The 72,089-nt window shown below is 48.2% G+C and overlaps 2 protein-coding genes and 1 pseudogene across 3 annotated transcripts; all 3 read right to left on the reverse strand.

Moving 5' to 3' along the window:
* Positions 1–21,324: 21,324 nt before the first annotated feature.
* On the reverse strand, positions 21,325–22,901 carry LOC100049041 (galactinol synthase 2). The gene is made up of 3 exons (XM_044474364.1): positions 22,503–22,901; positions 21,953–22,414; positions 21,325–21,859 (listed from the first exon to the last, which is right to left on the reverse strand). The coding sequence occupies exons 1-3, from the start codon at positions 22,806–22,808 to the stop codon at positions 21,656–21,658; spliced, it is 972 nt and encodes a 323-aa protein (XP_044330299.1). The 5' UTR covers positions 22,809–22,901; the 3' UTR covers positions 21,325–21,655.
* Positions 22,902–24,665: 1,764 nt separating this feature from the next.
* Positions 24,666–28,078, reverse strand: LOC123055632 (uncharacterized; annotated as a pseudogene).
* LOC123051483 (pentatricopeptide repeat-containing protein At1g13040, mitochondrial) lies at positions 27,322–32,178 on the reverse strand. Of its 2 annotated transcripts, XM_044474365.1 has the most exons (3): positions 29,556–32,178; positions 29,016–29,125; positions 27,322–28,488 (listed from the first exon to the last, which is right to left on the reverse strand). In XM_044474365.1, the coding sequence occupies exon 1, from the start codon at positions 31,737–31,739 to the stop codon at positions 29,757–29,759; it is 1,983 nt and encodes a 660-aa protein (XP_044330300.1). In that variant the 5' UTR covers positions 31,740–32,178; the 3' UTR covers positions 27,322–28,488; positions 29,016–29,125; positions 29,556–29,756. The 2 variants fall into 2 exon arrangements, with proteins under 2 accessions (XP_044330300.1, XP_044330301.1); XM_044474366.1 differs by lacking the exons at positions 27,322–28,488; positions 29,016–29,125 and having other exon boundaries at positions 29,755–29,970; positions 30,084–32,178.
* Positions 32,179–72,089: the final 39,911 nt, after the last annotated feature.

A 72,089-nucleotide genomic window follows, 5' to 3' on the forward strand; every position in this document is an offset into this window, starting at 1 on the left:
TAAGCCTAAGAAGGAAGACCCTGAGGTGTCTTATGTCAATGATATGCAGAAAGATGATCTTTGGACTGAGCTGAAGGCAAATTTCACCCTACCGCCAGAGGAGGATCTGGAGAAGCCAGTTAAAGAGCAATTAATCAAGTCTCATGCTCTTAAGAAGATGGCAGACCTATTCAGGAGGTGGAAGAATGAGCTGAAAACGTTTGTCGACAAAGAAGAGACACCAGAATTCATCGGCCGGTATGAGAAGATCAGAGATCACTGGCCCGCATTTGTGGCCCACAAGACATCGGAAAAGAGTAAGAAGATGTCAGCGACAAACAAGAAGAATGCTGCGAAGAAGAAGCTTCACCATCGCACGGGGTCAGGTGGCTACCTCAAAGCCCGGCCTAAGTGGGCCAAGGCTGAGAATGATCTGCTTGAAAAAGGGATCGAACCACAGACAATGAACTGGACAGACCGTTGCCGGACTTGGTTCTTCGGGGCTGGCGGAACCTTGGACCCTGTATCAGGGAGGTGCGTTTGGACGAACGAGCTTTTGAGAATACCAGTCAAGAAGATTCAGCAATATATCGATGCAGCGCAGGAAGGGACGTTCGTTCCAGACAGAGAGAACGACGAGCTCACAATGGCCCTCGGGAATCCTGAGCACCCTGGACGGACACGAGGCACGCCAGGCTCCGTTCCGTGGAAGGCTGGTTTTCCGGACGCAGGCGGTTACAAAAGCCAGGAGAGGAGGGAAAAAATGGAGCAGACCCAAATTCAGAAGCTGCACGAAAGGGTTCAAGCGCTAGAGGAACGAGACGGCAATCGACATGCCGAAACTACCCCCGAAGCTACCCCGCCATCTCAGCGGAGAAGCAGCGTGGCTTCCACCGAGCTGCTTCAGCCGGAGCATGTCTTGACGGCTCCTGCTAGCTACCCCGTGGATGCTATCACGGAGTCTCAACATTGCCACCTTATGGCGGAATGGCAGAACTTCAAAGTCAAGGCGCAACCTACCACTGCCGGCCGATTCCAGAAGGATATGCTAGGGTGATGGTGGATGAAATAACGGAGGGATTTGAGGACCTCCAGCTTGACCACCCTACCGGTGAAGGGGAGACTCGGCTGGGTTTAGCTCTGAAGACTCCGTGCCTATGGCGGAAGGAGCTCATTAACCTTCCGAACTGGACGCCTCCGGCGAGTAAGGGCACTCCGCCGCCGCCTCCTCCTCCGGCGAGTGATCAGGGCACTCAGCCTCCTTCTCCGGCGCGTGGCGGCACTCCGCCTCCTCCTCCGGCGAGTGATCAGGGCACTCAGCCTCCTTCTCCGGCGCGTGGCGGCACTCCGCCTCCTTCTCCGCCTGCGCCGGCGTGCCAGTGCAGCCAGCCTCCTCCTTCTCCGCCTCGTCAGCAAGGGCAGAAGAGACCCGCCGCCGCTCCGGCTGCTCCGGCGCGTCGTAGTCCTTCTCCTCCGCCTCGTAAGCAAGGAAAGAAGACAGCCGCAGCCGCTCCGTCTGCTCTGCCGGCGTCTAGCAGTACAGCTGCCAGAGGCGGGAGGCAATACAGATTCGGTCCTTCTCTGAAGACTCCAGAGAAGTTACCATACGAGAGGACCGAGGAGGAGAACGCGAAGATCGTGCGAGCCGAAGTGAAGAACTTCTTTGAAGGGGTGAAAGCAAAGAAACATCCACCTCCAGAGGAGAAGGTAGATCCGGTGAAAGCGAAGCGCACTCTGGATGCCCTGACAAAACCACCAAAGTCTCCGCCGAAAGGCAACTATGAGCGCATTATTGCAAAGACATTTGTCGAAGCGGAGCGGTCGGGAAGTACTGTCAGTGATCAAAGGTTAAAAGAACGACGAGCTGGGAAAGAAATTGCCCAACTCGGCGAACAAGCGAACCAATCGTGCCCCCCACTCAAGGTGTCTAAACACATCGTCGCTAATGATCCGAGGATGGTGGCCGGTTATAGCAATCTTGGAGATTACCTGCCCAACGATGTACATTATGAAATCATGGAGGTGGACGAACACAAATACCATTACGGGAAGCCTCTCGTCAAAGATGAAAGATCTCTAACAACGATGATGCGAAGATTACATGATTGGTACATGAAAACCTGCAGAGAGTCTGATGGGATGAATACTTTGACGCTGAGAGTTAAACCGGAGCATGACCTCGTTGGAATTGAACTGCTGAATGTTCCATTTGAGGAGTTCTTCCAGTTTTTCAATCAAAAGGCCCTCGATAAATCAACGATCACTTGCTACTGTCTGTAAGTAGTACTACTTCTGTCATTAAGTCTCTCTATATAGGTCAGCTCTTTCATTGCATGTATTTATAATTATCCTCACTATATTATGCAGATTGAAGATCGCCGAATTGAAGAAAAGACAAATCGGTGATATTGGGTTCATTAACACAAATCTCATAGATGCATATACGGTTGAAAAACATGCCAAAGAAGCCGAGGCCAACTTGCTACGATCGTTGGTATTAAATCAAAACAAAGATATAATACTCTTTCCTTACAACTTCAAGTGAGTGTTACTGTCTTGTGCATATTCGGTTTCCCTTATTAGTCCAGGTTATGGTAATGTAATTGATGACTTATGCATGCATGCGCAGCTTCCACTATATTCTCCTAGAGATTAAGCTTGAGCAGGGAGTAGTAACCGTCTTAGACTCGAGACGAAAAGATCCCCAGGACTATGCGGACATGACTCAAATGCTCGAGAAGTAAGTTAAATCGATCATTATCCACCATATCAGCAACTTTGTTCATTTCCTGATATCAAGTAATTGTTTTCTTTGTCTGGCAGGGTTTGGAGAAAATTCACCACAAAAGCTCCGAGGCTGCCGAAGAAGCTGCAATTTAGACACCCGAAAGTAAGTACTATAGTAGCATGTTCCGCACATCTCCTAGTGATTCAAGCGCTAGTTTCATCAATACCATTTAGCATGCTTGCTTATCAGTTTGATTGACCTCTATTTCTTGTAAAGTGGTTGTGGCAGGAACAAGGGAATGATTTCTGTGGATACTATGTTTGCGAGTCTATCTGCCACACGACCTGTGAGCGGGGCTACTCTGACGAACAATATGAAGTGCGTAAGCAATAATATTCACAATTTTATTTTATTACCATCATTTGTGTCGAGTTTCATTTATTCATATATATATGTATTGACCCCCTTCTTCAAATTAGATGTTTCGGATGCGGGATGAACTCCTAGCAGAAGATGGTATGCGAGCAATTCAAGAGGAATTGGCGGCATTCTTCCTTGACCACGTGATCGCTGAAAACGGAGAATACTATGTGGACCCTGTGTTCTTACAATTTAATTAGGAGATTATATTGTAAGAGATAATTATTGTATATATGTAGCCGGTAGTGTCAGATAGATATACGAGAACTTGTTGTTCGACCAATCTCTCGGAGAAGGAGAGGTGGTCGATATCACTTCTCTCTGTATGCATATGTTCATGACGATCTTCTGTTTCCTTCATTTGCTTACTAGCTAGCGTGTCTAGTCCTCTCCATACGTATATAGTACGTAGCGTCGACCAAGCATGGAGATAAGAGAGGACACTTCTCTCTATTAATTAGCTAGCTAACACAATATATGAAACACCTAAATTAATCCCCCAAAACCCCCCAACCTCCCCCCTTTCAAAAAAAAAACAAAAACCCCAGCCCCTGAATGCTGACGCGTGGATGCCTATTGGTCCCGGTTGGTGACACCAACTGGGACAAAAGGCCCTGCCTATTGGTCCCGGTTGGTGGCACTAACCGGGACCAAAGGCCCCCCTGCCTAGGCTGGCAGCAGCTAGAGGCTTTCCAGGCATGTTTGGCAGCATAGATTGTATGCACTGGGAGTGGAAGAACTGTCCATTTGCTTGGCAGGGCCAGTACAAGGGGCATGTCAACGGGTGCACTGTCATATTAGAAGCGGTGGCATCGCAGGATCTTTGGATATGGCATTCTTTCTTCGGCATGGCAGGTTCTCACAATGATATCAACGTGCTGCAGCGTTCTCCAGTCTCCGCGAGGCTTGCAGAAGGCCACTCCCCACCTGTCAACTTTGAGATCAACGGCCACCAGTACAACAAGGGGTACTATCTAGCTGATGGTATATATCCTCAGTGGTCAACTTTTGTGAAGACAATCTCGAAACCCCAAGGTGAGAAGAGAAAGAGATTTGCCCAAATGCAAGAGAGTGTTATAAAGGATGTGGAACGTGCTTTTGGTGTGCTTCAATCCCGGTGGGGTATCGTTCGAAACCATGCACTGTCATGGGATGAAAGGAAGCTTTGGGAGGTGATGACTGCTTGTGTGATCATGCACAACATGATCGTCGAGGACGAGCGTGATGACAGTATCTTCGACTAAGGATTTGATTATCAAGGTGAAAATATTGAGCCCCTGCACCAAGACCCGGCCACATTTGAACAGTTTGTCCAATTCCACCGTGAGATGTGTGATTGGCACACTCATTTGAATCTTCGAAATGACTTGGTTGAGCACGTGTGGGATCACATTGGCAACCAATAGATGTATTGGTTCATTTTATGTTCAGTCAAGACAATTTCGATTTGGTTGTAGAACTATTTTATTAAAGACAATTTCAATTGGGTTGTAAAACTATTTTAATTTTCAGACAAATATTTGGATTGTAAAACTAGTTTTCATGAAAATATGGGCATGACGGACAGGATGGGGCAAAAGGGATGCGGCTGCGCTTGGCGCACGGCCACCGCATCTCAGGACACGCCCGGACAAGACCCCATTGCCTTATCCAAATGGACAGAAACCGGACAAAACGGACGTCCGTTTGGGGTCGCGGGATGCAGTTGGCCTTACGGATAGATGATGCTACGGTCAGCAGCAAAGTCAGTAGATGAGCGTAGGTAGCTTAAGGTGGCCGCCTGCCACGAGCACGGGGACACGTGGCTCCGGAACCGGCACACCAGCGGCCACCTAGCAACATTAGTATACCTAGCGAGCAGGGCGCCTAGCTATGTGCATCGCACTACATGCGTGTCGGCCCGTGATCCCGTCCCGTCTTCCGAGCGATGGTACCCGTTTTTCAGTTAAAATAACCGAATGCTTTGTTTGAACGTAGCAGCAACTGTCATACCATGTCACTGCTATAGTACTCTTCTCAATAAGGCACTGGACTAGTAGCTAGTAGTACCTGTCAACGTAAGCTATGGAGTATATATTCTGGCCCATGCTGGATTGGATATAGCACGTCACGCCTAGGACACCGACGCGCTGTCGGCGAACGCTGGATGGCCGGCGACTCGCGGTCACTGGCTTAGTTAATTGTTCCATGCGGCATCAGCCCGAGCCGACGAGGACGACGCACACTGTACCACGTCAAGCTAGCTAGGGCCCGGGCGTGCACACGGAATTAGACGGTGCACGCGCCGACGATCTCGACACGACGAGGCCGATGCGCACGTACGCGCGCGATACCTAGCGGTAAGGGCAACCGCACGACCCTATCTTTTTCTGGTGCGTCTGTTTGGGATAAAACTGACGAATAGCGCGGCCCAACGCGCGGCCTCAAACGGATAAATGTCCGAATTCCATCCATTTTCGACCCATCCCGGCCCAAACTTGCGCTCGGTTTGGGGTGAAACGAACGCGCGCGGACGGCCTCGACGCACGCCCTTGTCCCTCCCGTGGCCCGTCTGTCGGGGACACTAGCAGTCCCTCCGCTCCCAACGCTTCCACCCTCTCTTCCCGCCCCGCCCCACCGCCGGCGCCGCCGCTATTCTCCGGCCGCCTCCTCACCGCGCAGCCCCCGGCCGTCCATACCAAACCACGTCTCGACATGGCCGCCACCACGCCCGCGCTTTCGCCGTAGTTTTGGCCGTCGATCGGAGGAGGTTTGGCTGTCGCCGTCTTTGCCGGTGGCAGAGGGGACACGACCGCCGGCGACGTACCACGGCGGCCGCGGCAGCTTCCGACGAGAGCTCCAGAGCGGCCAATAGCCGGCCGGCAACCACCCCTGCTACGTCGAGGTGATCATCGCAGCCTCTTCGCCACCACGACTGCAAGGTGTTCGACATTTTGCTCACAAAGGTATGGACAGTGGAGACGAGTTTTTCTTCCATCACTTCCTTTGTTCATCGGACGATTCATCGTCGGATGATGAAGATCTTGTGGTGGCTGCACTGGTCGTTCACGACCACATTCAACGGCAGCTTCCTCGGTACAGGGGTCAGTCCCTGGCCGTGCTCCCAACCTGAACCGCAACAGGGAGAGAGGCCACGCCCTGCTCTATGCCGATTACTTTGCGAACACCCCGCTTTTCAAGCCGGATAAATTTCGTCGCCGTTTTCGTATGGCAAGGCATGTGTTCAATCGTATCCGAGAGGGAGTGGTTGCTCATGACCCATACTTCGAGTGCAAGACGGATGCCCTTGGCAAGTTTGGATTCTCCTCTTACCAGAAATGCACCGCGGCCATCTGCATGCTTGCATATGGAATTCCAGGCGATCTGGTGGATGAGTATGTGTGTATGAGTGAGACAACATGTCTGATGTCAATGTACAAGTTTTGCCAGGCTGTGATCGAGGTGTTTGGCCCAGAGTACTTGAGACAGCCAACTGCCGCTGATACAGAGAGATTGTTGGCGACCAACGCAGCTAGAGGCTTTCCAGGCATGCTTGGCAGCATAGATTGTATGCACTGGGAGTGGAAGAACTGTCCATTTGCTTGGCAGGGCCAGTACAAGGGGCATGTCAACGCATGCACTGTCATATTAGAAGCGGTGGCTTCGCAGGATCTTTGGATATGGCATTCTTTCTTCGGCATGGCAGGTTCTCACAATGATATCAACGTGTTGCAGCCACTAGTAGAAAAGAGGGCTTTGGTTCAGGCCGGGTCAGCCCATTAGTCCCGGTTCAGTCCAGAACCGGGACCAATAGGGGCACTGGTCCCGGTTCGTGAGGCCAGGGGCCTGCCGGGCCTCGTGGGGGCATTGGTCCCGGTTCGTCTGGCCCCTTTGGTCCCGGTTGGTGGGACGAACCGGGACCAATGGGCCTCGCTCCTGGCCCACCACCATTGGTCCCGGTTGGTGGCTTGAACCGGGACCACAGGTTGCCCTTTAGTCCCGGTTCATGCCACGAACCGGGACCAATGAGGTGCCTATATATACCCCTCGCCCGCGAGCAGAGCACTCCAGTGCTCTGTTTTTCTCTGGCCGGCGAGGGGAGGGCTTTGTGGTGCTCTAGCTCACCTCCTATGCACATGAGGTGTTCGATGAAATGTCCGAGCCACACTAGTTAAGCTTTCTCCTCTCGAAGCTCGACCTCAAAGCTCCATTTTCCTCGAGATTTGTCTAGGTTTAGCGGCCCGTCACGACCCATTCCCGTCTTCACCGCCGTCGATCGCCCGCGCCGATCTCGTCGCCGACACCACCGTGGTGAGCCTCTTGTTCTTATCTTCTTTCTGAAAGAAAAAAAAATTCTTACTTTAGATAGATACTTGTCTAATTTTCTTACTATTTTATTGCTTATATAGTGCGATGGTTTTGGTATCCGCCCTCGTCGGCCCTCGTCCTGTCTATGATTCGGATGTGGTATATATTATCTTTATAACTATTGGTTCATTTATTGTTTATGAAAATTATGCCGACCAACGTGACATAGATTTTATTTATCTAGGAGGTATGTGAACCGGAAATTACAACCGACCCTATTGTCGAGAGGTTAAATTTAGTTGAAGAAGAAAACAATTTCTTGAAGGAAAGAATAAAAAAATTGAGGAGGAGAAGATGATATTGGAGTTGCATGTTGCGGATGTCGTCGATGATCACAATATCAAGATGGATGCAATGCGCTTGAAGATTAGAAAGATTAGAAAATATGTCATTCATACCGAGGCTTGGTATCATTATGTCGTTGGATCAATTGTTACCTTGGTTGCGATTATGATCGCATTTGTTTTCGCATTGAAATGTTTTACATAGTTTCAATGTATGGTTTAATTAATTAGATGTTCTGGAGAGCTATATGTTGTTAGATGAGAACTATGTATGTACTTTGGTTTTAATGTGATGATGAACTTCTATTAATTTGGTCACTTAATTATCTATTCATGATGTTTTGTAATGGTTTTGACACACTTAATTATATATAATGCACGCAGATGAACCGGCAATGAATGTACGGTGACAGACACACCTCCGAGTACATTAAGGGCGTGCATGATTTTCTCGAAGTGGCTGAGGCAAACAAGCAGAATGGTTTTATGTGTTGTCCATGCCCTAAATGTGGGAATACGAAGTCTTACTCTGACCGAAAAATCCTTCACACCCACCTGCTTTACAAGGGGTTCATGCCACACTATAATGTTTGGACGAGGCACGGAGAAATAGGGGTCATGATGGAAGACGGCGAAGAAAAAGAGGACGATGACAACTATGTGCCCCCTGAATACGGTGATGCTACAACGGGGGAAACTGCTGAAGATCAAGAGGAACCAGACGATGTGCCCAATGATGCTGCAACGAGGAAGCTGCTGAAGATCAAGAGGAACCAGTACCCGATGATGATGATCTCCGCCGGGTCATTGTCGATGCAAAGACGCAATGCGAAAGTCAAAAGGAGAAGCTGAAGTTCGATCGCATGTTAGAGGATCACAAAAAAGGGTTGTACCCCAATTGCAAAGATGGCAACACAAAGCTCGGTACCGTACTGGAATTGCTGCAGTGGAAGGCAGAGAATGATGTGCCTGACAAAGGATTTGAGAAGCTATTGAAAATATTGAAGAAGAAGCTTCCAAAGGATAACGAATTGCCCGATAGTACATACGCAGCAAAGAAGGTCGTATGCCCTCTAGGATTGGAGGTGCAGAAGATACATGCATGCCCTAATGACTGCATCCTCTACCGCGGTGCATACAAGGATCTGAACGCATGCCCGGTATGCGGTGCATTGCGGTATAAGATCAGACGAGATGACCCTGGTGATGTTGACGGCGAGCCCCCCAGGAAGAGGGTTCCTGCGAAGGTGATGTGGTATGCTCCTATAATACCATGGTTGAAACGTCTGTTCAGAAACGAAGAGCATGCCAAGTTGATGCGATGGCACAGTGAGGACCGTAAGAAAGACGGGAAGTTGAGAGCACCCGCTGACGGGTCGCAGTGTAGAAAAATTGAGAGAAAGTACTGGGCTGAGTTTGCAGCTGACCCAAGGAACGTATGGTTTGGTTTAAGCGCGGATGGCATTAATCCTTTCGGGGAGCAGAGCAGCTATCACAGCACCTGGCCCGTGACTCTGTGTATGTATAACCTTCCTCCTTGGATGTGCATGAAGCGAAAGTTCATTATGATGCCAGTTCTCATCCAAGGCCCTAAGCAACCCGGCAACGACATTGATGTGTACCTAAGGCCATTAGTTGAAGAACTTTTATAGCTGTGGAATGGAAACGGTGTACGTACGTGGGATGAGCACAAACAGGAGGAATTTAACTTGCACGTGTTGCTGTTTGTAACCATCAATGATTGGCCCGCTCTCAATAACCTTTCAGGACAGACAAACAAGGGATACCACGCATGCACGCACTGTTTAGATGACACTGAAAGTATATACCTGGATAAATGCAGGAAGAATGTGTACCTGGGCCATCGTCGATTTCTTCCGACCAACCATCAATGTCGAAAGAAAGGCAAGCATTTCAAAGGCGAGGCAGATCACCGGAAGAAGCCCGCCATGCGTACCGGTGATCACGTACTTGCTATGGTCAATGATTTACACGTAATCTTTGGAAAGGGTCCCGGCGGACTAGCTGTTCCGAATGACGCTGAGGGACACGCACCCATGTGGAAGAAGAAATCTATATTTTGGGACCTACCCTACTGGAAAGACCTAGAGGTGCGCTCTTCAATCAACGTGATGCACGTGACGAAGAACCTTTGCGTGAACCTGCTAGGCTTCTTGGGCGTGTATGGGAAGACAAAAGATACACCTGAGGCACGGGAGGACCTGCAACGTTTACACAAAAAAGACGGCATGCCTCCGAAGCAGTATGAAGGCCCTGCCAGCTACGCTCTTACGAAATAAGAGAAAGAAATATTCTTTGAATGCCTGCTCAGTATGAAGGTCCCGACTAGCTTCTTGTCTAATATAAAGGGAATAATAAATATGCCAGAGAAAAAGTTCCAAAACCTAAAGTCTCATGACTGCCACGTGATTATGACGCAACTGCTTGCGGTTGCATTGAGGGGGTTTCTACTGGAAAACGTCCGATTAGCCATTGTGAAGCTATGTGCATTCCTCAATGCAATCTCTCAGAAGGTGATCGATCCAGAAATCATACCAAGGCTAAGGAGTGATGTGGCGCAATGTCTTGTCAGTTTCGAGCTGGTGTTCCCACCATCCTTCTTCAATATCATGACGCACGTCCTAGTTCATCTAGTCGACGAGATTGTCATTCTGGGGCCCGTATTTCTACACAATATGTTCCCCTTTGAGAGGTTCATGGGAGTCCTAAAGAAATATGTCTGTAACCGCGCTAGGCCAGAAGGAAGCATCTCCATGGGCCATCAAACAGAGGATGTCATTGGGTTTTGTGTTGACTTCATTCCTGGCCTTAAGAAGATAGGTCTCCCTAAATCGCGGTATGAGGGGAGGCTGACTGGAAAAGGCACGCTAGGAGCGGACTCAATAATATGCAGGGACGGGCATTCTTGGTCTCAAGCACACTACACAGTTCTACATAACTCTACCTTGGTGACCCTGTATGTTGATGAACACAAAAACAGTCTGCGCTCCAAACACCCGGAGCAGTGCGATGACTGGATTACATGTGAACACATCAGGACTTTCAGCAGTTGGTTGGAAACACGTCTCAGAGGTGACAACACTGTTTGTGATGAGCTGTACTCGTTGTCCAGGGGACCATCTTTGACTGTATTGACTTACAAAGGATACGAGATGAATGGGAATACATTTTACACGATCGCCCAAGATCAAAAGAGCACCAACCAAAACAGCGGTGTCCGCTTTGATGCAGCAACCGAGAGGGGAAAGGACACATATTATGGTTACATAGTGGACATATGGGAACTGGACTACGGACATGATTTTAAGGTCCCTTTGTTTAAGTGCAAATGGGTCAATCTGTGAGGAGGCGGGGTACAGGTAGACCCACAGTACGGAATGACAACAGTGGATGTGAAAAATCTTGGGTACACTGACGAACCGTTCGTCCTAGCCAATGATGTGGCACAGGTTATCTATGTGAAGGACATGTCTAACAAACCGAGAAAAAGAAAAGATAAGGAAGCGAATACATCATACGATGAGCCAAAGTGCCACATAGTTCTTTCAGGAAAAAGGGACATCGTGGGAGTGGAGGGCAAGACAGACATGTCTGAAGATTATGAAAAGTTTCATGAAATTCCTCCCTTAAAAGTCAAGGCTGACCCAAGCATCCTGATAAACGATGAAGATTATCCATGATTATGGCGCAATAAGCAAATGACACAAGCGAAGAAAAAGTGAAGACTTTCTCCCGCAACTATTATGATGATACCATGCCAACTTTGTAACAGACGAGTATGATACCATTGTCTGTTTTGTACACGAAGTGCATCTAGGCCGTAACCCTCTCAACTTTCTTGCACATGCTATGTGGATGAAATGATGATACCATGCCAACTTTCAACCTTTTCAGAGTTCATTTGAAATGCTTTTCAATTTTAGGGTCTTATAGCTCAAAATAATCAGTAAATGCATTAAAAAAATGGTGCATGAAAAATAACAAATAAAATAAATAAGTAATTAGAAACAAAATAATATAAACTTTAATAAAATATATAAGTAGAAACAAAATAAAATAAAATTTAATAACATAAATAAAATTTATGAAACTAAAATTATCAAAGTATTTTTTGTTCAAAACATTATATGCAACCTCTAGTATTATTGAAACTAAAATTATATAAAATTGATGCAACTAAAATTATCGAAGTATTTTCTGTTCAAAATCATTGAAAGCAAAAAGAATTTTCATAAAGAACTTTTTTTGTTAGAAACTTTAATAGCAAAAAGAATTATCATAAAGTAAAATAAATAAGTAATTAGAAACAAAATAAAATAAGTTTTTTGTTGTAAGTAGAAACAAAACAAAATAAATAAAGAAAAAAGAAACCAAAAAACAGGCAAAAAATAAAAAATATGCCACCTACTGGTCCACCACGGCCTGAATACGACTAGAAACCCATCGATGGGCCAGGATTCTGGCCCGCAGAAGGCCCAGTAGGCCCATCAGGCATAGCAGTGACAATTAGGCCCGTAAGCCTGCAATGGAGAGGAGCTCGAGAGGGGAGCGACACTGGGGCTTATAAACCACTGCGCGCCCCTCTCAACTAGCGAGGTGGGACTAAACTTTCGACGCGGGCGCAGCAGCACAAGGCCTTTGGTCCCGGTTGGTGGCACCAACCGGGACTAAAGGGGTGCATTGGTACCGGTTGGTGGCACTAACCAGTACCAATTCCCCCCCCCTTTAGTCCCGGTTGGTGCCACCAACCGGGACCAAAGGCCGCCGCTTCCCGCCCTTTGGGCTGCTGAAAAGAGACCTTTGGTCCCGGTTGGTGGCATCAACCGGGACTAAAAGGGGCATTGGTCTCGGTTGCTGCCATGAATCGGTACCAATGCTCTTCGTATATAAGTAGGACTTGTAAATTTTTCAGTTTCATCGAACATTTGCCCCCCGACGACGCCGAACTCATCGACGCCGCCAGGCTGCCCGTGCTCGCCGTCGCCGCCATGCCGCCCGCTCCTCGTCACCGCCCACTCCTCGTCGCCGTCGCCCCGCGCCGTTGCCCTGCCCCGACGCGCCGCCCCGGCCCGTGTCCCTGCCCCACCGCGCCGCCCCGGCCCGTGCGCCCCTGCCCCGACGCGCCGCCCCGGCCCGAGCCCCTGCCCCGACGCCGCCCCACGCCCCCGGCCTGCCCCGACCACACGCCGCCGCCACGTTCGATCCGGCGGCCGGCCTTCCTCTCTGTTTTTTCATATATATGATATTTTTTTCAGATTTTTTGTTCATATATATGATGATTTGTTTTTTGCATTTTTATAAAAATGTATATATGTATGTATGTTCTCTGTGCATATAAAAGTTAGATTTTTAGTACATTTGGGTACATTTTAGGTTAGTTTCATTTTTAGAAAAGTTTTATATATTTAGGAAAAGAAGGAAGAGAAGGAAGAAGAAAGAAGAAGAAAAAGTTTTATATATGCAAAAGTTACATTTTTAGAAAAGTATTATATATCTAGATAGGAAGATAATGAAGAAGAAGAAAAAGAAGGAGAGGAAAAAGGAAAATAAAAAGAAGAAAAAAGAAGAAAAAGAAGAGGAGAAGAAGAAAGCAATAGAGGAGAAGAAGAGAAAATAGAATATTCTATTTTCTCTTCTTCTCCTCTATTCCTTTCTTTTTTCACTTTTTTTTTCTTCTTTTTTTTCTTCAATCTTCTCATCTATTAATATCTTCTTCTCCTCTTTTTATTTATTCTTCGTCCTCTTATTTTTTTTATCGGATATGTCGTTGTCGATATACCCCGTGTCCCGATAACTTCAACACGAGGGGGGCGGGTTCGACCTACCCCCTCCCCGATAACATTATTTTCCCATGTATGTATGTCGTCATTGTTGATATAACCCCCTCCCGGATAACTTCGACTGTGATAACTTATACCATGGGAGCACCCCCCGGCCCTCTCCCTCGACCAAAACTCTCGAGGACACCCAAACCCTAGAAAAAAACGATGTCGGTCTCCTACCCCCTCCCGCCGAGCCCCTACCCTTGAAGCGTTGCCGAGGCCACCCCAAACCCGGAATAAGCTAGGTCTACGTTTGCACTAATATATCCACCTGCTGTCATGTTTGTGTAATAATTGCCATGTTGTAATATTTGCAGAAACAATGGAGCACGGACGAGACGAGGAAGCAGAAGAGGTGTTGGGGGACATAATCTTAGCTGGAGGTGATGTCTTGTCGTATCTTAACGACAATGAGGGTTTGGAAGAACAGGGTGAAGAAGCAGGCTACGGTGATCGAAGAGTGGAGGAGGAAAGACATGATTATGATGACTCCGGTGACCCAATGCTGGTGCAAGAAGGAGCCCGTGGTGACGGCTCTGGTGACCGAACAGAGTCCGGCCAGGTAAATATATTACTTAAGCCTGTGCTGACTAGCTAATTGATGCATTCATTGTTTTGGTATGTACACATATTAATTAACTCTCGTCTTTCTTCTTTTTTCTAGCCCTCCGGATCGAGCACAACTTCGGTAAAGAGACGAGGCCTGAAGAGAAAGTTGCGCTCAGATGAAAGGTCTGAGATCATAGCAATCGCGCGCGACAGCCAACCGATTGAACCCATCCGGACAAAGGAAGCATTTGCTGCTCAGTGCGGGGTTCTTGTTAGGGACAAGATCCCGATCAGCATCCACCAATGGTATAAGCCTAAGAAGGAAAACCCTGACGTGTCTTATGTCAATGATATGCAGAAAGATGATCTTTGGACTGAGCTGAAGGCAAGTTTTACCCTACCACCAGAGGAGGATCCGGAGAAGCCAGTTAAAGAGCAATTAATCAAGTCTCATGCTCTTAAGAAGATGGCAGACCTATTCAGGAGGTGGAAGAATGAGTTGAAAACGTTTGTCGACAAAGAAGAGACACCAGAATTCATCGGCAAATATGAGAAGATCAGAGATCACTGGCCCGCATTTGTGGCCCACAAGACATCGGAAAAGAGTAAGAAGTTGTCAGCGACAAACAAGAAAAATGCTGCGAAGAAGAAGCTTCACCATCGCATGGGGTCAGGTGGCTACCTCAAAGCCCGGCCTAAGTGGGCCAAGGCTGAGAATGATCTGCTTGATAAAGGGATCGAACCAGAGACAATGAACTGGCCAGACCGTTGCCGGACTTGGTTCTTCGGGGCTAGCGGAACCTTGGACCCTGTATCAGGGAAGTGCGTTTGGACGGACGAGCTTTTGAGAATACCAGTCAAGCGGCTTCAGCACTATATCGATGCAGCGCAGCAAGGGACGTTTGTTCCAGACAGAGAGAACGACGAGCTCACAATGGCCCTCGGGAATCCTGAGCACCCTGGACGGACACGAGGCACGCCAGGCTCCGTTTCGTGGAAGGCTGGTTTTCCGGATGCAGGCTGTTACAAAAGCAAGGAGAGGAGGAAAAAAGTGGAGCAGACCCAAATTCAGAAGCTGCATGAAAGGGTTCAAGCGCTAGAGGAACGAGACGTAGCTCGCAGCAATCGACCTGCCGAAACTACCCCCGAAGCTACCCCGCCATCTCAGCGGAGAAGCAGCATGGCTTCCACCGAGCTGCTTCAGCCGAAGCATGTCCTGACGGCTCCTGCTGGCTACCCCATGGATGCTATCACGGAGTCTCAACATTGCCACCTTATGACGCAATGGCAGAACTTCAAAGTCAAGGCGGTTGTCGGCTCTGTTCGACCTCCTGAACCCGGCGCAACTTTTCACTGTCGTCCGATTCCAGAAGGATATGCTAGGGTGACGGTGGACGAAATAACGGAGGGATTTGAGGACCTCCGGCTTGACCACCCTACCAGTGAAGGGGAGACTCGGCTGGGTTCTGCTCTGAAGACTCCATGCCTATGGCAGAAGGAGCTCATCAACCTTCCGAACTGGATGCCTCCGGCGAGTAAGGGCACTCCGCCTCCTCCTCCGCCTCCTCCTCCGGCGAGTGATCAGGGCACTCAGCCTCCTTCTCCGGCGCGTGGCGGCACTCCGCCTCCTCCTCCGCCTCCTCCTCCGGCGAGTTATCAAGGCACTCAGCCTCCTTCTCCGGCGCATGGCGGCACTCCGCCTCCTTCTCCGCCTGCGCCGGCGCGCCCGAGCAGCCAGCCTCCTCCTTCTCCGCCTCGTCAGCAAGGGCGGAAGAGACCCGCCGCCGCTCCGGCTGCTCCGGCGCGTCGTAGTCCTTCTCCTCCGCCTCGTAAGCAAGGAAAGAAGACAGCCGCAGCCGCTCCGTCTGCTCTGCCAGCGTCTAGCAGTACAGCCAGAGGCGGGAGGCAATACAGATTCCGTCCTTCTCTGAAGACTCCAGAGAAGTTACCATACGAGAGGACCGAGGAGGAAACCACGAAGATCGTGCGAGCCGAAGTGACGAACTTCTTTGAAGGGGTGAAAGCAAAGAAACATCCACCTCCGGAGGAGAAGGTAGATCCGGTGAAAGCGAAGCGCACTCTGGTTGCCCTGACAAAACCACCAAAGTCTCCGCCGAAAGGCAACTATGAGCGCATTATTGCAAAGACATTTGTCGAAGCGGAGCGGTCGGGAAGTACTGTCAGTGATCAAAGGTTAAAACAACGACGAGCTGGGAAAGAAATTGCCCAACTCGGCGAACAAGCGAACCAATCGTGCCCCCCGCTCAAGGTGTCTAGCGACATCGTCGCTAATGATCCGAGGATGGTGCCCGGTTATAGCAATCTTGGAGATTACCTGCTCGACGATGTACATTATGATTTCTTGGAGGTGGATGAACACAAATACCATTACGGGAAGCCTCTCGTCAAAGATGAAAGATCTCTAACAACGATGATGCGAAGATTACATGATTGGTACATGAAAACCTGCAGAGAGTCTGGGGGAATACTTTGACGCTGAGAGTTAAAGAGGAGCATGACCTCGTTGAAATTGAACTGTTGAATGTTCCATTTGATGAGTTCTTCCAGTTTTTCAATCAAAAGGCCCTCGATAAATCAACGGTCACTTGCTACTGTCTGTAAGTAGTACTACTTCTGTCATTAAGTCTCTCTATATAGGTCAGCTCTTTCATTGCATGTATTTATAATTATCCTCACTATATTATGCAGATTGAAGATCGCCGAATTGAAGAAAAGACAAATCGGTGATATTGGATTCATTAACACAAATCTCATAGATGCAACTGAGGTTAAATATCATGCTGAAAATACCGAGGCCAACTTGCTACGATCGTTGGTAGTAAATGAAAACAAAGATATAATACTCTTTCCTTACAACTTCAAGTGAGTGTTACTGTCTTGTGCATATTCGGTTTCCCTTATTAGTCCAGGTTATAGTAATGTAATTGATGACTTATGCATGCGTGCGCAGCTTCCACTATGTTCTCCTAGAGATTAAGCTTGAGTAGGGACTAGTAACCGTCTTAGACTCGAGACGAAAAGATCCCCAGGACTATGCGGACATGACTCAAATGCTCGAGAAGTAAGTTAAATCGATCATTATCCACCATATCAGCAACTTTGTTCATTTCCTGATATCAAGTAATTGTTTTCTTTGTCTGGCAGGGTTTGAAGAAAATTCACCAAAAAAGCTCCGGGACTGCCGAAGAACCTGCAATTTAGACACCCGAAAGTAAGTACTATAGTAGCATGTTCTGCGCATCTCCTAGTGATTCAAGCGCTAATTTCATCAATACCATTTAGCATGCTTGCTTATCAGTTTGATTGACCTCTATTTCTTGTAAAGTGGTTGTGGCAGGAACAAGGGAATGATTTCTGTGGATACTAATTTGCGAGTCCATCCGCCACACGACCTGTGAGCGGGGCTACTCTGACGAACAATATGAAGTGCGTAAGCAATAATATTCACAATTTTATTTTATTACCATCATTTGTGTTGAGTTTCATTTATTCATATATATATATATATATATATATGTATGTATTGACCCCCTTCTTCAAATTAGATTTTTCGGATGCGGGATGAACTCCTAGCACCAGATCGTATGCGAGCAATTCAAGAGGAATTGGTGGCATTCTTCCTTGACCACGTGATCGCTGAAAACGGAGAATACTACGTGGACCCTGTGTTCATATATAGTTAGGAGATTATATTGTAAGAGATAATTATTGTATATATGTAGCCGGTAGTGTCGGATAGATATATGAGAACTTGTTGTTCGACCAATCTCTCGGAGAAGGAGAGGTGGTCGATATCACTTCTCTCTGTATGCATATGTTCATGACGATCTTCTGTTTCCTTCATTTGCTTACTAGCTAGCGTGTCTAGTCCTCTCTATACGTATATAGTACGTAGCGTCGACCAAGCACGAAGATAAGAGAGGACACTTCTCTCTATTAATTAGCTAGCTAACACAATATATGAAACACCTAAATTAACCCCCCAAAACCCCCACCCCCCCCCCCTTCAAAAAAAACAAAAACCCCAGCCCCTGAAATGCTGACGCGTGGATGCCTATTGGTCCCGGTTGGTGCCACCAACCGGGACAAAAGGCCCTCCTGCCTGGGCTCGCTGCACCGGCCACGTGGAGGCCCATCTGTCCCGGTTCGTGTAAGAACCGGGACTAAAGGGCTAGGGCATTAGTAACGACCCTTTAGCCCCGGTTCAAAAACCGGGACAAAAGGCCCTTACCAACCGGGACAGATGACCCTTTCTCTACTAGTGAGCGTTCTCCAGTCTTCGCAAGGCTTGCAGAAGGCCACTCCCCACCTGTTAACTTTGAGATCAACGGCCACCAGTACAACAAGGGATACTATCTAGCTGATGGTATATATCCTCAGTGGTCAACTTTTGTGAAGACAATCTCGAAACCCCAAGGTGAGAAGAGAAAGAGATTTGCCCAAATGCAAGAGAGTGCTAGAAAGAATGTGGAATGTGCTTTTGGTGTGCTTCAATCCCGGTGGGGTATCGTTCGAAACCCTGCACTGTCATGGGATGAAAGGAAGCTTTGGGAGGTGATGACTGCTTGTGTGATCATGCACAACATGATCGTCGAGGACGAGCGTGATGAGAGTATCTTCGACCAAGGAATTGATTATTAAGGTGAAAATATTGAGCCCCTGCACCAAGACCCGGCCACATTTGAACAGTTTGTCCAATTCCACCGTGAGATGCGTGATTGGCACACTCATTTGAATCTTCAAAATGACTTCGTTGAGCACGTGTGGGATCACATTGGCAACCAATAGATGTATTGATTCATTTTATGTTCAGTCAAGACAATTTCGATTTGGTTGTAAAACTATTTTATTAAGGACAATTTCAATTGGGTTGTAAAACTATTTTAATTTTTAGACAAATATTTAAACGTGCAAACTAGTTTTGATGAAAATATAGGCATTTTTGACCCTGACAAACAGGCAGGGGTGGAGACAGGGAGGGGCAAGCAGGGGTCAGACCCCTTCCAATCACTCACCCCCCTCAACGATTTATACCAGGTAGTGGGTACATACTTATGCCTAATGGCCGCAGTTTTTTTTTTTTGAGAAAGCCTAATGGCCGCAGCTAATTGCGTAATTGGCCCATGCTGTATTATACAAATAATTACTGAATCAACAACGAAGTAGAGAAGCCCAATAGCCCATAACCCAATAACTCATGTGGTTGTGGCTGGCCCTTATTTTGCCACGGCCAGTTTCTAATCTACCAGATGATCGATTGATATATGTATTATTTTTTTTGCCTATGGACGTGTTCTGCACTTCTGCTAGAGCATTAGCCAGCGCCAACCCCGCCGCCGTTTACCGTCAGCGTGTCCTGCTAGGGGCTAGGGCGTTTGCCACTGCCGCTGGCCACTACTCACCAGGGCTACAACACCATCCACCGCTATGGACGCACAGACACGGCTAGACGCAGCGGATCAAATACGGCAAGATGTCGGCTGAGCAGGACAGATGCAGGTACACTACACGCTACTACCTTATACTGTAGATAATAGTTATTATTACCATCGTTGTAAAATAATTATAGTTTACGTTTGTGTTAGTGAAACTTGTTTAAATTTGATCAAATTTGTAGAAAAATACCATAAGATCAACTCCCTCCGTCCCACAATATAAGACGTTTTTTCAAGCAATGTCTTATATTGTGGGACAGAGAGACTACAACGATAAATATACATAGCATGACCCTAAAAAAATATACATAGCATGAATATTTTCTAAAGATTATAATTTCCAGGTATTGATATATATTTTACACACTTGGTCAAACTTGAAGAAGTTTGACTTAAAACAAACCTAAAACTCAAGTTATTTAGGAAATGATGGGGATAGATTTTTTAATATAAATTATGACCTTAATTTGCTTAACCAATGTTTGATATAGAATAGTAAATTAGTCTGGTAATTGTGTACTCTCTTTCATCCAAATTAGTTGTCATTCAAAAGGACGTATCGAAATGCGTCTAGATCCATCCGTTTCAACCATAATCAATATGGATCCGAGGGTGTATCCTTTTTATAAATATGAAGTGAAAGCCAACAACAACTAATGGGGTAAATACTTTTTCCCACCAATTGATTCATCTTCAAGCTCCAACATTCCTGCCTAGAATTATCATATTTTTTGGTACTTCCAAAAAATATATATGCTTTATCATTGACTATCAAGAGACTGAATATACTGTGATATACCATCTTTTATGTCAAGAATTTTGCTTCGCCCCCCTTATGTTCAAATCCTGGCTCCGCCCCTGCGGACAGGATGGGGCAAACGGATACGGCCGCGCGCTGGACGCACGGCCAACGCATCCCAGGACATGCCCGGACACGACCCCATTGTCCTACCCAATCGGACAGAATCCGGACAAAACGGACGTCCCTTTGGATCGCGCGGTGGAGTTGCCCTAAGATCAATGCAACGTGTGCACCGGCCGGCCAGAGCCCTGCATGCATCCCGATCACGCCGGTCCCCCGCGCGCGCGCAGATCAAAAATCAAATCCAGGCTCGGTCCATAGTTGACCGCGGGGCTCGATCTCGCCCTCGTCCGGCGGCAAGCTAGCTACGTTTTCCAGGCCCTCTCCTCCCCGTGCCATGGCTCGCAGGGAAGGAGCAGCTAGCGGAGTGTTGACGAATTGGACGAGGAACCAGTCGTTGTAGGAGCGGCGACGACGACGTCGGTCCCGCGGAAGTTGGCAGGCTGTCGCGGCCGTGTTATGGACGCGCCACCGATGCGATTTGGACATGCCGAGGACGAAACAGGAGCATCGTCGTCCCGCCGGGCCACTGGGCGGACGGAGCCTTTCACGTCGACAAGGAAGCAGGACAGCCGTCGCCTCGCTACCGGCCAGCCCTCGCCGTCGACGGAGAGCGACGGACGCGCGCTAAGTCCAAGCGAAAGAAACGGACCATCTCCCGTTTTGGTTGGTCGCCTTGTCTCCATCGCTTGATCTTGATCGAGTGAGCCAACAGATGATACTACTCTACTACGTAGTACTCTAGTTGGAGTTGGTCGCAAAGTAGGACAAACTCAAGGCACGTAGACGGCAAGGGGAACACCAATCCAATGAATATAGAAAGGGATACGGCGATCACAGGTGACACCACAGAATCTACAAGCAAGTAGTGGGGGGAAATATCTTACTAGCTTACATAGTTCCATTCCAAAAAGGTATCAGCCATGCATACGTACGTATAGCAGGTCGATCTATATAGTTACACCAACCGTGTGCATATACGTATTTACAAAATCCTTCCTTATACAAAAAAGAAAAACACCATGACCGCACCTCAATCAAAAAAGGAACACTGTATATGATCGATTGATCTACAATACCAAAACGTGCAGATACTAAATCGACGACGAGTATTACGTACTGAGGAAATCTCTGATTGTGGATTCCTACGTATTTATTAGAACATACGCCTAACTGGGAGGCGACGACTACGCAGCTGATGGCGCCGGGAAGGACTTGACGGCGACGACCTCGGCGAGGGCAGCACGCAGCGGGTCGGCGGCCTCGTCGGCGGCAGGCTTGTAGTTGAGGCTCTCGTCGTCGTAGATGGCCCACCACTTCTTGACCAGCATCTTGATGTCGTCCCTGTCCATGTTGGCCTCCTCGCCGGTGTACCTCCACGGCTTGGAACCCTGCCATGGAAGCATCGATCATGATGATCAGGCGAGACATTTAAATTAAGCTTTGCATGTGTAAGGACGATGACAAAGACCAAAGCAACGTACCGCGGCGCAGTAGTGGACGACCTTGACCTTGTGGAGCTGGATGTTCTCGGGGTGCCTCCAGAGCATGGCGAGCACGAGGTTGTACACCGGCGGGATGGGCTTGTACACGTCCCTGAAGAACATGTTAAGAAAGTCCTGCTCGGCGAAGGGGGTGGGGTCGGTGACGACAAGCTTGTCGAGCAGGGCCTTGGCGGTGGCCATGCTGGGCTCGTGCACGAACATGCCGGCGTTGAAGTAGAGCGGCGGCGGGGGCACGCCGAGGTCGCGCTCCGGCCAGACCACCCGGTCCGGGCACTGCTGGCAGTAGCCGATCTCGTACTGCGGGGTGTGGCTCCACGTCTTCTCGCAGAAGCAGTCCATGACGGCATAGAAGCTGCCCATCTCCAGGTCAAAGAGGTGGTCTATGTTGTCGTACAACTGGATGTCCGCGTCCAGGTACACCATCCGCTCGTACTCCACGAACTGTACGTACACCAAATACATAATCGTCGTCAAGATCAACATCAATCGATCCAAGATGCGGAGGTTAGTTAGTAGGTGTTGCACGTACCTCCCAGATGCGGAGCTTGGAGTAGTTGATGACGTAGTAGGCCATGGCGAACTGGGTCTGGCTCTCCGGCGGGTACACGGGCACGATCTCGCGGACGACGCAGCCCTGGGCGAGCAGCTTCTGGCGGTGGTCCTCGGGGACGTCAGGGAGCACGGCCACCACGAGCGGGTAGGCCGACTTGACGGCGCGGAGGCCCTTGGCCAGGCCCACCACGCCCTTCCAGTAGTCGCCGGAGCCGGCGAGGAAGGTCACGTACGCCGCCTTCTTCGGCTCGTCCTCGGCGATCCGCTTGAGCATGGGAGCCATTGCTCGCTCGGTCTCTCTTGTCTTGCTTCGAAGGATGGGTGAGAATTGAGATGTGTTTGCTGTGTGCTGTGGACTTGCGCTTGTTTGATGGATGCTTGGTGGTGGTGCCTGCTGGTGTTTATATAGGCAACGGGGCGTGGGTGGGTCGGAATGGAAAGCGTAAAAAAAGGAGCCTCGATCGGAATGTCTGAGGACTTTATCACCCGTTCATTTCGTTTTTACCCCTGGGTGGATTTTTTCAGAAGATCTCCCTAATTGTAGATACTATATCATGCTTTATCTGGGACGTACATGTTGTATGGTAACTCACGATCTTAATTAGAGAGGGTAAGCAGTGATTTTGGGCGTGATATTAAATCACCGTCCATTTTTTACCGTGTTGTATGATTTGTCAACGGATGGCATATTCTGTTTTGACTCTGGTATATGCTACTACTACTACTAGTCTATTAAGTGGCAAGAGATAATGAAGCGGTTTATACTATTATCCAATCCGGATAGTGTTCACCGACCCATTCCAGATTTCCATTCCAATTGGAGCAGGAGCCCGCGAGGTATGTCGTCGATCGGTTTCAGGAAGGGTGAAATTTCCTGGTGGAGTGCAGTCTAGCTACTCCAACCGACCTCGCGATGGAGACGCGTCCGGTGAAATCTACACCGTATTTATTTCTTCCCACGCCTTCATGTGCTGTCAAATCAGCCTGCATCCATCGCAATAAAATGTCTCCGCGACAGCCGGGTGATGGACGTAACCTTGGCCGGTCGAGCTAGCCTTCAGGCCTGGTCCATGCACAGGAAACCATGTGGATGGAGGCATCGACGGACGGCGAGATAATTAATCAGCACATGCCGCGGTCAAATGAACCAAGGACATGGTGCGTTATCAGGTTATTAAGGATAATGTAACCATGATCAAATTGACCCATACTGTTATATATCCAGAGCAAGGTAGTACACGTATAGTGGTACTGGTGATGCGTACGTGTAAGTGTGTAACGATGCAAGGTGAGGAGGGTACGTAGGCATGCCCGGCCTTCGTGGAAGAAGAATCGAACCAGATCCCAGCTAACTCCTTTGGACGCACTCAACCGGCAGCTAGTGCTACGTAGTACTACTGGTCAGCTCATGGCCGGTGCGGCAGTTGGCGTCGGCACTGTTTCCCGGATAACGTACCTGATGTGCGTGACCGGTTAATTAAGAAATTAATTAACAAGTGCAACCACACCGTGAGGCCGACGCGGCAGCAAAGAGACGTGTTTGTTTTCTCCCGTCGACGCCACGTCGCCCTCCGTCGAGATGCGGTCCGTCGAGCGGTTTTTCGTCGTCATCAGTGAATGAAAGAGAGGGAAAATGGCGGGTGTCCGGCGAGCGAGATTTGGACGGCGAAAGCGCAGTCCACAACGTGCTTGGCACTTGGCAGCGAAGATGGTTTATAGCAGGTAGGTAGGCTGAGCTGAGCTCGTCTGGTTTGTTCGTTGGTTCCTTTGCACGGGCAGCTGACAGCTCTCTCGTCGCCGGTCGCCTATGGGTATAGATCGTGGGCGTGGCCGGGGCGCGGCGCTTGCGCGTGTGCCGCCCTATCCATGGAGGTGGAGGTTTTTTTTTCTTTTTTGGAGAATCATGGAGGTGGAGGTGGAGGTGGAGGTGGATATGTTATTCATACCGATCGACCATTTGGAGACGAGCGATACCGCGCGCGTTGTGGTTCAGTTCGCGCGTCCAGTACTGGCCCGGCCCAGCCCATCTTTCCTCCCCTCCGGACTGACAGGCCTGGCCCGCCTAGAGAGATATACAGGCCCACTGCTCACACTCTGACACTTATACATAAACTCGCTATACTGGATGATAACGCAGGAACGCCAGATTTCCCAGCTCAACCTATCCAACTTTCCGTTGGTGAAGCGTGAGCAAGAGAAACCTCAGGAAGCTCCTCCACACACAACAGCCATCAGCCATCTGCGATTGATCTGGGAACAAAGCTGCCGTGTGACCCATACACAAAGCAAATGGGGTCAAGACACTGAATGAAAACAGGAGGTACATGGAATTGCAAATACCCCTAAACATCGGTCCGACAGGCCCAGCATCAACAGCTTCTGAGATGCAGCAGCATGTTCTTCGTGGATCTGGTGCGCCGTGAAACGTCAATCGACTCCTAAATCCTGCAAAGATGTCGTTTTCTTGATTTTTAACGTTTTTACACACAATGGAAAAACAAAACACTCATCACACTATTTACTGTGTATACCTTTGGGAAGAATGGCTTGATGGCTGGCTGCACCAGTTTCCGCAAACTATTACTAGTACTGCCCGGTGCTTGATTTTGCTGGCTGGAGATTTCATCAGATTGGCTTGAAGAAGCTTCCGCCAGCGCTGACTAACCAGTGCAGGACAAGCCCGTGGGCCGTGGCCACCCTGTATTCAATGTCAATACCAAACAGTTTCTTACTAGTTTTGGAGGCTAGGGTAGACCTGTTGGTATTCGACGACATGTAACTCAGATGATTGTCTGCACTGGGACTTCGAACTAGCTGCATTACTTGTCTCCAGGGGCTCACACACCATGACCATCTTGTCCTCACCAAGCTTTCCGGAAGCACCGCATGTAGAGCTTGAGAAATTAGCATGCTGCATTTGATGCGCTAGAACTACATACTGGCTCTTCTTCTGTTCTAGGACTAGTTGATGGACCTTTCAGATCAACACATTTATTCTGCACTTCGGATATCCCGCTGGGCGCTGGTTTGCCAAGGTCCTGGGCTCCTGGCAGGCATCGAAGCCGCAATCGCTGTTGGCATCGATAACTGATCCAGATAATTCTGTGCTTTTACTGAATGAAGTCCATCTTCTTCTGCTGCATAGAAATAGATTGGCAAAGACTACATCATACTGTCTCCACTGCTACACTGCAGCTGGTTCTCTTGCAACAAGAGCATTTAGCTCCTCCATACTGTACTGGTGCCACACAGATTCTCTGTCCATTTCACATGAACCTGTAATATTTTCATGGTTTAAGCAAGCAAAATGGTTTGGCGAGCATTGGCAACTGACAGCAGATAAATGAAGATAATAAAAGCATGAAAGCATTCGCGGTTCACTCAATGGTGAATCATAATCCTGATTCATCTTCTTACATTGCAAAAGAGCATTCGCCTCCCTGGCTGCACATTCCATTTTAATTCTTGTCTAAAACATTGGAACCAAACGTGTAGTTAATTTCTTTGAGAGAGAACTGACAAATAATAAAGGCCAGAATGAAGTACCTTAATTGCACTTGTGAGCACTCCATTTTTTCCACAGGTATCCAGCCATATATATGTTCCTTCTGACCACTCTTGCAGTTGTGAAGGTTCATCCATGTATGAGAGCTGCTTGTGCATTTGTGAGCAATAATTTGTCAAGTGATATTGATGTCTTGCGTCGCTGATCTTTGTAAGCTCAACAGCACATTGTCCATGGGCAGCCAGTCCAGGGGAGCGACATTTACAGCGTCTGCAAAGTTGAAGCCACAGATGAACCCAGAATGGTAAGCTCATGGTAATGTCAGAACAAACTCGCCTGAATTCTGAACAACACAGTAAACAGGAATTCCTTCTGATTTTAGAACAGAAGGCGATAAACTGTGTTACCTGTACAGATGAATTCAGAATGAAAATGGATGAAGGTGCAAATATATTTGCATAATGCAGGAGGGTAATGATTCTTCATGTTTGACGAATATGATGCATGTTGGCGGAAATTAGCAACAAGACAGCTCTAATAGTATGTCCGACTAATAATCTAAACTACAAAAAAATAGATAAAGAAAAAAGCAGGCAAAGATACAGTAGAAATTAAGATTCAGGGAATGAAACAACACAGTAGAAATTAAGATTCAGGGAGAAAACCCTGACTGATTAGATTCATTTGTATGTTTATGGGATGATGCTGTACAACAGACACAACGTCGATTGGCTGTCAAACATGAAGTTCTGACCACTCTTGCAGTTGTGAAGGTTCATCCAAATCTGTCTGTGAGCTGCTTGTGCAGTTGTAGCCTTGTAGGTAATAACTTGTCATGTGATATCTACGTCTTGCGCCGCTGATCTCTGATCTCTGGCATTGTCCATGGGGCAGCCAGTCCAATGGAGCGACATTTACAGCCTCTGCAAAGTTGAAGCCACAGTTGAACCCAGAATGGGAAGCTCGTGGTAATGTCAGAACGAACTAGCCTGGATTCTCAACAACACAGTAAACAGGAATTCCTTCTCATTTCAGAACAGAAGGAGATAACTGTGTAACCTGTACAGAGAAATTCAGAATGAACATGGATGAAGGTGCAAATATATTTGCATAATGCAGGAGGAGAATGATTCCTCATGTTAACAATTATGCTGCATGTCCGCAGAGATTAGCAATAAGACAGCTCTACCAAAATAGTTTATCTGACTAATAATCTAAAAATCCCTAAAAAATATGATAAAAAAGGCAGGCAAAGATACATGAGCGTTGCAAAATTAACAAAAAATATTAAGGAACATGAAACAACACAGTAGAAAATTAAGATTCATGGGGAAAACCCTGACTGATGTGATTCATTTGTATGTTTATGGGATGATACTTTACAACAGATACAACATCGATTGGCTGTCAACACTACCGCAAAACTCTCCTTGTCAGCACTCAGCAGGCACTGCAGGTCTATTCCAGTATCAAAACTGAGACGTAAAAAAAAGGCAAAATTCTCAACCTCCACAGGGAAACAAAATCTGATTTTGAATTCTACATTGTTTCAGTGCCGGAGATGAAGACAAGCATAGATTGAGAAATCTTCAAACGTCTGGCATCATCTGGTCCCAGGATCTCAACAGTTTTGAAAGTGCCGCGACATGACAGGCCAGAAGGCTTGCACCTTTGTCACCTAAGTGATGCTTAGCTCCTCTTGCCTTTTGACTCAACCCCAACTGTCTGTCCTGGGTTCCTCGAGAAAGCGCCATATGATCATGATGTGGCCTGCAGGTGGTGGTGTCCGGAGAGCAGCACTCTTTCCACTCAGAAATATGCTAGCCCATCGTGTACAGAAACTCATTGACTGACACTAGGGTTCCGCGTGATTCATTTTATTTCTCGCAGCCCATCAGCAGCAGAGGAAAGTACACAACTACGCCATCATTTGCTCACTCGGTAGCTGAAGGATCTGTATCACGACCACCATCAGCAAGTCCTCCTGAATCAGCTCCAGTTGGATAGCTCTCCAACGTCTTTTGCACATGAAAAACAAATGGCCCCATCTTCGAAAAACATGTTGCATACCACACATCTAATGTGATGCAATAGGCGACTGCTATGACAAAATGACCACAGGAATGATGGACTTTCGATCGGCAAATATAGTTTCCAATCCTCTTCCAAACATCCTCTTCCCAGGCCCTTCCTCTAGTACTGCCACCATGTTATATGTACAACGGTAAGCAACTCTACTGAATGCCCCAAAGGTACCTGTCATTGGAGGATATAAGACTATTTTCTCAAGACACTTCATTTTCACACTCTTCACTCTTGAAGTATTCACTATTCAGATCCAGGAGCCCTTAGGGATATAGATGAAATCATTGCAACTGCCTACAGAACTGAATATAGCCTGTTCACGTGCAGAGAAGTTTGTATCATGGAAAGTCAGAAAGAAGCTCTTGTTCCTGCCCTGCAATCATACTTTGCATTCAGAACAAAAAGATATGGAAGAATAAACAGTCAAGTGGACTAAGAACATGGAAATGCAAGATGTCAGTCAGTTCATTTGGTACAGGCGGCAAAAATAGGGACAAATTGACAGCAGTTACATGCAATGCAGAAGTACTGTCTATTCAGTTCGCATCGTGATATGTTAAGTGCAGCTTCAAGTAGCTAAACTACAATGATCATGAAACACTGGAGTGTGGATCCAAACTATAGCATAGGAGTTATATATAGCACATATGTGATGCACCTGATCCATGTTTAAAGCTTCAGACTTATATTCTTCTAAACCTAGCTGCTAATAACATATGTGATACACCTGATGTTGCAACTTCCACAACAGAAAATCTAGGTATTAATAGAAGTAATTTGTTTTGTTATATAGTGATGAGGTATTTAGATCTACAACTTGATGGTTTTATGGTGGAAATGTTGTCTTTCACTTTATTCAATTGAAGTTGAATGAAAAGTAGTGCCAGAAGTCATGTGCACCTCAGGATTATATTGTATGCTGAAGGTAGCAGCCTTGCAGATTTTCTCATAAAAAAGTTGAGAACTCAGGACCAACATTAAACATGTTGTAGATGCATTGGAGACGACACCTGTGATTTTTAGAGAAGTGTTATACAGTATATTGGACAAATATGCATGTACGAGAGATACGAAAAAATTAGGCATGAACCAACTTAAATCAAACAAGAATTTATAAAGTCCTCACTACCTTACATTGCTTTTGGCAATGTTTATCAGGTGTATGTCTTCAGCTAGAATCTGAAAAGATTCTTAGCTATTATAACAAGGATTATATTGGCTCTCCAGGTCTAAAATAAATCTTAGACAGTCCACTTGTTCAACAGGATTACCTTTGCTTCACAATTACTCCCTCCGTTCCAAAATAAGTGCTGTGATTATAGTTCAAATTTGTACTACAACCACAACACTTATTTTGAAACAGAGGTTGTAAATGTCTGCTGTTTACATCTCAAAGGCTAGCACAATGCCCATAAATCAGAAGGTCAAAAGGAGGATTACCTTGTCCATTGCTACTTTCACGTGTCTGCCGTGGTCTGGACGTCTGGTCCAGCTATGCATAAAGGGAGGAGGGCATCCATGTTGTGTGTAACTGCAAAGTGACGAGCTTAGAACCAACTATTGAAGCTCTGGAGGTAGGTGCACGGAGGTGGCAGAGGCAGGACAACTTCTAGTGGCTAAACCTCTCCAAGAATTTGGCTGCTACTTGTTCTTCAATTTAAGCACACTTATCAACCTTTCAGAAACTTCTCTGTCGAGAATGATTCCATTTTCCATCATATATTCCCATACCTCATAAGCTAGTGTAGATCTTCCCTCGTCCAGGAGGCCGTTGATCAAATACTTGAATGTCAAGCTATCTGGTTCTACTCCCTGTGTCCTCATATCCTTGAAGAGATCAAGGGCTTCCATTGCTCTTGAGTTTTTTCCAAGCCAATATATGAGTGTATTATAAGTAACAGTGTCAGGTAAGATTTCCTTCTGAATCATATGCGAGAATATTTTCTGAGCACGTTTGAGATCACCAACCTTGCACAGGTGATGAAGCATTATATTGTACAGATTAACATTAGGGTCAATCTGAGCCTTCAGCATCTGCTCAAAAAGTTCTTCAGCTATATTATAGTATCCTACACTGGAAAGACCATTGATCAGAGTCCCATATGTCACAGCATCAGCTTGCATTCCCTTATAATCCATTTCCTTGAACAGCTCCAGTGCAGATTTTACCTTTTTGGCCTTGCAAAATGCATCAATCAATATGTTACAGGATACAATATCACAGAACCCACCAACTTCCATATGATCAGAAACAAAAGCAAATGCCTTGTCCAGTTGATGAGTTTTGCAGAGCCCTTTCAACAGCTGATTATAGCTGTATCGGTCAGGATTTACACCGCTTGTTTCCATCTTTGTTATCAATTTTTCAGCTTTCTCTATCATACCTATAGTGCAGTAATGATTCAAGAGGATATTATATGTAACAACATCTGGCTCACATCCGTTTGTCCGCATGAATGATATGATGGTGTAGGCTTTATCAATGCTCCCAGCTCTCCAGAAGCCACTTATTAGGGCGTTGTATATTGAGACACTCAGTTCTATGTTCAGACTTAACATCCTTGATGCCAGTTCAAAAGCCTCTTCAACCTTGCTATTCTTGCACAGCCCAAAGATCAGTGCACCACAGGCAACAACATCTGGTTTAAGGCCCATCTTCACCATTTCTTCCCAAAGTCCAACTGCTTCTGAGAACCTCTTATTGTTACATAAGCAGCCAACAACTGTTGTATAAGTCACAACATCTGGGCTGGTTCCTTTCCCCCGCATCTTCTCTACCATCTGCAGTGCATCATGTAACCTGTTCTGTTTACACAAATAATCGATGTATATATTACAAGCCCAAATATCTGGAGAACAGCCAAATCTATCCATGTCAGCCAGAAGCTCCTCTACAAGCTCAATCCTACTTGATTGACACAATGCAGAGATCCACCTTGAGTAAGTGAATGGAGTCAGACAAAAACCTTTCGAGAGCGCCATGCCATAATACTTCTCCACTAAATCAAAGCAACAGTTCTTAATTAGAACACCTATGTACCTATTGTAGTCGATACCAAACTCACGGCAACCTGACATGACCATCTCATCAAATGTCTCTATGACCGAATCAAACTTGCCAGCTCGGACATAGCCAGACAAAAGGATCCGATATAGTGATCGATGCAGTGCCACCCCTTGGCTCCTCACTGTCCCCAGGAACTCCGACAACAGAGCAAAATTTTCATCTACAAACAGCAAGCTCACAATGTACGCTATTGCAAACTGGCTATGATCGAATCCCGGACGGGACTCTGCCCACAAGTAAAACCGCACCGCTGTCTCTGAGTCCGACAAGCCACGGACCACCAAGTTGACAACAAAAGGATCCAGCTCGACGTCAAGCCTCTCCAGCTCCACCGACTCCGAACATGTACCGGATTCAAGTGCCCGCAAGATGACACGGCTGATGTCCATCCGGACTGGGCGGAAAAGATCTGACAGCCGGCAGAGAGAAGTCGCAGTGGCATCATCGCTACCGCCACTGAATCGTGCCCGCCTCGATGAGAGTATCCAAGAAACGGTGTGGAGAATGCAGAGCCTGCTGATATTAGACAACCCAGATGGTCGTCTGGCCAAGAACATAACAGAACTCCCTCAGGGAACTTACGTCGAACACCTTGTGCGCCACTGGCTGGCGGCGACGCAGACGAAAGGACGCCGGATGCGGCGCCACCGCGGTGGCCGGAGTGGATGTGCCGCGAATCCGCGCGCCGGGAAGGAGCGCGGGGTACCGAGCCAAGGAGGATGCGCCGCCGAGAGCGCCGGCTCGGCGCCGGCAGCCTCGAGCTGGATTAGATGCCCGGCCTCTGCTTGGTACGGAGGGATGCGGAGGGGGGTGCTGTGGAAGGAGGGGAGGCGGCGGGGAGCAGGGTAGTGGTGGTAAATGGTGAGCAGTGGGTGTCCGCCGGCAAGACGGCGCGCGGCGAGGCAGTGCCTCAGTCAAGTCTGGGAGAGGAGAGGAGAGAGACGGCGGCGTCCGTGCGCGATCGAGTTTGAGGTGGAATGGAGGCGGCCCCGGCCTGTCCGTTTGTTGGAGCGCGGCCCAGTTTGTGTGCTGACCCGCCACAGGCCGTCTGTTCATTTTGTGGATCGGCACAGGGGAGCGGCTTTGTCCGAAACGGGTACCTTTTCTCACTCCCACCTTCTCTTTTTTCATTTCTGAAAAAAAAACAATCTTTTTTAAACACAAAACAAACATAGATATTCACATACACGTACATACACTTAACCATATGAACGTGCACACTCACTCTATCCTTATGAGCACCTCCGAGATACCGAACCGACGCAACATCTTGAGATCGACGAAGTCACCACAGACGTCTTTGCACTCGACTGGAACGCCTCCATTCACTGAACGCACATCGCTCGAGGGTCTAAAATGAATTCGGAAAAATGCGATCGTCAGTGCTAAGTCTAGGACTTGAACTTTTTTGGGTTGATTTCATCACAAGAAACTTAACCATCTAAACAGAAACAAACACCACATCTGTGCTTTTCAAAAAAAAAACACACACATGTTATTTTTTAATTTTTGGGAAGCACAACTGTGCTTCACGCAAAAGCACAATTGTGCTTTTCATTCTTTAAGAATCACAACTATGCTTTTTTCACATGGTGTACTTCACGTGAGAAAAAAAAAATTTATAAAACCTAGCAAAAAACACGAAAAACGCAGGCAATGTTTTTGTTCTTGCGGGATGCGCCACTGGAATGCCCCCGGGCGGTCCATTAGGTAGACCCTCCAGAAGGGTGCCCACTAAATGGAAAAAGTCCAAACAAACCATATACTTGTAAACGAAAGCTAAATTGAACCCTGACATTTAATGCCGGAAATTGGCACATGAGACTCTGTGATCTCGGTCCTATTTTTAACCTTGAGGGTGCTTCCAAATCGGGATTATTGACGTGGCAAATCAAAACCAAGATTGTTTGTTGCGTCTGAGGAAGGGGTGCATGGCGAGATTTTGTGCCGGCCCAATTCAAAAAATATTCAGGAACTTCAAAAAACTGTTCTTGTACTTTCTAAATTGTTCGCGTTCTAAAAAAATGTTTATGTTTTTGAAAACATGTGCAAAAATTTCAAAAAGTTACTTCTAAAATATTCAAATATTCAAAAAAATATTCTGGAGTTTTAAAAATGTTCATCATTTAAAAACAATGTCCAGAAGTTAATATTTTAATATTTTATAACTTTTGTCACAATTTTAAAAATGTTTTGTATTTTTAGAAAATGTTTGGAATTTTCAAATTTGTTTGCATTTATAAAAAGTTCGTGATTAAAAAAATTGTTCGCATTTGTTAAAAAAATGTGCAGAATTCCATAAAGTTCTTCACATGTTTCTAAAAGTATTTGGATTTCCATAAAATTGTGTCCCATTTTCCAAAAATGTTTTTGGAATTTCGTAAATTATTTGCATTTAAAAAAATGGTCTGCATTTCAAAATTGTTCACAGTTTTTAAAAGTAATGTTTCGATTTTTTGTAAAATTGTATTCATATATGAAGTTATTGTTTGTACTTAAATACATAACGCTGTCTATCATCACTAGGAATCTTCAAGGCGAGTGGCTAGCTTTGCATGCTGCAAGTGCGAGGTCCCGATTTAAAGTCCTCTCAAGCTTACCGTTTTTCAAGTATTTTTTGTCACTCGTTATAGAAGACAAGTGGCTTCATGTAGTTTTAAAAATATTTATTGTCATTAGAAATATGTATTTGGCAACCCTGTGCCCAATTGCAAAATCGCCACACGACCTGATCTCCGTCCGATCCGGCCTCACACGCTTCGGTCGCTGGATATGCCTCGCGCGATCCCGTCGTTAGTTCCTTTTTTTTCACTTTTCTCTCCAGGTCTGGTCTCGCTCGCTCCGCCTGTGCGCCTATGCCTTTTTCCTCCTTCCTCCTGTCGGCATCGTGAGTTGCGCCAGGCCATCGGCCGGGATCCCCCGGCGTAACCTCCCCAATTGATGCTCCGCGGTGGCGCGATGGGAGACGTTGCGGGGTCGGTGCCCCAGCGCCTGCTGCAGCCGCATGCCGCCGCCTTCTGCACCTGCCAGGCAATCGTCGCCGTCGCCGTCGCCGTCGGCACCCACTTCGTCGGTACACCCACATCCCCCCTCTCTTGCGTCTCTTTCTGGGTGCCACGACGGAGCTAACTCGGAGGGCGGGTTCAGTGATCCGGTCTCTGCTGTTGATCTGGGTATGACGGCGCCTGAATCGTTTACTGAATGTGGCAACAGAACCTTTACACATGTGTACATAGGTTGAATGAACTAACAGAAACCGAGAATTGTCACATTATTATTGATCTGATTACTGGTCCTAGCATTATTAGCTCAAAAGTCTCTTGCGCCTAAGATGACGGAGTGGTTTTTTGATAGTAAGTTGTTAGTTGGATGTAATTCTATCATGTGTAGCCGGAAGTATATATTTCAAAGTCCAACCAACCTTTTGCATATTTTTCTTACTGGGCTAAATGCCATTTTCTATCTCAACGTTGGTTCTTAGTTTTGTTCACCTCCACGATGAAACACTCCAGGCTGGGGTGATTAAGGAGGCTAAAACAATACCGTCATTCAGTAGGACAGGATGATCCAACCGTTGAAGGAGAAGGATTGTGATGGCTGAAACATATAGCAAGTAAATGTAAAAAAAATTAAAAAATCAAACAATATTATAGTTCATTCAGTAACCTTCTCCTTGAATTAATGGCAAAAGCAGCATATAAGGTCTTTAGTCTGAAGGAAGAAACGAGGTGGTGTAACCTGATAACGTGGATAGCTACTAGTACTATTCTGTAACACCCCGCATGTAACTTGCCATATTCGTAACTCCGACTCTTGCCATTTCGGCTATGTGATATATTTTCCCTCCGTTGTCGGGTTTTGTCTTTCGTTTTGTATTTTGTCATGTCATGCATTTTTATATCATGTCATCATGTGCATTGCATTCGCATACGTGTTCGTCTCATGCATTCGAGCATTTTCCCCGTTGTCCGTTTTCCAATCCGGCGCTCCTATCTCCTCCGGTGCACCCCTCTTGTTTTCTTTCGTGTGCGTGTGTCAAACTTTCTCGGAATGGACCGAGGCTTGTCAAGTGGTCTTAATATACCACCCGGAGACTACCGGTCAAGTTTCGTTCCATTCGGAGGTCGTTTGGTACTCCAATGGTTAACCGGGCATCCGCAAAGTCCATTTGAGTGTCCAGCAAAACCCCCCTCCAAAACCAGCCCAAAACCCACCAAACTCTCTTCCATGCTCTAGGTCGTTCGATCACGATCGTGTGGGCGAAAACCGCACCTCATTTGGAGCCTCCTAGCTCTCTCTACCTACTTATAAGTGGGCATCCCGAAAAACGAAATCGCAGTCTCCCGAAACCCTAATTTCCCCTCTCCGCGGGCGGACGCGTCCAGCGCCCGCCGGACAAACGCGCCGCCGCTCCCGGCCAGTGGCGTCGCGCCACGTCACCCCGCCGCCGATCCCGTCGCGCCAGGCCCGCCGGGCCCGGATCGGGCCCGCCGGCCCATCCCGCCGCCGCGCGCCCGCGCCCGCGCGTGCTGCCGCCGCCGCCGGCCGCCGACCCGCCGGTCTCCTCGTCGCCGCCGCCGCCCTCGGGTGCGCCGCCGCCGGCCGTGCTCGCCTCCGCCGTCCGCCGCTCCGGGCGTCGCCCCCGCCGGCGACCCCCGCCTCCGGCGCCGCCTCCCTCCCCGTCGGCCTCCGGTCCCCCTCGCCGCCGGCGCCGCCCCGCCGGTCCCTGCCTCGCCGTCGCCGTCTGCCCTCGCCGACGGGCTCAGGCTCGAGCTCCTGTGGCGATCCGATCTGGATACGAACGTGCGTCGACTTTTCTCCTCGCCTCTTTTTTTCTAAGTCCCAGAAATCTTCAGCATGTGCTCCTGTTTGAGATGCGATAACTTCTTGCATGTAGCTCCGATTCGCACGTATAATACGTCAAATTGTTCGTCTCGTGATGCTCTTCATTTTGTTCAATTGCACCATTTTCATTAAAGGTCATCTTGATGCCCAAATCTTCGTTGGAAGAGGGCTAGTTGCTGTTATTCTCTGGTTCTTATCAGAACTTGGAGATTTGTCATTTTTCTATCATTTAATCTGTGCATCGTTTGAGCATGAGCTCTACATGTGTTTTGAAGTATCCCATGCCATCTTTCCAGTGGTATAGTCCATGTATTTTTGTGATCTCTGTGGTGACTAGCACAAGCATGCAAAGTAGGCCCCGTAATATTTCTGATTTCAGGGACTTAGTGATTTCTCTAAGTCTTTGTCTGCTGTAATTTTGTTGCCATGTAAACTTGATGCTACAGAGAGATCCATGCATATTTTGGAGATGTTCTGTAAGGATGTTTTGTAGATATAGTTGTAACTGATTCATTCCTGCAATTTTTTGCAATTTTAGAGTGCCATAGCATGACTCAATCTTGCTCTACTTTTGCTATAAAATATTTCTGGCAGATTCTTAACATGAGATGCATTTTTGCCAAGCTTATTGTAGTTGATCCATACATGCTATGCAATTGTTCTTGCCATGGATAGCTTCATAAACATGCCATCTTGCTGTAGGTATGCTTGGTTTGTCATGTATTGCTCTGTAGTGAGTGCATCAAGCTCACAAAGAGGCCTACATATTTATATTTCTGCCATGCTCTGTTTTTCTGCTAAGTCTGAAACCTGATAACGAAACTTGCTATGTTTACATGTTTGCCATCATATCTTATGTTCCTTTTTGGCTTATGATCACTAAGGGACTTTTGTCATGTGCATATAGTAGAACACTACCATGCCTTGTTTTGCTATGTTAAGTTCCTGTAGCATGTTGATTTCGTGCTCTGAACATTGCTACCTGATGCTGATTTCTGCCATGTCCAGTTTTTCACCAAGTCCGTGAACCTGTAATCTTTTGCACTTTTGCCATGTTTGTTTGAGCTTGATATGTTGTGAACTAGCCATAGCTCAGTGTTCATCGTTTGTCAAGCATCTCCTGCAGATTACTACCATGTGCTTTGTTGCTATGTTGGGGTGCTGTAGCATTGTTGCTTGTTGCATTTTAGGTGCTATCTTGCTGTTTATCGCAGATTAGTGTCTTTCTTGTTTTGCTTGTCATTTGCAAACCGTGCATCCGATTCCGGTGATCTTTATATCGATTTCGACCGAAATCATCTCATCTTTCCAGTGGCATGCTGGGTTTGCCAAGTTACTGCCATGTTCATCATTTTCCTTCCGGAGCACGCATATGCATCGCATATCATATCTTGCATATCATATATGTTTTGCATCATGTTGCTTGTGCATTTCTCGTTGTTGATTGTGGTTCCGTTTGTTTGTGTTCTTGTCTTGGGTATAGCCGGGAGACGAGTTCGTGAACGAGGAACCTGTCGAGTACGCTTACGAGGATCAAGCTTTCGACAACTCTGAGAATCTTGCAGGCAAGATGACCACCCCTCGAAATCACTTCTATCTTTGCTACGCTAGTTGTTCGCTCTATTGCCATGCTCCGCTACCTATCACTTGCCATATCATGTCTCCTATTTTTAGCCATGTCAGCCTCTAACCATCCTCTCCTAGCAAACCGTTGTTTGGCTATGTTACCGCTTTTGCTCAGCCCCTCTTATAGCGTTGCTAGTTGCAGGTGAAGTTGAAGTTTGTTCCATGTCGGAACATGGATATGTTGGGATATCACAATATCTCTTATTTAATTAATGCATCTATATATTTTGGTAAAGGGTGGAAGGCTCGGCCTTATGCCTGGTGTTTTGTTCCACTCCTGCCGCCCTAGTTACTGTTATACCGGGATTATGTTCCTTGAGTTTGCGTTCCTTACGCGGTCGGGTGATTTATGGGACCCCCTTGACAGTTCACCTTGAATAAAACTCCTCCAGCAAGGCCCAACCTTGGTTTTACCATTTGCGACCTATACCTTTTTCCCCCGGGTTTTCTAGAGCCCGAGGGTCATCCTTATTTTAAACCCCCGAGCCAGTGTTCCTCGGAGTGCTGGTCCAAACTAGAGCCACTTGCAGCGCCACCTTGGGGAAACTCGAGGATTGGTTTTAGCTGTACGTAGTGTTCATCCGGTGTGCCCTGAGAACGAGATATGTGCAGCTCCTATCGGGATTTGTCGGCACATTCGGGCGGCTTTGCTGGTCTTGTTTTACCATTGTCGAGATGTCTTGTAAACCGGGATTCCGAGACTGATCGGGTCTTTCCGCGAGAAGGTTTATCCTTCGTTGACCGTGAGAGCTTATGATGGGCTAAGTTGGGACACCCCTGCAGGGTATTTATCTTTCGAAAGCCGTGCCCACGGTTATGAGGCAGATGGGAATTTGTTAATGTCCGGTTGTAGATAACTTGTAACTTGACCCAATTAAAATACACCAAGTGCGTGTGTAACCGTGATGGTCTCTTCTCGGCGGAGTCCGGGGAGTGAACACGGTCTGTGTTATGGATGACGTAAGTAGGAGTTCAGGATCATTTCTTGATCATTGATAGATGACGTCCGTTCCGTTGCTTCTCTTCTCGCTCTCATTTGCGCAAGTTAGCCACCATATATGCTTCTGCCACTGTAGTTCCACCTCTTTGCACCTCTTTGTCCTATAAGCTTAAATAGTCTTGATCTCGCGGGTGTGAGATTGCTGAGTCCCCGTGACTCACAGATTCTACCAAAACAGTTGCAGGTGCCGATGATGCCAGTGCAGACGATGGCGTCGATCTCAAGTGGGAGTTCGACGAGGAACGTGGTCGTTACTATGTGTCTTTTCCTGATGATCAGTAGTGGAGCCCAGTTGGGACGATCGGGGATCTAGCATTTGGGGTTGTCTTATTTTCATCTGGATTTTGACCGTAGTCGGTCTATATGATTGTATTTTGGATGATGTATGATGATATTTATGTATTGTGTGAAGTGGCGATTGTAAGCCAACTCTTTATCCCATTCTTGTTCATTACATGGGATTGTGTGAAGATGACCCTCCTTGCGACAAAACCACTATGCGGTTATGCCTCTAAGTCGTGCCTCGACACGTGGGAGATATAGCCGCATCGTGGGCGTTACATATTTTAATTGCAACTTTATCCTTGTATGCCTCGAGAAGAGAAAGAAGAGAAAATGTTATGGAGTAGAACTGCTGACAACATGTGTATAAATAGGTCGAATCAACACAACCTTATGACCTTTGACATTGTTATTCATATGATAATCTGTCATGACATTATTAGGCCAATAGTCTCTCTCTTTCATGTTGAGACAAGAGGCAAGCTTGCTGACTAGTATGATCCATGCATGCATCCACACTAGTCATTCTTGATTGCACCTAGGACACCTTTTGGGCCTTAAAGAGTTATTGACTCAGAAAAAAAGTTATTGCAAACAAATCCCTAGTAATTTCTAGTAAATAGATAGACGGTAATATACGTAATGCACATTTGATAACTTACACAAAAACACTACGGTAACTTTAACCTGGGGAATAGGGTTGTTAAAAACATACCCACGGTAAATATTGTGTAAGTAGCATGGTAATATCTCCACCACAAACCTGATAACTTAGGTACAAACAGAGTGGTAATTTTAACCATGGGAAAAAAATTGTTGAAAAGATTTCCCCGGTAATTACTGACTCTTTTTAATCGCTACAGTGGCCCTCTCCTGATTGAAACTGATTGAATTGTTCCTATATGGTGGATGTAATTTTTTTGCAAACACAAAATAGATCGCTCCCAACCAACCCCTACCTTTTTACTCTGTCACCCAGATGCCAACCGTCCAAATCCATGAGTTCATCCATGTGCGAATCGCTTGGTAAAATAGGAAACACCTACTTAATATCTTGGGTGCAAACACCATGGTAACTTTGCCCAAAAAGGGGAAAATTGTTGAAAAATATACCCTGATAACTTACGTGAAAATAGAGAGTTAATATACGAGTCGTATACCCGATAACTTACGTACAAACACCGCGGTAACTTTGACTAAAGGGCAAAAAAGTTGTCAAAAAACATTCCCGTGATAACTTAAGTGAAAATAGCACGGTTATATATTAACCGCAAAACCCGATAACTTACGTACAAATACCATGATAAGTTTGATTCGAGTGGATATAGTTGTTGAAAATATACCTCAGGAACTCATGTGTAAATAGCACGGTAATAATCTTGATTTGGGGAAGAGTAGTAAAAAGTGGTCGAAAAATACACATGGTAACTTTTTGTATGTAAATAGCATAGAAATTATACACCACAACCTTGATAATTTAGGTCGAAACACCGCGGTAAATTTGATCTGGAGCAAAAAATGTTGAAAAGATACCCCGGTAACTTCTGTGTAAATAGCATAGAATATACCCATCACATACCTGATAACTGACGTACAAATACCATGGTAATATTTGACTCTGTGGGGAAATTATTGAAAACATAACCCCATAAATTTTGTGTAAATAGCATGGTTACATACGCATCACATACCTACGTACAAACACCACGGTAATCTTGATCAAGCGAAAAAAATGTTAGAAACATACACCCCCATCCCTCGGTAACTTATATGAAAACATCATGGTAACATACGAACCGCGGACCTAAAAACAACATGGTAATATAAAAACCGCAGGCCTGATAACTTATATGAAAATAGCACAGTAATATATGAACCACGTACCTACTAAATTAAGTACAAATACCTGCGGTAACTTTTGACCCAGGGGGGGGGGGGGGTTGCTGAAAAATATAACCCCGGTAACTTATGTGGAAATAGCACGATAAGTTGCATACCACAGGCTTGGTAACTTATGTAGCCGAGGCGTGGTAACTTTTGACCCGGAAAAAAGATTCGTCGGAACGTACCAATATGGGATCTAGTTTCGAAGATCTCATCGCGACGAATCTTTTATGTAAAAACGGTTTTTGCATCGGACCAACGGTTTAAGCTACAAAACATTTTGAATTTTTGAAATAGGAAAGAATCTAGGATGACATTAGGTTTTTTGTCCTCTGCATGTATGTAATTAGAGAGAGGGATGGACGTGGAAAAAGAGTTAGTCACACCCTAATCTATATCCTAATGCATGCATGCATGTATTTATATGGGAGGAAGGAGGAGTGTGGTAGTTTTGCTATCCACCACACATGTGCCAAATATCACGGTCCAAATGTTTATTATCATTACTAAAATATACAACATGTATTTGAAAAAAAAAGACAAAGAATAAAATGAAAGGCAGAAAAACAATACAAGAAACTGGATAAAGAAACAAAAGAAAGCCAAAAGTATAACAGAAAAACAAAAAAACAATGGAAAAGGGTATAACAAAGAAAAAATGCCAAAAAAACTGATGAAAAACCAAAGGGAAAACAATAGAAACCATAAAAAGTCCAAATTAGAGCGAGGGCGGAAGTGACTACGCTAATGAGCCGGCCTGATTCATCTTAATGTCCGGCCAGCCAGTTAACGATCCTAGGATTTGACTTGCCACGTCTATGAATATCAGCTAATTGCTCCCAAGGCTCAAAATAGACTGGGATCAGAGAGTTTGATGTGCTGATTTTAGGGATAGGAAGTTCAGGGTTTGATTCAGTTTTTGTCTACAAGTTCAAGGTTTGGTTTGGATCTCTTCCCCCAGTAAATAGTTAGCTTTGCCCAGGAAAAACTAAATAGTTAGTCCTAGCTTTGTCTTGCTCGCACGGAGCGTCCCGCGTCTCAAGCAACGCCCTATAGTGTTGGTCCAGTAGGGGTCCTTCATTTGTTTGCTAGTTTTTTTAATATTTCGAAATATTCTAAATATAAATATTTTAAACATTACAGCAGTTAAATTTTAGGACCATTTATAGTGTATTTAAAATAATATAGTGAAATGTTAGTGCAATTTTATAAAATGTTCATACCATTTAAGAAATGTTTGTGGCATTTTACAAATGCCCTCACGTTTGGAATTATTTTTATTTTTTAAAAAAATTAATTGATTTTTTAAAATGCTTATCATGTGTATCAAAAACAATGGTCGCAGCATTTTTTTAAATGTTTATACAGTACAAAAATATCCCATATGCTTAGAAAAGTTTTAATAATCCATTAAAAAATGTACGTGAGTATAATATTTAACAATGTTCACCTACAAATTTTCATTGTGTATTAAAAAAACTTACAATGTGTATGGAAAAAAATTGACATGTATTTGGAAAAAAATTGAATTGACTAACACAAAAAACAGAAGAAAAAAATTTGAAACTGGTGAAAACTGATAACAAAACACATAGGAAAAAGAAGAAAACTGAAAAAAAAAAGCAAAATTAAAAAAATCCATGAAAACCAAAGAAAATATGAATAGGGAAAAGAGGAAAGAAAGGAAAACTGTAAAAAAGACGAAACAGAAAAAACAACCAGAAAACTAATAAAGAAAATGTGCTTATGAAGGCACGTCCCGTGAAGAAACAATTACTTCCTTACGCGCGGACACCAGAGGCGAGAGGTGCATATAGTATCTGGCAATTGAGATATAGCCCTCGCGTCGCCGTCGGCACGGCGCTGTTGTATTGGACACATCTCTCCCTAATAATAAAGCACGGATTGACTTCCTCCCGTGAATTTACGCTTTCAATTTTTTTTTTCAACACGTCCATATTCTTTTCAAAATTCAAGGTGGTACTAATCTATCTATATATATCACTTCGTACAAAATTTCATGGTTGGGCCGCAGCACGCACACGAAGTTTTCTAATCTGTAGTCCACGTGAGTTTTTTTTTTCGGTGGGTCTAATCTGTCGCACGGCCAATATACACGGTCTATTGCAGGTTCCTATTTCTTGCCCATGGACTGTCTCACCCGTGACGTTTTCTTTCCCAAGGACTGTCTCATCGCACAGGTGGAATTCGTCACGTTTCATAGTCCTCCACCGAGTATGATTCCTTTCTTCAAATCAAACCTTCAATCTATATGTATGCTGCGGGCCAGGGGCTGCTGGAGGCCATGATCAAAGAAGACGATGAGGAGGACAAGGAGCTCGGGGAGGAGAGGGTGGAAGGATGGACACGGGAGTCGCCACAGACGACGAGTCAACGGCATGTGTGGCACGCACGTCACCACCGTGTCCTCGATCTGGTTGCCCGTCAGCGGGACGAACGCGATTGCAGAGAGGGCGCGTGCTGCCTGGGTGGTGGAGGAGGTGGAGAAGCGCCGAACCTGAGGCGGGTCATCCCGGCGAGCATCTTGCCGAGCAGGTCTGTGACGGGGAGCAGTTGGCCACCGGCACCGGAGGCACGGCTAGCAGCCACACAGTGTGCCGACGGCCAGCAGCCGCCCGTGCGCTCGGCTTGACGGTGTCAGGTAGATTGGTCTGGTGTCAGATAGGTTCGGAAAAGAGTGCCGCTTCCTCACAGATGCAACGCCTGGTTCTCCAGCAACAGGATCGAGTTGCAGGACAGTCATGTTCTCCAGCGTCATGGCCGATGGCTGCCGCGCCGGCTGCCATCAGTGATGCCCGGCGCGTACGTGGCCTTCCAGATCGGAGGCGGAGACTGCTGATAGGACACTGCGCCTTGCTCTCCAATGGCCGGGTACATAGATATAAGGGTGTCCGGCCGATCGATCTACAAGTGGTTCCGATCAACGATGATGGCACGACGACACGAGCTGATTTTCCACGCAACCAACCTTAAAACATGCATGCATGCATGCATATACGTGAGATCAATCACAATACTTACTACTAGATCTGTATGATTGTGTTTGTGGAATTCTAAAAGAAAAAAAAAGCTAGGTTGTAACAAGATGAAGACGTGCGCTTTGAAGGATGGCTTCGTCACATTGAAGCAGTGATGGGCGCCCAGGGCACTAGCTAGATTGCAAGGACTTGGAAGGCAATGACAATAAGCTATTCAGCTGGATGCATGCTTATCAATCAAGGGCAAGCAGCTGGCTGCATGCATAGAAGCGGATCGAGAGAACTCTAAAAACATAAACAACGTCATAGGTACTCAGGTGTCGTACCTATGTACTATATTATTGTCTTCATGAAAGTATGGCTGCATGCAGTTTTGACATCAGCTTATTTGAGCTAGGACTTCAAGTTGATTTGTGTTTTTCATTAGTGCCACATCTCCCACATTTTATATTCGCAGAATAATTACACACACCGGTCTTCGTCTACATAAAACTTGAGGTCTACCATGACTAAGTATATCTGTCGCTGCATTACGGAGCCAATATATGTCATTCTTTCAATTACAAATGTTTGTATTAACTATTTTGATATAGATAGATAAATCATATACATCAAAGAGTCTTCTCAGGTAGAAGTTCCGGAGTTCTGCCTAGCCGTCAGCCGCACAAGGCAGCGAGAAGCAGGTAAACTCTCAAACACCTGGATTATCAAATTTATTTTATACCCGTTGCAACGCACGGACCCTTTTGCTAGTCTACCTAAAAAATATAATTCTAAAAAAGGTTGTTTGTAGAGAAGAGATGAAACTTTGTTAAACCGTCAAAAAAATATAATTCTAAAAAAAGATTGTTCGTTGAGAAGAGATTAAACTTTGTTAAACACTTCGAAAAAAATATAATTCTAAACAAAGTTTTTTTAGGGCTAAAAAAATATTGTTCGTAGAGAAGAGATGAAAAGTCAAACAGGCAAGTGTAGCACACCAAACTCAAAATATCTGCACTAGTAGAAAACAGGGCCTTGGTTGAGGCCTGGCCAGCCCATTAGTCCCGGTTTAGTCACGAACCGGGACCAATGGTTGCATACGTCCCGGTTCATGAGCCCAGGGGGCCGGCCGGGCCTCGTGGGGCATCTGTCCCGGTTTGTCTGGACCCATTTGTCCCGGTTCCAGGCACGAACCGAGACCAATGGTCCTCGCTCCTGGCCCGCTCCTGGCCCACATCCATTGGTCCCGGTTCGTGGCTGGAACCGGGACTAAAGGCCCTTCTGTCCCGGTTCCAGCCACGAACCGGGACCAATGAGGTGCCTATATATACCCCATCGCCGGCGAGCAGAGCACTCCACACTGCTCTGTTTTTCTGGCCGACGAGGGGAGAGCTTTGTGGTGCTCTAGCTCACCTCCTATGCACATGAGGTGTTCGATGAAATGCCCGAGCCACACTAGTTAAGCTTTCTCCTCTCGAAGCTCGACCTCCAAGCTCCATTTTCCTCAAGATTTGTCTAGGTTTACCGGTCCGTCCCGTCCCCGTCTTCATCGCCGTCGATCGCCCGCGCCGATCTCGTCGCCGGCACCACCGTGGTGAGCCTCTTGTTCTTATCTTCTTTGTGAAAGAAAAAAAATTCTTACTTGTATGATTAGATAGATACTTGTCTAATTTTTCTTACTTTTATTATTGCTTGTTATTATATAGTGCGATGGTTTTGGTATCCGCCCCCGTCGGCCCTCGTCCTGTCTATGATTCGGATGTGGTATATATTATCTTTTATAACTATTTGGTTCATTTATTGTTTATGACAATTATGTCAACCAACGTGACATAGATTTTATTTATCTAGGAGGTTTGTGAACCGGAAATTCCAACCGACCCTATTGTCGAGAGGTTAAATTTAGTTGAAGAAGAAAACAATTACTTGAAGGAAAAATAAAAAAATTGAGGAGGAGAAGATGATGTTGGAGTTGCATGTTGCGGATGTCGTCGATGATCACAAGATTAAGATGGACGCAATGCTTTTGAAGATTAGAAAGATTAGAAAATATGCCATTCATACCAAGGCTTGGTATCATTATGCCGTTGGATCAATTGTTACCTTGGTTGCGATTATGATCACATTTGTTGTTGCATTGAAATGCTTTACATAGTTTCAATGTATAGTTTAATTAGATGCTCTGAAGAGCTATATGTTGTTCAATGAGAACTATGTATGTACTTTGGTTTTAATGTGATGATGAACTTCTATTAATTTGGTCACTTATCTATTCATGATGGTCTCTAATGGTTTTTGACACACTTAATTATATATAATGCACGCAGATGAACCGGCAATGGATGTACGGCGACAGACACACCTCCGAGTACATTAAGGGCGTGCATAATTTTCTCGAAGTGGCTGAGGCAAACAAGCAGAATGGTTTTATGTGCTGTCCATGCCCTAGCTGTGGGAATACGAAGTCTTACTCTGACTCGAAAACCCTTCACACCCACCTGCTTTATAAGGGTTTCATGCCACACTATAATGTTTGGACCAAGCACGGAGAAATAGGGGTTATAATGGAAGACATCGAAGAAGAAGAGGACGATGACAACTATGTGCCCCCTGAATTCGCTGATGCTGCAACGGGGGAAGCTGAAGATCAAGAGGAACCAGACGATGTGCCCGATGATGATCTCTGTGTGGGTCATTGTTGATGCAAGGAGACAGTGCGAAAGTGAAAAGGAGAAGCTGAAGTTTGATCGCATGTTAGAGGATCACAAAAAGGGTTGTACCTCAATTGCGAAGATGGCAACACAAAGCTCGGTACCGCGCTGGAATTGCTGCAATGGAAGGCAGAGAATGATGTGCCTGACAAAGGATTTGAGAAGCTACTGAAAATATTGAAGAAGAAGCTTCCAAAGCATAACGAATTGCCCGACAGTACGTACGCAGCAAAGAAGGTCGTATGCCCCACTACAAAAAATACACTTCCGTGATGATACGTGTTTGTCACAGTAGGTCACGTTTTCTGTCGTGCATGTACATCCATGACAAATTTATGACAGAATCAAGATAGTCATACCTGTGCTGTCGTAGAAGTGTTCCATGACATTACCAAAATTATCATCACGGAAGTGTCCACTTTCATGAGATAAATTGCGTGTCATAGAAGTGCTTTCGTCAAGGGTGACCGACACGTGGCATCGTCCGTAACGGCTTGCCGCTAAGCTATCGGGTCCGGTTTTGGATCCGATAACCCGTTAACAGCCCGGACCAATGGGGATTTTCCACGTGTAAAATTCTCATTGGCCGACGGAACCACGTGTCGGCTACGCGTTGGGACAGATGTCATCCACTCATTGGACAGGAGGCGCCTATGATACGTCGACACGTGGCACGGCCCAATAGAGGCCCATTCTGGTAAAAAGGCCGGCCCAGCTAAAGGTCCACCATGTTTTTTCAGACACTAGTTGGCTGGCCCGTTAATAGCCTGCCATGTTTTGGGTCAAATTGAGGCCCATAGCAGATCAGGCCCGTTCACAGCCTGCCGTGTTTTGGGCCAAATTACGGCCCATATCGGATCAGGCCCGTTAACAGGCCACTGTACCTTTGGGCCCATTCTAAGATAGGTTTGTATTTCAGCGTGTTAAATGCCCGTTTACCAGTTCGGCCCGATAATAGTTTCGGCCTGTTAGCGGCCCGTGGAGTATCTGGGATGTTGTCGGCCCGGTTTAACTTTAGGCCATTTAACGGCCCACGCAGAAACTGGGCTATTTCTTGTCTGAAGTAACTTTAGGCCTCTTAATGGCCCGTAGTCTTCGTGGATAAATTTCAGCCCAACTGGCCTATCGGCCTGTTAATGGCCCGTGTAACAGTTGGGCCTAATTATAGCCCGTGTTGAATCCGGCCTGCTTACAGCCCATCTGATAATGGCCCGTGACACTTTTGGGCCTATGGCCCGCGTGGATACCGGCTGCTTAAAGCCCATAATTTTATTGGGCCAAACAGGCCCGAGATATATTTTGGCCTGTTAACTGCTCGTCCTATTTGGGCCCAACATGGGCCTTAAGCAGTTTCAGCCTGTATTGGCCCGTGAATTTTCAGCTCAACGCTAGCCCAATCTAGGTTTTAGCCTGTTAAAAGCCCATGGTATTCTCTGGCCCAGCTGGCCAGAACTTTACTCGGCCTGTTAAAGGCGGGAAACTACTATAGGTTTAGACCTGCTAATGGCCCAAGATGATTATAGGCACACGTTTTGGCCCATATGAGAAACGGGTCGGCCTGAAGACTGACAACACTGAGATCCACTGAACCTTCCAGCCTAAATTACAGCATACCGACCAAAGAATAAACCTAGACTATACAATAAAGAAATTACGGCATATTACATCCACTGGGAATCAAAGTTCGCTACCGGTGATAATAAAGCTCAACATGACCGTGGATTACATACACTGGGCATCAAAGGTCGCCACCAGTGCATATAAACGCGCCGATAAAAGAATATACAAAACTGAGAGCACTTCAGAAGGCACTAGGCTTGGCAAGGTCGGGCCTCGCAAGCAGCCGAACAAGCTGACGAGACCTCAGTCGTGTCAACGATAGATGCTTCATCCCTAGCTATATGGCACCATAGTGCGCACGGCAGTCCCCTGACATCTTCATTATATCTTTGACTTCAAGTTGGAGCTGAGCTGAAGCAAGCCTTTTCGATTTAAGTTGAGACTGAAGAAGTCAAACTGATGAGGCAGCGACCGCACAGAGGTTGTCTCACACCTGCTGGTGAGTAGCTTCAACTCACTGTCTTCATCAAGACAGGACCTTGGGGTCATCTCGCTGTCCTCAAGAAGGTTTGGCTCACTATCTTCCCTAAAGTTCTGCCTGGCATAAGAGATACGACTCTGAAAGAGAAACAAGGAGACAAGTAACAGGTTTCACAATTATATAAGCAAATAAATGGACCTGTTCTGCATAAGGAACATGTTTTTACAACTACAATTTAAAACTGGTAGTTGTTGCAAACATCCAATCAGATGTAAACAGCAAAATAAACAGCACTGGAGGAAATGATGCCTATCCAAATCTATACTAGAACAAAGTTTGAAGGCTTGAGAAGGATGGACTTACATTACATGTTAACACGGGCTGGACAAAGCCCTTCTCCATGTTGATGGAAGGATAATTCAATAAATTCCCCAAAGAAAATTCTTTATAAGCGTTGCCATTATTCTACATTTTGCAAAGAGTAAACATAGATCAAATAATATTGGAAGAAACAGAGGATAATGAAGCTCAGGTGCAGACTGATGATACATAATCAAATAGCAATTAATTAAGTATAGCGTTACAAGGTAAAAGGTACTGACAAGAGGAATGCAGACATCAACGTGTGTAGTGGCATTGGCTTTATTCAACATTTTGGTAAGAGTAAATGTACATATGATAATTTAGAGAAAGTGGAGGGCAGGGCAAATAAGATGCAGAGTAATGCTAGACAATCAACTATCTCGCGATGCAAGTACAATAATACCACCACCGTCCGTTATTACTTGTCGCTCAAATGGATGTATCTAGTACTATTAAGTTCTAAATACATCCAATTGATCAATAATTAATTCGATACAGAGGGAGTACATGACAACAGGTACTTACATGAGCAATCCGAAACTTCATAACCATTGTGTTAATTCTACATTTATCTAAGAGTAAATATAGATCTTATAATTTCAAGCAAAGGGAGGATAAAGAAGCAAACATTTATAGTGATGCTACATGATCAAACAGCAATGAGTGTAAGTATGCTGACAAAGGGCAAGAGGTACTGACAAGAGCAATGCAGAGCCCAATATTGTCGTGAGATCCTATGATCCTTTGAGCAAGGAGATTCATCTAAAATTAGTTTTCATACAAGAGAGAAGGTAAGGCAAATGCAGGAATTTAGGAGTTCAAATTTTGAATTGATATCATAGACAGTACCTGACCCTGGGCTCTCAGCAATTCTAATAGGGGTTTGGCCACATGAGTAGGGGTAAAGTGTGTTACAGTTGGGCCTGTGTTTTCTGTGGCTACTGATCTATCTGATTTAACAGGTACCACTACCTTTTCCAAAAACCTAGTTTGTACTCCTTGAGGATCTGCACTCACCCTCTTCCTTTTGGACATCTATTACGAAAGAACAACATTTGACTGGAAAAACATAGTATGATGACACATGGAATAGGTACAGAAAATGGATAGGTATGGCATATACTCATATATGATGCTTAAACTAAGTAGATGGTGTAACAAAGTAGAAGTAATGCAAGAGGTCAGATGCAAAATATGTGCGACCAATACAACCTTGCCAAGTTAGAGCAAGCACCTTGATGGGTGAATAAGATAGGCCATCCTCCACCATGCCAAGTTTGTTAGCCAGTAGATTGTTCCGCAATATTCCTCTCGTGCGCCCATTCTCATATTCATTTTGATAATGTTCAATACCTGACATGCATGAAAACATAAAAACAAGTGAGATTATCTTTGTAATGCAGAAGTGATTCTAATCCTATACTTCCTCCCTGTAAACCCCTTTGTGCTATCTCTGCAATTCTTCTAAGAGGTGCCATGCATGCTGTAATTTGGTGTGTGCATTAATATAATGTGGCCTACTACTCAAAATATGAGAGCTCTAGAAGTGATGATACTTCGCAGATGACAACTTCAACATATAGTAAAGAAGAACAAGTCGACCTGACCTGACAGATTCAAAATATACCAAGGGAGAATAACTCGACCTGACCAGTCCATCACAAGAGAAGAGGATCATCTTAAAGAAGAGCAGAAGAGCAAGCAGATTGAAGATATTACAAGTCTTTTTATACAATGTCGGTTGGCCACCCATGATGAACCAGAGCACACCGAGAAATACTATTGTCGGTGTTCTGGGAACGGGGGTCCCCAGACTTGCCTGCCTGCGGCCCACGGCGTGGCGCTGCTAGCGGGCCCGTACGGCCCATCTTCACCAACAAGCATTCAAGACCCTCGTGAGGGGCCAAGCCTCGCGAGGTGGACGACACAACACCTCCTCGGGGGCGGCCTCACCAGGCTGGCTCGCGAGGGGCAGAGAGATCAAGGCAAGGCAAACCTCACGAGGTTCTCGTGACGTAAGCCATGACGATCTAGGCCAGGCGGGCGCCAGCGTGCACAGTGTCCTTGCTTCTCTTTGGTGCTAATGAGGCAAGCGCAGGCGAGGAGTACCGAGGCATCAAGCAAAGGTTTCCTTATCGGTGCAACAAGACCAAGACCAGCAGGACGGCAGGACGGAGGTCACCGTGGAGCGCAAGAAAGCGTCACCACCAGAGCCTTTGGCAGGCGAAGACCACCTTTAGTCAGGATAGCTTGTACTAGCTGTCCCCTTTCAAATTGGCCGTTCTGGCATCCTTCCCGCTCAATATTTGGGAAGAGGACCAGGGCCTCTATAAATAGGACTAGCCACCACCGTAGGAGGCAACTGATCTTGAGATCATCCTCACCCGCACAAGCATAAGAACACCTCAACCTCAGGAGGCGGTTCTTCCCTTGTAACTGTTCATCCTCAGCCCAAGAGGCCATCCACCACCACCACACTGGAGTAGGGTATTACACCACAACGGTGGCCCGAACCAGTATAAATCTTGTGTCTCTTGTGTTGCGAGTTCATCGAGCCTAGCTTAGAGATCGCGGAGTGTGTGAGGGTGTGATCAGTGAGGGGAGATCTTTGTGCGCACCCCAGTGTTCGAACCTTGAGGGTTTTGCCGGAACCCGTGATCCGACATTTGGCGCACCAGGTAGGGGTGCGCCCGAGTTTTCCTTCCGTTGATCCGCGTCCCATCGCTTCGTCGCATCCATGGCGGACGCCCGCCGAGCCCGTGCTGAGCGCAGTGCTGCCCTTGCCGCACGCGTCTCCCAGATGGCTCCCATCGGCGGGCCTCCCCGTCGTTCCCCGTCGCCTTCCGCCAACGCCGCCACCGGCCCGACGGGGAACGAGCAGCAAGCCTCCTCACTGCACCCCTCGGTGCGGCGTGACGGCCGCACCGCCACTCCGTCGCTGACCCCGGCTGGTTCGTTGTCCCTCGCTCATCGCGCTCCTGTGGATGCGCATGCCGCGCTGTGCATGGCACGAGAGCTCCTGCGCTACCGCCCCGTCGACGACCTCTACAAGGACTGGCTCGACCGCATCGCCGAGCTCGTCAGCGCCGCAGGGGGCTCCCCTGTGCCCTCCCTCTTGTTGACTCGCCCTCTGCCAGCTGCGGGCGGCGTAGCCCATGGAGCGCCTCCACCACCTCTACCCCAAGACGGAGTCCTGGCGCCAAGGCGTGCGGCCCCGCGATGTGATCCACTGCGTCCGGCGCCCGCGAAAGAAGAAGCAGCTACTCCGTGCAGGGCCTCAGGGGAGCGGCGCCTCAAGCGGTGCCACGTCAGGATCGGTGCCCGCGCCTGGGGCGCCACCCTCTCTCGCATAGGAAGGTGCGTCCGGCGCCCTCCTCGGGCAGGGCTCGGGGGCTCTCTTCTGGAGGGCCTCAGACCTCCACAATATCACGAGGGATGCGCTCGGGCACCACTTGGAGGCGTGCTTCACGGCACGTTTCCCTCAGGAGGACACAGGGCGAGGTGCATCCACCGCTCAGGGGTTCATCACCAAGACAACTCAGGAACTACATGGCGCAAGGGCCATGAGCGTTGACCGCCGCTCACCTGGCGCAGCTCCCCATCCAGGCGAGGATGCCGGGCTGCGCGTCTGCATCGACGTCCCAGGGCTCAACAAGGCCGTGTCTCAGGAGCCCTTCTGGCCTTCGCACGTGGGGCATTGCGAGGGTCCGTCGCACAGCTACGTTCGCATGCCATTCGGCCTGCCGAGCGTGGCGTCCGCCTTCCAGCGCAACCTGCAGAGCATCCTGGCGGCTCAGGAGGCCAGGCACCATGCTGTCCTGGCGGAGATGGAGACGGTCCTCAAGGAACCGCCTGGACCCCCAGAGCCTCCCGAGGCTCAGGGACCCGGAGGCTCGTGAGGAGCAACTCCATCGCCAAGCATCTTCAGCTACTCCAACTTCCCTTCTGCAACGGAACCAGGTGACATTTTCCAAGTTTATTTAGCTGGGAGCGCCCCAGGGCTGCATTATTCCCAGGCCGCGTGGGTCCATCCCTGCGGCATGTATCCCTTTCCTATGTCTTTAGCTTACCTTGCTGGGGGCGCCCCTCGGGCTGCATCATCCCCAAGCCGCTCGGGTCCGACCCAGTGGCATGTATCGTTCGTGCATTTACCTAAGTTAGTTTGCTTTCCATGCTTAATCTATCTATGACAATCACCTGCTTGATTGTCACCCACCGCGGGAGCAGCGCGCCGATCATCTTTTCTTCAGGACCCTTTGCGTCAGAAGGTTAGGCACGGCGTCTGTGCTCGGAACCGTCCCTACAGCGTCGATAAATCCAACGGCTGAGCTCTGTCTGGCGGGCCGGCCCCGTTCACGTCACCTCCTGGGGCCGTTGGTGCTTGGCTTTCTCACGCAATAACCTCAGGAGATTCGTTCAGTGCAGGTTGTCTAACCACCTCGCAGGATCACTACAGGAAACAAGAATCATGACCAGGCGCAACCCGCCTTGAGGTAGGGCCTCGTGAGTCCCGCGCTGGCTCACGAGTGCCCAGACACACGTCGTCTAGCCCCGCCGTGCAAGCCACGTGTCAGGGCGGGGCTGTACACGCCCTGGGGGCTCTCCGCAGTAGGGAGTCCCCTCCCAGTACCAGTGGAAGCACCATGCTCCGCGCTGGCCGTCGACACTGCCGAGGAGCAGCTATGCCTGTGCACAAGCGGAAGCACTATGCTCCGCGCTGGCGATAAACAACTGAGGGCGGCCTCACGGCCGTACAACCCTCAGGGAGCCCTAGAGCTCAGTGTCCGGCCTCACCGCAACACCTCCCCTCGGGAGAGTCGCGTGAGGGGCTGGGCACGGGGGCTACGCTCGAGCCACGCCCAAGCGTACGCCACCCAGCCAGGTCCCCCGGACCTGGTCGTCGCGCGCCACTCCCGAACCGAGCCTCGGCGAGGGAAAAGGTATGAAGGTTGTTTGCACATCAAGGGGGACTCCTGAGAATCGCGACTCAGGAGCCTAACTGGTCACGTAGCCCCTCACTCCTTGGCCTCGTCCTGGTCTCCGGACGACCCAACGGCGGCTGAGGTATGCGCGCGGCCGGGCTCTGCCAACGTAGAACACTAAACCTATCCTTGCTTCTCCTTCCTATAAGCTATTTGCGTGTCAAGGGGGACTCCTGAGCATAGCGACTCAGGAGCCTAACTGGTCACATAGCCCCTCACTCCTTGGTCTCGTCCTGGTCTCCGGACGACCCAACGGCGGCTGAGGTATGCGCGAAGCCGAGCTCTGCCGACACAGAACGTAAAGCAAATAGGAAGAAAATCGCAAAATCTCAAAGCAAATATTACAAGCCATATTGTTCTTCCAAATACCAAACACAAGTTTAAACGCCTCCACGAGGCGTGATGCATGTTGCAGGAATAAAATAGGAAAGCAGCCGTGAGCAAGTCATCCCTGGACACCGCCGTCAAGGGGCGCTCCGTCTTTGGTGGCGTCGCCCTCACCTGTACCGCCGGCCGAGACTGCAAGATCAGCAGCACCACCGGTCGAAGGCACGAGAGCGAAGGCGCGGAACTTCTTCAGCAGGGCCTCCACCTGACCCTTCACGACCATGGCGGCGGCCGCGCAACGCTCATCGTCCACAGGCTCCAACAGCTCGTCAAGGCGGGCGGTGGGATCGCAAAGATGAAGGTGGCTGAAGACCCGCGTCAGCGCGGCTGAGGAAAGAACGCGGGCTTCTTCCTCTGCCATGGGGCCGATGCCGATCACGACCTCCTCGAGCGCGTCAACCAGGTAGGGAAGCAACTGGGCGGGGCCGTCTTCGTCAGTGGTCAGCGGCCTCTCCAGGCCCTTCTCGTAGAGCGCTTTCAGCGCCACGTGAGACCTCTTCTCGAGAAGCGTGAAGGCCGCGCGGTCCTCAGCCATGACCTTCGCCTTGGCGTCAAGATTGACCTCCTTCGCCTCTACCTTCCGCTCCAGCTCCTCCAGCCGGCTGCGTTCCGCGGCCTGCGCCTTCGCCAACTCTCCCAGCTCGGCGTCACGGTCCTTGATGGCGTCCTTCCGGGCCCTCATCTCCTCCTCCTTCGCCTGGCGGCCACGAGCTTCTTCTGCGTGCTTGTAGCGCAGACTCTTCAGCTCGTCCTCCAGCGCCCGGTAGCGGTCGTGGGCGGCCTCGGCGTCCTTTAGCGCCGCCTCGCGATCGGCCGTAGCTTGGGCGGCGGCCTGCTTCTCCTTCTCGGAGGCCGTCGAGGCCTGACTCGGCATCGCTCGAACTGCCGCGTCAGAATGAAGCCAGCCAGAGGCCAGCTCCATGCGCCCGGATACCAGGCGCGCATCCGCGCCCTGGAGATCTTCTCGTAGCTGGATCATCTTTGAAAGGGCACGCTCCAAGATAGCAGGGGAGGCAGAAGAACCTAGGATTATTGGCGCAGCAGGAGGAGGAGGCAACGTCGTCACCAGGGCCTGGGAGACCAAGGGCTCCTGAGCCCTTGGGACCTCAGTAGCCGAGCCGGACATCAGCTCTTCCAGAGCCCTCGGGGCCTCGGGGGCTGACTCCTCCCGATGACGCTCCTCCAGGCCTCGCGAGCGCGACCGGGCCGGAGAAGTGCGAGCGCTGTCGCTTCCCTTCTTCGCGGAGGGGGGTGCGGCCACTGCAGTTGGTTCAGTCCCGGGCGGGGCCGCTGCATCCTCCCTCCTCTTCTTCGCCGCGGGCGGCGGCCTGGTCAACCAAGGATGAGCGTCAAGAAGCAACATTATAAGCAAGAACGAGATGAAGCTCGAGCACTTACTGGTCCACCGCAGCGTAGTCCACCCTCCGCTTGGTGAGCTTGAAGCCTGAGAGCTTCGAAGCCTGAGGTGCGGGCACGCAGGCCCCAGGAGCAGAAGACGGTGCAGCAGGGGGACCGGAAGCAGCCCCAGGTAGCGTCAAAGTAGGGACAGCATCTCGGGAGACCAGCGACGACCTGCCCCTCGCCGGGATAACGGGCGGCTCCCCCTTCTCCCGGCGGGCGCCGGCCTCGTCGTCATCCGGCAGGGTGCGGAGGATGTCGGCCCTGCTCAAGGGGGAGGTCTCCCCATCCCTTTAGGGGTCACCTCCGAGTCATGCTCCTCGTCCTCCCCTTCTTCCTCCTCGCGGGACTCATCAGAAGACAGCACCACCGGCGGCGGCGCCACAGGGGATCCGGTGGGCGCCGGCGGCACCAGCCCGCGCCCGTCGAAGGTCGGCCTGGCAGCCACGACCTGCTCCCAGTCCTTGCGGCGGAACAAGGGAACGAAGGCGCTCGGCGGGTACTCTTGGTCGTCCCCGACCAAGAGGCGCAGAGCTGCAACCAGCTCATCGTCAGGCAAGGCTTCCGGGCTCAGGCAAACGTTGTCCTCTTCATCCCCAAGCCTCCACAAGGGGCGAGTACGCGCCTAAACCGGGGCAACGCGCAGCATCAAGAATTCCCTCAGGAGCATGGCCCCGGTCACTTTTGCCACCTTCGCGTTGCCCGGCTTCAGGTCGACGTTCATCTGCTCCAACACCAGCGTCGCCTGCTCATCAGTAAGCTTCGCGCGGGACCAGCCGTCGGACTGGGGCATCTCCGTCGGCAGCGCCAATCGCGGGTGGACGCACTTGGCGTCCATCATGACCCACTTGCCCCTGAAGCCGTCGGCCTTCTTCCAGCCTTTGAAATCGAGTAGGCCTTGCCGGCCGCGATGAAGTTGGCACACCCGGAGATGCGACCCTCGTTGATGCGGAGGAAGAAGAGGTGGCGCAGCAGAGCCACGGACGGCATCACGCCAAGATACGCCTCGCAGTAGAAGGCGAAGATCGACAACAGAAGGATAGAGTTGGGATGAAGATGCAGCGCCTACAGCCCGTAGTGGCCGAGGACCTCATAGAAGAAGTCAGAGAAGGGAGGCACCAGCCCCGCGATGATGCTGCTCGTGAAGAAGGGGAAGAAGGTGCTTCCCTCAGGCTCCGGTGTGGCGGAGCCGGCCCGGAGCTCAGTCTTCCCCCTCTCGTTGCTTTCCCCCACCGTCAGCAGGCGCGTGGCGGCGAGGCTCTTCTTTGAGACGTTGGGCGCGTCGAGAGCCGGCTCATACCAAGCCGACGACGAGGCAAGCTTGATCTTCCGTGGCGCCATTAGTCGCTGATGCGGAAGGGGACGGGAGAAGATCTAGAGATTTCGGCAGCAAGGAGCGAGAATGGGGATCTGGAGCAAGACGAAAGGGACCAATGAAGGCAAGCACTGTCTGTGCCAACCTTTTGACGGTCGGGCAGTTGCCGAGGCAGCATGGGGAAGTGGAGACGCCCACGTCCAATCAACCGCCACGCGTCGACCAAGGCCGCAGGCTGTGTGGGCCCGCGGCGCTCCGTACTTGCCCTTTGGCTTTGCCTCGAAGCCAAGTCCGAGCGTGCCTTGGGCCCGGGGGCTACTGTCGGCGTTCTGGGAACGGGGGTTCCCAGACTTGCCTGCCTGCGGCCCACGGCGTGGCGCTGCTAGTGGGCATGTACGGCCCATCTTCACCAACAAGCATTCAAGACCCTCACGAGGGGCCAAGCCTTGCGAGGCGGACGACACAAGACCTCCTCGGGGGCGGCCTCACCAGGCTGGCTCGCGAGGGGCGGAGAGATCAAAGCAAGGCAAACCTCACGAGGTTCTCGTGACGTAAGCCATGACGATCAAGGCTAGGCAGGCGCCAGGCGGGCGCCAGCGCGCACAGTGTCCTTGCTTCCTCTTTGGTGCTAAGGAGGCAAGCGCAGGCGAGGAGTAGCGAGGCATCAAGCAAAGGTTTCCTTATCGGTGCAACAAGACCAAGACCAGCAAGACGGTAGGACGGAGGTCACCGTGGATCCCAAGACAGCGTCACCACCAGAGCCTTTGGCAGGCGAAGACCACCTTTAGTCAGGATAGCTTGTACTAGCTGTCCCCTTTCAAATTGGCCGTTGTGGCATCCCTTCCCGCTCAATATTTGGGAAGAGGACCAGGGCCTCTATAAATAGGACTAGCCACCACCGTAGGAGGCAACTGATCTTGAGATCATCCTCACCCGCACAAGCACAAGAACACCTCAACCTCAGGAGGCGGTTCTTCCCTTGTAACTGTTCATCTTCAGCCCAAGAGGCAATCCACCACCACCACACTGGAGTAGGGTATTACACCACAACGGTGGCCCGAACCAGTATAAATCTTGTGTCTCTTGTGTTGCAAGTTCATCGAGCCTTGCTTAGAGATCGCGGAGTGTGTGAGGGCGTGATCAGCGAGGGGGAGATCTTCGTGCACACCCCAGTGTTCGAACCTTGAGGGTTTTGCCGGAACCCGTGATCTGACAACTATTCCTTCCGGTCTCTCCATATGTGGCTCACATGCATTTCGAAACTAAAGTAGGAACATTTAGCTGACCAATTAAACATCTGCCAGTTTTACTAATATCAGCATAATATCAGATTTGAATTTGTATAGCTAAGCTTGTTTAGCTCGATGGGTGGAGCAGTGCTATTACGACACAAACCACGTAGGCTGTTCGTGGTCATCATAAAATGGGGAAACCTAAGCATGATGAGTATAGTGTTGAACGTGGCGGTGGGATGGCAGATCTGAAGCTGCAAACCGCGGAAAGGGTAGTTAGCAACCGATGTTTGCTTTGAAATAACAACTAAGATTTGGTATGGACAAGAAAGTATAGTCAAGAAGTGACAAAGAAATGTAATTTTGCTGTATCTCTATATGTCGCGACATGCATTTGGAAACTCAAGTGGGACCTTTAGCTAACCAATTAAATGTGTCTGTTAACTAATATCAGTATCATATCACAATCATATTTGAACAACTAAGCTTTGGAATTTTGAGTGTTTTGTTGTTTAGCTTGAAGGGTGGAGTAATGCTAGTACGACAGAAAGCACTACAAAAAAAAGACACATCCGTGACATTTTGGGCCGAACGAAATTTTTTTCTGTCATACATATGACACTTCTATGACGATAATTGTGACAAAACCCGGTATCATCATAGATGTGGTGGGCTCCTACTTCTATGACAAAAAATCATGACAGAAAATGGGCTTTTCGTCCTGGGCGGGCCGGAGACGCAGCTGCATGACATTCTTTGGGCCGTCGATGACGAAAAAAACCGTGGTAGAAGCGAGGGCGAGGAAAATTTCGGGGAGTTCCCGGTTACGGTGGGAGGTCGGGGGTCGAGCGATGCGCGTTTCTCTCGTACACGTACGCGCGTGTGTGCGAGGCGTTGGCTCTAACTGAACCCGAGCGAGGCGTTGGGCTCTAACTGAACCCGAGTGATTGCACTGCAGGCTACGCGTTACTGAACCCGAGCGATCGATCGATGGCTGTTAACTGAACCCGATCGAGCGATTCCTTCGCTACTGCTGCTAACTGAAGCCGATCGATGCTGCCTCTGGATGAACAGTGAGCGTTGCTGGGGGGGTTTGGATGAACAGTTCCCGGTGGGGGTGGATGAACAGGACCCCGTGGTGTTGCCTCTGGATGAACAGGACCCCGATCGATCGAGCCGGTTGGGGCTGGATGAACAGGACCCCGTGGAGGGCAGGATGAACAGGACCACCCCATGGAGGGCAGAATGAACAGTAGACGGTGGAGGGCTGGATGAACAGTAGCCCGTGGAGGGGTGGTTGAACAGGAGCCCGCGGAGAGGGCTGGTTGAACAGTAGCCGGTGGAGTAGCGCGTGGTGGAGGCAGGATGAACAGGAGCCTGTGGATGAACAGTCGCAGGTGGAGGCTGGAGGAGGTCGACGGTGGATGAACAGTAGCCCTTGGATGCGGGAGGGGGTCGACGGTGGAGATGAACAGTGTCCCGTGGAGTCCCGTTTTGCGGTACGCCACACCCCTCCCGATGAACAGGACCCCCGTTTCGACCGTAGCGCTCCAACACAAGTCCGTTTCCTCCGTTTTGCGGTACGCCACACCCCTCCCGATCAGCAGGACCCCCGTTTTGACCGTAGGAGGTCCGTTTCCTCCGTTTTGCTGTACGCCAGACCCCTCCCGATGAACAGGATCCCGTTTCAAACGTGGCCGGTCAAACACAAGGCCGTTTCCTCCGTTCTACGGTACGCCAGGCCTCGTTTCCATCTGCTGTTCCGTCCAAGCCCTCCCGATGAACACGACGACGCATTCCGTTCCGACCCAGCCGGTTGGCTCCCCATGAACACGACGACGACGTTGTTTCTCCGTTCCGACCCAGCCATGTACACGAGCCCTGGCCGTACGTATGCGCAAGTAGGTGTTCGAGACCCTGCCCGTATGTACGTACGTGGCCGTATTTTCTTTCTTGCACACTGGCCGCTGTATGTACGTGTACATGCTACGTGCGCGCCTCTCCTACGACACGTGCGCGCCTCTACATCGACCAGTATTACGTACACGTTCGTGACCAGAATGACAATGCTACGTACGCTTCGACCAGGTGGGTCCCGACTGTCAGGCACTTCCTTGCCTGCGAAGATGTAGCTGGTGGTCCCAGCCGTCAGGGGGGCGAATCATATTTTTTTTGCCCGGACGCACTTCCTTGCGTGCGAAGATGTAGCTGGTGGGTCCCAACAGTCAGGGGGAAACGTTTTTTTCACGAAATACAGTGGCCCGTCCGGTGGGTCCCAACTGTCAGGTGGAGGAATCATTATTTACCGCGTAATAAGGAGGCACTTCCTTGCTGTGGCCGTGGACCCAGCTGTCAGCCTCTCCACGTACAGTCCACGTCCGATGGAAGTCGTTCCTTGACCACGTTGACCACGCCGGGCCGAGAGCACCAGGGCGGTGGACGACGGCGAGGCCTAGGAAGGGGACGACGGGGAGCCGGGGAAGACGCGGTAGTGGAAGCCCGCGTGGAGAGGAGTGCGAGGGTTCACTGGTTCGGCTGCGGTGTGAGGCTGCCGTCGCCGCAGGGCCTGGCCAGCGGTGGGAATAGTAGGGGGCGGTGAGGCCTCCGCGGCAGCACAGCCGGCCACGGGAGGCAGGAGCATGCGGCACGACCGGCGCTGCTTTGGGCGACTGGAGCAAGAAGACCAGAGGTTGAAGAAGCACTACGGCCGTTGGATGGACATCGTACGGTCACTGGAGCTAGAATCGTTCATATTGACTAAACTTGACAAAGGCCCCCGTCCCAGTCAACTTAGTAGGCCCACAAGTCAGCCTCCCACCATGGTGGGTCCCAGCTAGCAGGGGGAGTATTCATTTTTTGTGCGTAATAAGGAGGCACTTCCTTGCGTGCGAAGATATAGCTGGTGGGTCCGAGCTGTCAGCGGCGGTAACGTTTTTTTCGCGAAATACAGAGGCCCTTTCGGTGGGTCCCTGATGTCAGGTGGAGGAATCATTATTTTGCGCGTAATAAGGAGGCATTTCCTTGCGTGCGGCCGTGGACCCAGCTGTCGGCCTCTCCACGTACAGTCCACTTCAGATGCATGTCGGTCGTTGACCACGTTGACCAGGCCGCGCCGAGAGCACCAGGGCGGTGGACGACGGCGAGGCCTAGGAAGGGAACGACACGGAGGCAGGGAAGACTCGGCAGTTGTTTCCCACGCGGAGGGGAGTACGACTGTACGAGGGTTTACTGGTTCGTCTGCCGTCGCCGGAGAATAACAGCAGGTGTGGGTGAGTAGAGGGATGGCTAGGCCAGCGATGGGAGTACGGTGGGGCGGTGAGGCCTGCGCGGCAGCAGAGCCGGCCGCGGGGAGGAGGGAGCAGGCAGTCCCGCCGGCGCTTGTTTGAGCGGCTGGAGCAGGAAGAGCAGAGATTGAAGAAGCACGACGGCCGTTGGATGGCCATCCAACAGTCACTGCTTGTGCGTCAACCTTTTTTTAGGAAAGCCTCAAATCTGTGGAAAACAGCATACAACCCATCTGCCATTATTTCTAATAATTTACAGCCCATTTGCTAATTATTAAGGTTTTTTTGGAGCCCATATTCTTTTTGTTAGCATTACAGCCCATATTGTGGCCACGGTTAAAAAATTATACGAAATTTTGCATATTTCGGTGCGGTCCGAACTGTTTTTAATCCCGAAATTTCGACTCACATTCAAACTGATTTTAAAAATAAATGTATATCAATATAAAATCCAACAAATTCTCCACGCATAAAAATTAATGTAATTTAAAATCTCGAAATGAAAAAAAAGATATTTGAAACTAATTGCCGGTTTGATGTGTTTTAAAAATGTACAGCCCATTTCTCATTACTGATGGGCCATTTTCTCGGCCAGCCGAATGAAAGCTCTCCTCGTCTTGAAAGATTTGCAGCCCAACAGGCCTGACAAAGCGACTTACTTGGCAAATCACAAAAAAACTGGGCTGTGGCCGTGGACCCAGCTGTCAGCCTCTCCACGTACAGTACTCTTCCGATGGAAGTCGTTCCTTGACCACGTTGACCACGCCGCGCGGAGAGCACCACGGCGGTGGACGATGGCGAGGCCTAGGAAGGGGACGACGCGGAGCCGGGGAAGACGCAGCAGTGGAAGCCCGCGCGGAGAGGAGTACGAGGGTTCACTGGTTCGGCTGCGGTGTGAGGCTGCCGTCGCCGCAGGGCCTGGCCAGCGGTGGGAATAGTAGGGGGCGGTGAGGCCTCCGCGGCAGCACAGCCGGCCACGGGAGGCAGGAGCATGCGGCACGACCGGCGCTGCTTTGGGCGGCTGGAGCAAGAAGACCAGAGGTTGAAGAAGCACTACGGCCGTTGGATGGACATCGTACGGTCACTGGAGCTAGAATCGTTCATATTGACTAAAGTTGACAAAGGCCCCCGTCCCAGTCAACTTAGTAGGCCCACAAGTCAGCCTCCCACCATGGTGGGTCCCAGCTAGCAGGGGGAGTATTCATTTTTTTGTGCGTAATAAGGAGGCACTTCCCTGCGTGCGAAGATATAGCTGGTGGGTTCGAGCTGTCAGCGGCGGTAATGTTTTTTCCGCCAAATACAGAGGCCCTTTCGGTGGGTCCCTGATGTTAGGTGGAGGAATCATTATTTTGCGCGTAATAAGGAGGCATTTCCTTGCGTGCGGCCGTGGACCCAGCTGTCGGCCTCTCCACGTACAGTCCACTTCAGATGCATGTCGGTCGTTGACCACGTTGACCAGGCCGCGCCGAGAGCACCAGGGCGGAGGACGGCAGCGAGGCCTAGGAAGGGAACGACACGGAGGCAGGGAAGACTCGGCAGTTGTTTCCCACGCGGAGGGGAGTACGACTGTACGAGGGTTTACTGGTTCGTCTGCCGTCGCCGGAGAATAACAGCAGGTGTGGGTGAGTAGAGGGATGGCTAGGCCAGCGATGGAGATTGAAGAAGCACTACGACCGTTGGATGGCCATCCAACAGTCACTGCTTGTGCGTCAACCTTTTTTTAGGAAAGCGTCAAATCTGTGGAAAACAGCATACAGTCCATCTGCCATTATTTCTAATAATTTACAGCCCATTTGCTAATTATTAAGGTTTTTTGGAGCCCATATTCTTTTTGTTAGCATTACAGCCCATATTGTGGCCACGGTTAAAAAATTATACGAAATTTTGCATATTTCGGTGCGGTCCGAACTGTTTTTAATCCTGAAATTTTGACTCACATTCAAATTGATTTTAAAAATAAATGTATATCAATATAAAATCCAACAAATTCTCCACGCATAAAAATTAATGTAATTTAAAATCTCGAAATGAAAAAAAAAGATATTTGAAACTAATTGCCTGTTTGATGTGTTTTAAAAATGTACAACCCATTTCTCATTACTGATGGGCCATTTTCTCGGCCAGCCGAATCAAAGCTCTCCTCGTCTTGAAAGATTTGTAGCCCAATAGGCCTGACAAAGCGACTTACTTGGCAAATCACAAAAAAACTGGGCTGTGGCCGTGGACCCAGCTGTCAGCCTCTCCACGTACAATACTCTTCCGATGGAAGTCGTTCCTTGACCACGTTGACCACGCCGCGCGGAGAGCACCACGGCGGTGGACGACGGCGAGGCCTAGGAAGGGGACGACGCGGAGCCGGGGAAGACGCGGCAGTGGAAGCCCGCGCGGAGAGGAGTACGAGGGTTCACTGGTTCGGCTGCGGTGTGAGGCTGCCGTCGCCGCAGGGCCTGGCCAGCGGTGGGAATAGTAGGGGGCGGTGAGGCCTCCGCGGCAGCACAGCCGGCCACGGGAGGCAGGAGCATGCGGCACGACCGGCGCTGCTTTGGGCGGCTGGAGCAAGAAGACCAGAGGTTGAAGAAGCACTACGGCCGTTGGATGGACATCGTACGGTCACTGGAGCTAGAATCATTCATATTGACTAAGTTGACAAAGCCCTTCGTCCCCGTCAACTTAGTAGGCCCACAAGTCAGCCTCCCACCAAGGTGGGTCCCAGCTAGCCAGGGGAGTATTCATTTTTTTGTGCGTAATAAGGAGGCACTTCCGGTGGGTCCAAGCTGACAGCGGGGGGAACGTTTTTTTCGCGAAATACGGTGGCCCGTCAGGTGGGTCCCAGCAGTCAGGGGGCAAACGTTTTTTTGCAAAATACGGTGGCCCGTCCAGTGGGTCCCTGCGGTCAGTTGGAGGAATCATTATTTTCCGCGTAATAAGGAGGCACTTACTTGCTGCGGCCGTGGACCCAGCTGAGACTCTCCACGTACAGTATACTTCCGATGGAAGTCGTTCCTTGACCACGTTGACCTCGCGTTGCATGCATGCGTCCATGGGCGTGGTGCGTCCCCACTGTCAGCCTCTCACGTATAGTCATCTTCCGATGACTCTCGGTTGTTGACCACGTTGACCACACCGTGCCGAGCGCACCCAGACTGGAACGACCCGGAGATGGGGAAGACGGGGCAGTGGAGTCGCAGATGGAGAGGAGTGGGAAACTTCACTGGTTCGGGTGCGCGGCAGCACAGCCGCGGTGCCGCCCACGGGAGACAGGAGCAAGAACAGAGGTTGAAGAAGGAGCACGGCTGTTGGATTAACATCCAACGGTCCAGCTGCTAGAATCATTTGTTGATTAAGTTGACAAAGCCGTGCGTACACGTCCGCTTAGTAGGCCCACAAGTCAGTCACCAAATCTGACGGGTCCCAGCTGTCAACGGGATGAATAATTTTTTCGCAAAACAAGGAGGCACTTCCTTCCGTGCGAAGATACAGCCGGTGGGTCCCAGCTGTCAGGTGGAGGAAACATTTTTTTCAGCTTAATAAGGAGGAACTTTCCTTGCGTGCGACCATGGACCTCGTGGGTCCCAGCCGTCAGGCTCTCCACGTACAGTCCTCTTCCGATGACTCTCGTTTGTTGACCACGCCGCACCGAACGCAGCGAGGCGGTGGACGACGGCGAGGCCCCGGACGGGAACGACTCGGAGATGGGAAAACGCGGCAGTGGAGTCGCAGATTGAGAGGAGGAGAAGGGTTATAACTGGTTCTGTTGCGGCGTGGGGCTGTAGTCTGTGGAGAATAACAGGAGGTGTCGAGGGGTGGAGGGATAGCCTGGCCGGCGGTGGGGTAGCGCTTCGCAGCGATGCGTGCTAAGCAGAGCCGCTAGCCGCCGGAGGCCGGACCAGGCGGTCCCGGCGACGCTGGAGGAAGAAGACGAGAGATTGAAGGTGCATGCCGGCCGTTGGATATAAATCCAATGGCTGTGGATGACACAATCATTTGTTGACCAAGTTGACAACGCCCTGCGTAGGCTTCGACCTATTGGCCCACATGTCAGCCTGCAAAAATGTGGCATATATTTAACCCATGTTTTCTAGAATGTACAGTCCATTTGCTGGGCTGGGTGAACAAATAATTTCGCGTCAATCAGGCCCATTTATATTTTCTAAGAAAACCCAGCCCATTTGCACTTCCTTGAAATACACGTATTAGGTGGGCTCGTTATATATATAATGTTATGTTAGAAGGAGCAATTAATATCAAAGAATAAACCGGAGAGGCACATTTATATATATATAATTAAGAAATTAGCGAGTTATTGCTCAAAATAAAAATGAGCGCGTTATTATTAAATTGGTCCTTAAAATCTTCGCAAGCTTTTGTACGCAATCACCAGGATTTTCCTTGCCTGTGAGTCAAAAACAACCAGGATTTTCCTTGCCAACTTCCGTTAAACATTTACTTTTATAAGTTAATAACACGTGGGATGTTTTATAATGTATATATAAGTCTCTATAAAATATACGATAATAGTAATAATATAAATATATATAATGTGGTTAGAAGGGAAAACATAAATTGGACACAGCATTACTTTTATAAGAGACCTGCGTTTTATACCCCACAGTAGGCATACTAACAAGTTCACACACAAATACAACAGAAAAGGTAAACATTCATATCAAACTCAGGTTCACAGGACACGTTCATATTCATAGCCAACATTCACTATCAACAACTCAAAAGATTCATATATACACAAGCTCAGCATATCTATGCATCCAAATGATTGATAGATCACACGACAATATTCATACATAATTCACAAAAAGATTCAGATATACACATGTTCAGTATGTTTATGCATCCAAATGATTGAGATCACAGCCAATATGATCCATGGACGAACTTTAATTACCTAGGGTACAGACTGGTAAATGGTGTTCAATCGGAGGTACTTCTTGCTAAAATTAGTTCTTGTACGAGTAAACTTTCGAGTACATAAGAGGCAGCACAGACAATCTGAACTTTGCTTGTAGGTTTATCCTCAAATAGTGGCCTCGTGCCGAGGGAGGTTTGAGCAACTTGGCCACTACTTTCATCCAACTAGTTTACTGGCTCATCTTGGTCCTGTATCTCGCCAAAATTCTACATTGCAGACGAGAAAGGAGGCGGTTGAGAAAATGAACCACCCAATTTTTTGTGCAGTTCAACTGAAATGGAGCATCCTTGGCGTGCAGACTGATTAAGTGCCAGATGAATATACGCGTCAACCAACTTGTCTGGAATCTTTAGACTCCATGCCATATAGTTCGCTACCATATGTGCCGATAACCAAAAGGCACAAGTTGGGACCAAAGACTGGACTGCGTTTTTCTGGGCTATGCACCAAGCAATATTTTTGGCGTTCACTCTCCTAATACTTGGAGTTTGACAATTGGTTGACGCCGGTTGATACTCGAATGAATATAGGCACTTCTTGTCAACATCGATGCTTGTCTGAGTGAACTTTGGAGTACATAGCAGCAGCATAAGTACCTGTCCATCTGATCATTTTGTGCAGTTCTACTGAAATCACCCGATGTAATGATTTGCCTGCGAGTTCAGGCTCCAAATTACTCCTTTATGAAATCGGCAAACAGTAGCACAATACCAAATTACCAATACATATGACAGGCACAATAATCAGGATAAAGACCAGTACCAACCTGTGTGAGGTAGCATATCAATTACTATTTCCTTTGACTGGAAGCCGAGATAAGCCAAGCGACTGACAGCAAAGGAAGAAAGCAAGCGGAGATTAGCGACTGACAGGAAAGGACGGAAGCTGTCGAGGCAATGAAGCACCCAAAGTTTTTGTGCAGTTCCACCAAAATCGAGCATCCCTGTTGGCACATATATTGAGAGAGTGAGATTACTGTAATAGTGGGACTAGTTGATGAAACATACACTAACAAATAGAAGCACCCTCATTATCTTAATGGGTAAAGTTAGCAACATAGTAGTCTTGCTTAAAGAGAGGTATTAGTTTATTTAATCAGTGCCAATTAGCTCAACTCAACACTCAAAGCATTGCCATTTATCATAGGTTGCAAAACTTTAACGTGCAAAGATAAAGGAGTTTCTCATGACAGTAGCACGATACAAATAGAGATGACAGCAAACTAATATGGATGAAGGCCTTAGGCCCGTACCAACCTGAGAAAAAAAGCTTATTCATGTAGTCCCATAAGAGATGATAAAGCACTCACTGGAATCACACAATAGTATATATTTTTGTGCACTTCAAATGTATGGTTGAAATCACTCTTGTTTACCAGTGCTGAGATTATATCGAAAGATTATCAAGAACTTCCAGCAGAGTTAAAGCACTGGCTGGGATACAGTTCATTGTATTGTCTTGTGTAGTTCCACTAAAATGTATGATTGGCACAACATGATCCCTGTTTGCACAAGTAGGAACAAGGTGAAACCTTCATTAGCTTAGTGAGAAAGGATAGGAAGACATTAGCATATTACTCAAACAGTAGCATCAAATTCATGATGGACAATACGCAAAACATTGCCTCATTGAACCAATGGCAATAAATTGACATGCAAAACAATAGCACTATTATGTCATGACACTAATAATATTCCCTCCCTGCTCCACCACATGATTCACCTCCATAGACAAACATACACACGTACATGATTCAGCATAGGGTCCTACTAAAGATTTGTTTAACTCCAACAGGAAAATTAGGCAGTAATAAATTAGTGGTACTTAAGTACTCCTAATTAATTAAGTGAGACAGCAGAAGTGGAAGGGCTCCCTGGAGGATCGTCTCACATGTAAGGTAGTCGTTGCCGGAGCCCTTGAATGGCCTCGACTGAGGCCTCTGGCTTCAGCAAGATCGCCTTGGCACTGTTTATTCTTCTTCTTCTTCCTCTTCATGCTCTGTTTCTCTTTCTCCTCACCAGTTGGTGAAACCAAGTACATGATTGGCCTTCTAATTCAGAATTGGTTTTGTCAGTGAGGGAGTACAAGTGTACTAGTAAAAAACAACATTATTTTCTCATGGCAGTCGGAAAATAGAGATGAACACATGCATTAAATATCATTCTTACCTAAAGGAAGGTTATGGCGCCAATATGGATGATGAGGATTGGAACACAGATCTCCCTTTGTGCAGTTCCACCAAAATGAACCAACTGTTCCATTCTGACATTCCAGTTAAACAGCACAAAAGTCACTTCTTTTAAGAAGAGTTTTGTGCAGTGCACCAAAAGGTCACAACAGCAACCAGGTGAATTGGATATCCCTGTTTGCACAAAAAGGCACAGAGGAAACAGTCAGAGTCTCAAACAATTACAGGCAAAAACATTTGGCTAAACTTGTCATGGCTTATAACAGTGGCATGGCTTCATTTTTACCAGGGACATTAGATTAAGAACAGCTAAGGCTGCGTTCGGTTCACAGGTTTGGTGCAGGATTTTCGTAGGAACACAATTCCTACGGTATTCTTTCCCTTCCAACCGTTCGGAACACGGGAAAGGTGAATAGTGTTTCATAGGAAAGCTGGTCTGGTAGTACTGATTCCATAGGATTAGAAACATCCACGCGCTGCTCATTTTTTGGGCGGAAGCCCGAGGCAGGCGCTCGCTGCCATGCGTTAGACAGGTTGCTGTGCTGTGTTGCCGGAATAAAAAAATCAACCTATGTGTGGTACGTGAGGTGAGGACAAGAGTAGTCACTGTGCAGCTGAATAAACAAATAGCATCTCATACTGCCAAGCATGCTACTCTAAAAAAACAAATCTGTACATTTCGTAGTCCATCCGAACACATTCTCTTGAGAGTTTCCTCCGGTTCGCTGTTCCATAGTTTTATACCTACATTCCTTTCCTATTCCTCTATTTTCATCAAGACCTATGTTTTCTGCCCCTTTATTCCGAACGGAGCCTAAATATTTGGTATAAGGGCATGGGACAGTGGGTGCACCAGCAGTCCAGCACCATGTACGTAAACAGGGGCATAAAGTGGTGATTCATAGTTTGTTGCCCCGAGAAACAAACATCCAAGAAACATATCTGGGTTGGTCCCATTTTTGTTCACTCTAGCCACCTACTCCTATGTGTGGATAGCAAATCTAGTCCTGGTCATACCACTGTGTACAGCGTTACCCCTATATTTCCCTTTTCGACCAAGAGACCGGTTGGATGACCAGTCTGTACTACTTTCACTCCCTTTCCTTCCTGTTTGTACCAAGTCCGATGTACTCCCTCCGTTCGGAATTACTTGTCGCAGAAATGGATGTATCTAGATGTATTTTAGTTCTAGATACATCCATTTCCGAGACAAGTAATTCTGAACGGAGGGAGTACATACTAAATTCCCCCACCCCCACTTTATTTCTTGTTTGAACCAAGTACTCCCTCCGTCCGGAATTACTTGTCATCAAAATGGATGTGTCTAGAACTAAAATACATCTAGATACATCCATTTCAATGACAAGTATTTTCGGACGGAGGGAGTACAAGATTCGACTCCATGAAGTAGCTTTACCTCTAACAATAGAAGAAAAAATATGTGACGTTGGACCATCCGATCGAGAGGGGCTGAGAGGTAGAAAATGATGCACATGCAGCGACGTAGTGAGCTGGGGAAGTAGAGCTAAGGCGGTTTCGAACGAAGATATACCTGAAGGTCGTCGGGATGTGGATAGGTGGGCGGCGGGAGGCCGGATCCGCCCACAGGCAACGACGAAGGGATCGGAGGACCTCCCGCGCCGGCGCTCGGCCAGAGATAACGGTGCGGCCGGCAGTGGGTCTCCTCCCTCGCTGTCGACGACGGCCTAAACGCTGCCCCTCCTCCCCTTCACCGGCGGAGGGGGATACGTCCGGATCTGTAACCAGCGGTGAGGATAGAAAGCCAGTGTTTTTTGAAGGGAGAAAGACAGTGTTACTACCCCTATCTTGTTTAGATCTGGAGAGGATGAGAGTGTGTGAATAGAGCAACCCTAGCAAGCAAGCGCGGAGGCTCCGGCCTATATATACGTAGTGGGGTAGTTTTCCTTTTTCACTCCATCAAAACAATCGTTTAAAATTGTGTACTACTACATGCCAGGTCGCGGTTTTTTTAGTTGTTGATTGTTTTTTGAGATAGCTACCCGCTTGTTCCAAGTGGTGTTACGGTGTGCCAGGTCGCACTTTGTATCGTTCAAGTCTGGTACTACAAGTCCCTCCATTAAATGAACAACCAACCCCTCGTAAAAATTGTGAACAAGCCCACGGCTAAAATTAGCGGAAACGTGGGTTGCCCCAACATGCATTATTATTTATATTTTCTACTCCCTCCGTTCCTAAATATAAGTCTTTTTTATAAGCCACACCTAAGACAAGAATTTTTTTATTAGCAGTGAACCCCACATGTCATAGACACAAAAATTGTGGCAAGATTCCCTTAGGCAAGCCAAAGTGTGTCTAACAATTTGAGCAACTCAGGTTAGGCAAGTGTGGCAAGTGTGGGAAAAATAATGTGGCAACATAAGACAAACATAGTCACAATCCAAACAGCCCCGTAATTTTTTGTGACATGCATGAAAATTTGGTTAGTTAAATTTATAGTCAAAATTTGGCAAGGTGCATCAAATCAACACATGCAAGTATCAAAAGGAAAGTCACGGCATGCATGCATGCGTTGTACTCCCTCCGTTTCCAAATATAAGTCTTTTTAGAGATTGCAACAAGTGACTACATACGAAGCAGAATATGTCTACTCCTACATACGAAGTAGCCCATTTTAAATGTGTAAAAAGACTTATATCGAGTGCAGTGCTTTGATGTGTCGCGTCAACTCGTACAAGACCGAGAAATTTGATTACTACAACGCCCTCTCCCTCGCGGACTGAGCTCCGGTGCCTTAACTGCACCTGCCTTTGGCTGCATGACAGGAGGGCCAACCACCTGTTGGGCCCACCTGTCATAGACGCAAAGGCAGGAGCAGTAAGTAGAAGCTTTCGCTACACGCTATCCCTCCCGCACGAGGTGGACGGACATGCAGCAGTGGATTCGATACTGTAGAAGTAGGAGTAACATCATTGTTCGTCTTCTCGAAGAGGCGAAGAGCCAAGCGCAACCCGAACGTGGCAGTTGCGAACGCTCGCGTGGTGCGGTTCCTTGGAGTACTAGCCAGGCTCTTGCATGAGACAAAATTGCTATTGTTTAACAATTAAACTCCATTATCCATTGGTTGATACTCATTCTGCATAGGTCCACGCGCTTAGCACCGTTTCCTCCTGGGGTCACCAATGTTTATTTGCTAATTAATAGCATTGCATGCAATGAACTAGCCATTGCAAGTCATTAAAAGCATGCACACCTCTCATCTCTTATTGGTTGATATGTCAAGAAACAAGAAACAAGGTAGAAGTTAATGCACCGCGCCTAAGTGTTTTGGGACTATTTGGTTTTCGTAAGATGACTTACACACCTAGACGGAGGGAGTAGTATAGCCCTGTAAACCGGAAAGGAGTATTTGCCTTTCTAGAGATTTCAACAAGTGACTAGACTACACCGTGTGCAGTACTCCCTCCCTTCCGGTTTATAGG

The sequence above is a fragment of the Triticum aestivum genome, chromosome 2D, assembly GCF_018294505.1.
Source record: "Triticum aestivum cultivar Chinese Spring chromosome 2D, IWGSC CS RefSeq v2.1, whole genome shotgun sequence".
In the NCBI taxonomy this organism is placed as follows: Eukaryota; Viridiplantae; Streptophyta; class Magnoliopsida; order Poales; family Poaceae; genus Triticum; species Triticum aestivum.

Excerpts from the sequence above, each read along its gene's own strand:
- LOC100049041 (XM_044474364.1), bottom strand. The coding sequence starts at position 22,808 with ATGGCTCCCATGCTCAAGCGGATCGCCGAGGACGAGCCGAAGAAGGCG. Across the intron at positions 22,415-22,502 it reads CCAAGCTCCGCATCTGGGAG|TTCGTGGAGTACGAGCGGAT; the intron begins GTACGTGCAACA and ends GTGTACGTACAG. Across the intron at positions 21,860-21,952 it reads TCGTCCACTACTGCGCCGCG|GGTTCCAAGCCGTGGAGGTA; the intron begins GTACGTTGCTTT and ends CTTCCATGGCAG.
- LOC123051483 (XM_044474365.1), bottom strand. The coding sequence starts at position 31,739 with ATGTTCTTGGCCAGACGACCATCTGGGTTGTCTAATATCAGCAGGCTC.